Source organism: Bufo bufo, chromosome 6 (genome assembly GCF_905171765.1).
Source record: "Bufo bufo chromosome 6, aBufBuf1.1, whole genome shotgun sequence".
Lineage (NCBI taxonomy): Eukaryota > Metazoa > Chordata > Amphibia > Anura > Bufonidae > Bufo > Bufo bufo.
In genome coordinates, this window is record NC_053394.1 from 215,333,792 (window position 1) to 215,405,880 (window position 72,089).

Consider the following 72,089-nt stretch of genomic DNA (forward strand, 5'->3'; position numbering starts at 1 on the left):
GTGGGAGGAGTTAGAGTGGTAAATTTGGCTATAATAGGAATATATATGTGAGATAACAGTAAGTGGTCTTCCATGAAAGAACACTTAATAAAAGGCCTTACCTATATATTTGAACGGTATAATATGTATTATATTAGAAACCTAAAACCTATTACTGGTTTATTCACGGGCACAATATATGATTGTAAAGAAATCAGCAATATTTATTAGCTATGATATAGACTTTTATCATGGATTTAAATGTGTAAGAAAAAAAAATCTGAAGAAAAAAAAGTCTTTCCCCAAGATGCAAACCTGGGATCGCTACATACAAAAATATGCACTATCACAAAGCTATAGCCTTTTCACATAGAGAAGACAAGATTTTTCTGTGCTCAGAAAGCAAGCTAACATATATTACTGGTGTCTTTATAATCATATATTGTGCTTGTGAATAAAGTAGTAATATGTATATTACCTTTCTAAGCAATCTCAGTGTGGTGAAGCTATAGTACATAGCATATATAATATGTACATGCTAGGAGACAGCTTTGCCCTCAGCATGCTGATGTCTAGCCCTGTCAATCAAGGGAAAGATGGGAAGTCGTGCAGAGAATAGGGGGTGTTACAACGCAGTACGCAAAGCATTCAGCCCAAGCTCTTGGTAATCAAACATGCTCACTTTGCATATGAATATAGACGCAAAGATCTCTGCAGCTGTTTAGCATACAGACATACAGGTATAGTAAATCAACATTATGAGTCCTACTAGCCATAATGCTGACAGAGCCCTCTTTAAAAGGGAATGTGTCATTAGAAAATGACCTGGCGTTTAACCCTTAAGGACCCGCGCCGTACATGTACGGCGCTGGTGGATGTGACTTAAGGACTAGTGCCATACATGTATGGCGGGTTGTGATCGGGCAGGTGCTGCGCCCCGCCCGATCAGCTGGAGGGTCCGTCAGTCACTGACAGCGGACCCCTGCTGCATACACCGGCATCAGTGAAAACACCAATGCCGGTGTATTAACCCCTTGCATGCCGCGGTCAAAGCTGACGCACAGCATGCATGGGGTTTTCAGAGGGTACGCGTGCCCTCCGCTTCCCCAATCAGATCCCCCACGCTGCATTGTAATGCATTGCAGAGGCGATCAGACCCCCAGAAGTTAAAGTCCCAGCATGGGACAAAAATAAAAAGTCAAAAAAAGGGGGTTTTCCATAATGAAAAAAATAAGTTTCAAGTAAAAAAAAATATGCCCTTTCCCAAAATAAAACACATAAAATTGTAAAAAAAAAATGAAAAAATACATATTTGGTATCGCCGCGTCCATAACGACCGGCTCTATAAAAATATCTCATGACCTAACCTCTCAGATGATTACCATAAAAAAATAAAATAACTGTGCTAAAAAAAAGCCTTTTTTTGTCACCTTACATCACTAAAAGTACACCACCAAGCGATCAAAAAGGCGTATGCCCCCTAAAATAGTACCAACCTAACCCGTCACCTCATCCACAAAAAACAATGAGCCCCTACCTAAGACAATCGATCATAAAATAAAAGAAACTATGGCTCTCAGACTATGGAGACACTAAAACATGATTTTTTTTTGTTTAAAAAATGCTTTTATTGTGTTAAATGTAAAAAAAAAAAAGTTGACATATTAGGCATCGCCACATCCATAACAACCTGCTTTATATAAATACCACATGACCTAACCCCTCAGGTGAACACCGTAAAAAATAAAATAAAAATGATGTCAAAAAACCTTACATCATAAAAAGTGTATTAGCAAGAGATCAAAAATTTATATGCTCCCCAAAATATTGCCAATCAAACCATCATCTCATCCCACAAAAACTATACCCTACCTAAGACAATCGCCCAAAAAATAAAAACTGTGGCTCTCAGACTATGTAGACACTAAAACATGATTATGTTTTTGTTTCAAAAATGATATTATTGTGTAAAACTTAAATAAATAAAAAAAAGTATACATATTAGGTATTGCCATGTCCGTAACGACCTGCTGTATAAAAATACCACATGACCTAACCCCTCAGGCGAACATGGTAAAAAAAATATAAAACTGTGTCAAAAAAGCAATTTTTGTCACATTACATCACAAAAAGTGTAATACCAAGCGATCAAAAAGTCATACACACCCCAAAATAGTACCAATCAAACCGTCATCTCATCCCGGAAAAAATTAGACCCTACCTAAAACAATCGCCTGGAAAAAAAATATATATATATATATATATATATATATATATATATATATGACTCACATTATGGAGACAATAAAATATGATTTTTTTTTTGTTTCTAAAATGCTTTATATTGTGTAAAACTTAAATAAATAAAAAAGGAGTATACTATTAGGTATTGCAGTGTCTGTAACAACCTGCTGTATAAAAATATCACATGAACTAGTCCTCAGGTGGACACCCTAAAAAAAAAATATAAAACTGTGCTAAAAAAACATTTTTTGTCACATTACCTCACAAAAAGTGTAATACCAAGCGATCAAAAAGTCATATCCACCCTAAATAGTAAAAATCAAACCATCATCTAATCCTGAAAAAAAACAAGCCCCTGCATGTCTTAGTCGCCCAAAAAATAAAAAAAAAGTATGGCTTTCAGAAAATGGAGGACACAAAAAAATTTTTTTTTCAAAAACGCTTTACTATGTAAAACTGAAACAAACAACCAAAAAAAGTCATATTTGGTATTGTCGCGTACGTAACAACCTGCTCTGTATAAAAAGCACATGATCTAACCTGTTAGATGAACGTTGTAAATAACAAAAAATAAAAACTGTGCCAAAACAGCAATTTTTTGTTACCTTGCTTCACAAAAAGTGTAATGTAGAGTAACCTAAAGTCATATGCACCCTAAAATAGTACCAACAAAACTGCCACCTTATCCCGTAAACTACAAAATCAGGGTAATAAATATATAGTTTTGTTTGGCTTCTAACCCTTGCTTTGTTACGGGGAAAAAATGGATTAAAATGGAAAATCTGCCAAAAAAGTGAAATTCTGAAATTTTATCCACATTTTCCTTTAATTCTTGTGGAATACCTAAAGGGTTAAGAAAGTTAGTAAAATTAGCTTTGAAAAGCTTGAGGAGTGTAGTTTCTAAAATGGGGTCATTTTTGGGTGGTTTCTATTATGTAAGCCTCAAAAAGTGACGTCAGACCTGAACTGGTCCTTAAAAAGTGGGTTTTGGAAATTTTCTGAAAAATTTAAAATTTTGCTTCTAAACTTCTAACGTCCCCAAAAATAAAATGGCATTCACAAAATGATCCCAACATAAAGTAGACATATGGGAAATGTAAAGTAACTATTGTATGAGGTATCACTATCTGTTTTAACCCCCTAGGGACTTAGGACGTACCGGTACGCCACGTTTGCCGAGTCCTTAAGGACTCAGGACGTACTGGTAGTTTAAAAATAGATTGTGGCGCAGCGGGGGTTAATAGGAACAGGATGCCCGCTGAAATCATTCAGCGGGCATCTTGTCACAACGCCGGGGGGGGGGAAAGTCATGTGACCCCCCCGTATCGGTGATTGCCGCAAACCGCAGGTCAATTCAGACCTGCGGTTTGCGGCTTTTACCTGCGGTTGCGGCGGCGGCGGGCGGTGCCATCGGTCCCCATGCGGCTGTGGGGGGGACCCGATGGCATGGAAGGCAGCACGATGTCTAAGGAAGGCATCGCGCTGCCTTCCGGTAACGAGCCTGTGAGATCCACCCCCCTGGAGCTCACAGGCCGGAAGCTGTATGAGTAATACTCACTGTATTACTCATACAGCCAATGCATTCCAATACAGAAGTATTGTAATGCATTCTAAAGAATTAGACCCCAAAAGTTCATTCGTCCAAGTGGGACAAAAAATAAAGTGAAAAAAAAAAGTTTAAAAAATAAAGTTTTCCCCCCAAAAAATTAAAAGTTTCAAGTAAAAATAAACAAAAATGTCATTTTCCCCAAATAAAGTGAAAAAAAATTGGGAAAAAATAGGGGGAAAAAAAATGTATACATATTAGGTTATCGCCGCGTCCGTATCGACCGGCTCTATAATATATCTCATGACCAAACCCCTCAGATGAACACCGTAAAAAATAAAGAATAAAAAACTGTGCTAAAATAAACATTTACATACATCACAAAAAGTACAACAGCAAGCGATCAAAAAGGCGTTTGCCCACCAAAATAGTACCAATCTAACCGTCACCTCATCCCGCAAAAAATGAGCCCCTACCTGAGACAATTGCCCAAAAAATAAAAAAACTATGGCTCAGAATATGGAGACACTAAAACATCATTTTTTTTGTTTTAAAAAGCTGTTATTGTGTAAAACTTACATAAATAAAAAAAAAGTATACATATTTGGTATCGCCGCCTCGTATAGACCGGCTCTATAAAAAATCACATGACCTAACCCCCTCAGATGAACACCGTTAAAAAATAAAAACTGTGCTAAATAAACCATTTTTTGTCATCCTTACATCACAAAAAGTGTAATAGCCCAATAAAACAGTCATCTCATCCCGCCAAAAAAATCATACCCTACCCAAGGTAATCTCCCAAAAAACCTGAAAAAATTATGGCTCTCAGACTATGGAAACACTAAAAACATGATTTTATTTTTTGCTTCAAAAAAAGAAATCATTGTGTAAGGCCTCATGCACACGACCGTTGTTGGGTTCCGTGTCCGTTGTTCCGTTTCCCGTGATTTTCTGCGGACTCATTGACTTTCAATGGGTCGTTGAAAACTCGGAAATGCACCGTTTGTCTCCGCGTCCGTGATCCGTGTTTCCAGTCCGTGAAAAAAATATCACCTGTCCTATTTTTTTCACGGAAAACGGTTCGCGGACCCATTCAAGTCAATGGGTCCGTGAAAAAACACGGAGGCACACAAGATTGTCATCGCGCGTCCGTGATCCGTGTCCGTTTTTTTTCCTTATTATTTCAAGGCAAACGGAAACGGATCACCGGAACCCCGTTTTGCGGACCAAGAAAAAATACTGTCGTATGCATGATGCTAAAGCATACATAAATTTAAAAAAAAGTTACATATTAGGTATCGACGCATCGTGACAACCTGGTCTATAAAAATATCACATGATCTAACCCTGTCCGATTGATGTTGATAAAATAACAAAAAATAAAAACGGTGCCAAACAGCTATTTCTTGTTATCTTGCCTCAGAAAAGTGTAATATAGAGCAACCAAAAATCATATGTACCCTAAACTAGTACCAACAATACTGCCACCCTATCCGTAGTTTCTAAAATGGGGCCACTTTTTTGGAGTTTCTACTCTAGGGTGCATCAGGGGGGCTTCAAATGGGACATGGTGTCAAAAAAAAAAACAGTCCAGCAAAATCTGCTTTCCCAAAAAAACCGTATGGCATTCCTTTCCTTATGCACCCTGCCGTGTGCCGTACAGTAGTTACGACCACATATGGGGTGTTTCTGTAAACTACAGAATCAGGGCCATAAAATATTGAGTTTGGTTGGCTGTTAACCCTTGTTAAAAGTGAAATATTGAAATTGTATCTCTATTTTCCATTAATTCTTGTGGAACACCTAAAGGGTTAACAAAGTTTGTAAAATCAGTTTTGAATACCTTGAGGGGGGTAGAGGTATGTTTATAGAATGGGGGTCATTTTTGGGGGTTTCTATCATGTAAGCCTCGCAAAGTGACTTCAGACCTGAACTGGTCCCTAAAATATGGTTTTTTGAAAATTTCTGAAAAAATTTTAAGATTTGCTTCTAAACTTCTAGCCTTGTAACATCCCCAAAAAATAAAATATCATTCCCAAAATGATCCAACATGAATTAGACATATGGGGAATGTAAATTAATAACTATTTTTGGAGGTATTCTATGTAGTTATAGAAGTAGAGAAATTGAAACTTGGAAATTTGCAATTTTTTTTATTTTTTGGTAAATTTGGTATTTTTTTAAAAATAAAAATGAATTTTTTTTACCTTCATTTTACCAGTGTCATGAAGTACAATATGTGACGAAAAAACAATCTCAGAATGCCTGGATAAGTCAAAGCGTTTTAAAGTTATCAGCACTTAAAGTGACAACTGGTCAGATTTGCAAAAAATGACAAGTCAGTAAGGTGAAATAGGGCCGAGTCCTTAAGGGGTTAAAAAGCAGTGAAATACAAATTTGGAAAGTTGCGAATTTTCAATTTTTTTTGGTAAAATTTGTATTTTTTTAAAATAAAAATGAAAAATATTGACTGAAATTTACCACTGTCATGAAGTACAATGTGGTCACGATAACAAAAGTCTTAGAATGGCGTAAAAGCGTTCCAAAGTTATTACTACATAAAGTGGCAAAAAACGGCCTGGTCTTAAGGTTGAAAAAATAGCAGGGTCCTGAAGGGGTTAAATTACTTTTTTATGTTTAAAAATGTAACTGCCATTCTATTTTTATTTGTGTAATATTTAGGGGCAGTGACACTGACCATTTTGTAATATAACTTAATTACTGAAATCATACATTTCTATTAGAAAATAGCTCTAAAATTGCGTGTTTTTGAGCCCTTAGCAACGCTCCTCTGTCTTCTGTTTACATAACACAGTCAATGTTGAGCAGGTCTCCACTGTTATGTAAACAGAAGACAGAGGAGCGTTACTTAGGGCTCTTTCACACCTGCGTTATTGTCTTCCGGCATAGAGTTCCGTCGTCGGGGCTCTATGCCGGAAGAATCCTGATCAGGATTATCCTAATGCATTCTGAATGGAGAGAAATCCGTTCAGGATGCATCAGGATGTCTTCAGTTCCGGAACGGAACGTTTTTTGGCCGGAGAAAATACCGCAGCATGCTGCGCTTTTTGCTCCGGCCAAAAATCCGGAACACTTGCCGCAAGGCCGGATCCGGAATTAATGCCCATTGGAAGGCATTGATCCGGATCCGGCCTTAAGCTAAACGTCGTTTCGGCGCATTGCCGGAGCCGACATTTAGCTTTTTCAGAGTGGTTACCATGGCTGCCGGGACGCTAAAGTCCTGACAGCCATGGTAAGTGTAGCGGGGAGCGGGGGAGCAGCATACTTACCGTCCGTGCGGCTCCCCGGGCGCTCCAAAGTGACGTCAGGGCGCCCCAAGCGCATGGATCATGTGATCGCATGGATCACGTCATCCATGCGCATGGGGTGCTCTGACGTCATTCTGGAGCGCCCCAAGAGCCGCACGGACTGTAAGTATACCGCTCCCCGATCCCCACTACTACTATGGCAACCAGGACTTTAATAGCGTCCTGGGTGCCATAGTAACACTGAAAGCATTTGGTAGACGGTTCCGTCTTCAAATGCTTTCAGTACACTTGTGTTTTTCCGGATCCGGCGGGCACCTCCGGCAACGGAAGTGCATGCCGGATCCCAACAACGCAAGTGTGAAAGAGGCCTAAGGCTCAAAATTTTAGAGCTATTTTTCTAATAGAAATGTATGATTTCAGTAATTAAAGTATATTACAAAAATGCTTAGTATCACTGCCCCTATACATTACACAAATAAAAATAGAATGGCAGTTATAATTACTGGTAATCATATTATTCCTCATTTTTTTATGTTATTTTTAATTTTCTATGTCACTTTTTATATTTCAACTAAAACAATTATTTTTACAGTTTTTGCACTGGCCACTGTGTCTAATAATTGGTGCCACATCATGGTTTATACAGATTACATTACTACAGTTAACTCATTCTAATTCTGCCTGTAATGATATCACCTCTGTATAGATAAGACAAGATCCACTATTCACAATAGGTGATTGTCAAATCTTATCTATTCTTTCCTTGTACAATGACCTCTGCACAGATCACAGAACATGCCTAGAAATCTTTTTCATATACCGTATTTATCGGCGTATAACACGCACTGGCGTATAACACGCACCCTTCATTTTAAGGGAAATTTCAGGAAAAAAAAATAAATTTCAAATTGTACTGCTATGGGGTGGGGGGATCTGTGGATAGAACTGTTATGGGGGGGATCTGTGGATGACACTGCTATATGTCATCCACAGATCCCCCTCATAACAGTGTCCATTTCAAATTGTACTGCTATGGGGTGGGGGGATCTGTGGATGGAACTGTTATGGAGGGGATCTGTGGATGACACTGCTATATGTCATCCACAGATCCCCCTCATAACAGTGTCCATTTCAAATTGTACTGCTATGGGGTGGGGGGATCTGTGGATGGAACTGTTATGGGGGGGATCTGTGGATGACACTGCTATATGTCATCCACAGATCCCCCTCATAACAGTGTCCCCCAATACACCGGCCCTCTGCTCACCGAAGTATTTATAAACGTGAATCCTTATCCTGTTATTAAGCTGCCCTCTCCCATGTTCCCATGTCCCCCCTGTATCCCCACAGCACTTACGATTCACACGCTTCCATAGCAGGCAGAGCGGACGGCACCAGTAACGTCACTCACTGACGTCGCGCGTCTGCTCCGCCTGCTTCATTCATAAAGGGGGCGGAGCAGGCGCTCGACGTCAGTGAGTGACGTTACTGCTGCCGTCTGCTCTGCCTGCTATTGAAGCTTAAGTAAGTGCTGTGGGGATACAGGGGGGACATGGGAACATGGGAGAGGGCAGCCTAATAACAGGATAAGGATTCACGTTTATAAATACTTCGGTGAGCGGCGGGGCCCGGTGTAAGAGTACAGTGACTGCACCGGGCCCCGCCCCTAGTTACGGACTCCAGCCCCTCCTCTCTCCCGGCTCATACAGCGCAGTGAATATCGGCGTATAACACGCATACATGATTTGCCCCCTATTTTCAGGGGGAAAAAGTGCGTGTTATACGCCGATAAATACGGTAAGTCAATAGGGACCCCTCCTGTCCGTTGTGTCTATGGTCCATGGGGCTGCTGTAAATCAATTTTTTGCTATGTAAATGTTGTTAAGAATAGCTCAGGAAAGCTGGCAGCCCCCATAATCATGTTCAGAAAAGAAAATAAATAAATCTACAATCAGAAAATAAAAACAGATTAGACAAAAAGGATATGTATCACTATCTGGTTTAAACTTGCAGTTAAAATTTTCGGTGACACATTTTCTTTAAATAGAGTTCAATTAGGGTTTATCTGGAAAATGTGAAGTGTGTAAGAGATGATGGAGATCACTGTTCCTGTGAACGATTGTTCCCGACAATCTGCCTGTTTAAAGGTACGGACGATCGCTGATTAACAAGCGAAATTATCATACATCGGGTGTCATTCGTTCAGGCAAGTTATCATTTCTGGGCAGAAGATCGTACTGTTTAAACAGTGATCTGCTGCTTAGAAACAATGATGCTGTATGAGGACGAGTGATCGCAATAAATGCAGCGCTTCGTCTGAACTGAACGAGCAGCCAGTTGTCGGGAAGGAGCGCTTCCATCCTGATAATTTCCAGCTCTTCAGAACGTGTAAACCCACCATTACTGGAAGTGCTCCATGGTATGGAGACTTAGTAGCAATGCTCCATGGAAAACAAATATGCAAAGAGGTATCTCCCAAGAAAGGGAACCATCTCGCCAGCATCACTTATTGGAAGTGGCTCTCTATGAGTCAAAATCCGACTTTCCAACTAGCCTTGGGATTTGAAAAGGTAATATAGACAGACCAGATATTCATCTGTTTCGAGTTCTTTTTCTTGGGAGATGCCTCTATGCATATTAATTCCCATTGAGCATTGCCAATAAGTCTTCATACCATGGAGTACTTCCAGTAAGTCTCCATACAGGACAGGTCTCTTTAAGAAGATTTAGCACCCTGCCTAAGCCATTTTCAAGGCATCTCACTGAGCTAGCTAGAATCCTACTACATACTGATGAGGGGCAAGCACCCCGAAACAAGTGTCTACGGATGGATATCTGGTCAGGCTATATTACCTTGTTAAATCCTAAAGCTTGTTGGAAAGTCGGATTTTGACTCATAGGGAGCCACTTCCAATAGGTGACAATGGTGAGATTGTTCTCTTTATTAAGAGATACCTCTTTGCATTTACTTAAGTCTAAGACTCTTAGGGCTCTTTCACATGAGCGGATGCCATGTGGGTAATCTTCTGCGTGAAAGAGAGCCAAGGTCCGTTCCAGACAGCAGAGACACGGAGCATTAAGATGATTAATGATGCTCCAAGCCTCTCTGTGATCTTTTTACCACAAAATCACAGTGAGATAAAGTTGTCACTGTGATCTTGTAGTAAAAATGTCACAGAGAGGCAAAGAGCATTATCAATCATTTTAATGCTCCGTGTATCTGCTGTCCGGAACGGGGCTTGGCACTCTTTCATGCAGTGGATCCCACGCACGGGATCCGCTCGTGTGAAAGAGCCCTTACACGGAGATCTATGCATCCATACAAATTTCGATACAGATAAGATATACAAAAACTTTGTATATAACAAAGTTAGAGCTAGCTCTCTGTTTGTGTGTGCATATATACACTACTCACAAAATGTTAGGGATATTTGGCTTGTGGGTAAAATTTCAGGATGAACCTAAAATGCACTCTACAGGTGAACTTCTCTAAACTTTTGAATGCACATGTCCAACTATTCTTTGATTCAGTACATTTATCACAACTTGCTGTTCTCTAACAAGGAGCTTAACCACCTCCGGACCGCCTAACGCAGGATCGCGTTCCGGAGGTGGCAGCCCTGCGCAGAGTCACGCATATATGCGTCATCTCGCGATGGCCGAGATTTCCTGTGAACGTGCGCACACAGGCGCGCGCGCTCACAGGAACGGAAGGTAAGAGAGTTGATCTCCAGCCTGCCAGCGGCGATCGTTCGCTGGCAGGCTGGAGATGTGTTTTTTTTAAACCCTAACAGGTATATTAGACGCTGTTTTGATAACAGCGTCTAATATACCTGCTACCTGGTCCTCTGGTGGTCCCCTTTGTTTGGATCGACCACCAGAGGACACAGGTAGCTCAGTAAAGTAGCACCAAGCACCACTACACTACACTACACCCCCCCCCCCGTCACTTATTAACCCCTTATTAGCCCCTGATCACCCCATATAGACTCCCTGATCACCCCCCTGTCATTGATCAACCCCCTGTAAAGCTCCATTCAGATGTCCGCATGATTTTTACGGATGCACTGATAGATGGATCGGATCCGCAAAACGCATCCGGACGTCTGAATGAAGCCTTACAGGGGCATGATCAATGACTGTGGTGATCACCCCATATAGACTCCCTGATCACCCCCCTGTCATTGATTACCCCCCTGTCATTGATTACCCCCCTGTAAAGCTCCATTCAGATGTCCGCATGATTTTTACGGATGCACTGATAGATGGATCGGATCCGCAAAACGCATCCGGACGTCTGAATGAAGCCTTACAGGGGCATGATCAATGACTGTGGTGATCACCCCATATAGACTCCCTGATCACCCCCCTGTCATTGATTACCCCCCTGTAAAGCTCCATTCAGATGTCCGCATGATTTTTACGGATGCACTGATAGATGGATCGGATCCGCAAAACGCATCCGGACGTCTGAATGAAGCCTTACAGGGGCATGATCAATGACTGTGGTGATCACCCCATATAGACTCCCTGATCACCCCCCTGTAAAGCTCCATTCAGATGTCCGCATGATTTTTACGGATGCACTGATAGATAAATCCGATCCGCAAAACGCATCCGGACGTCTGAATGAAGCCTTACAGGGGCGTGATCAATGACTGTGGTGATCACCCCATATAGACTCCCTGATCACCCCCCTGTAAAGCTCCATTCAGATGTCCGCATGATTTTTACGGATGCACTGATAGATGGATCCGATCCGCAAAACGCATCCGGACGTCTGAATGAAGCCTTACAGGGGCGTGATCAATGACTGTGGTTATCACCCCATATAGACTCCCTGATCACCCACCTGTCATTGATTACACCCCTGTCATTGATCAACCCCCTGTAAAGCTCCATTCAGATGTCCGCATGATTTTTACGGATGCACTGATAGATGGATCCGATCCGCAAAGCGCATCCGGACGTCTGAATGAAGCCTTACAGGGGCGTGATCAATGACTGTGGTGATCACCCCATATAGACTCCCTGATCACCCCCCTGTAAAGCTCCATTCAGATGTCCGCATGATTTTTACGGATGCACTGATAGATGGATCCGATCCGCAAAACGCATCCGGACGTCTGAATGAAGCCTTACAGGGGCGTGATCAATGACTGTGGTTATCACCCCATATAGACTCCCTGATCACCCACCTGTCATTGATTACACCCCTGTCATTGATCAACCCCCTGTAAAGCTCCATTCAGATGTCCGCATGATTTTTACGGATGCACTGATAGATGGATCCGATCCGCAAAACGCATCCGGACGTCTGAATGAAGCCTTACAGGGGCATGATCAATGACTGTGGTGATCACCCCATATAGACTCCCTGATCACCACCCCTGTCATTGATCACCACCCCTGTCATTGATCACCCCCCTGTCATTGATCACTCCCCCTGTCATTGATCACCCTCTGTAAGGCTCCATTCAGACATTTTTTTGGCCCAAGTTAGCGGAATTTATATTTTTTTTTTCTTACAAAGTCTCATATTCCACTAACTTGTGTCAAAAAATAAAATCTCACATGAACTCACCATACCCCTCACGGAAACCAAATGCGTAAAATTTTTTAGACATTTATATTCCAGACTTCTTCTCACGCTTTAGGGCCCCTAGAATGCCAGGGCAGTATAAATACCCCACATGTGACCCCATTTCGGAAAGAAGACACCCCCAGGTATTCCGTGAGGGCCATATTGAGTCCATGAAAGATTGAAATTTTTGTCCCAAGTTAGCGGAACGGGAGACTTTGTGAGAAAAAAATAAAAAATATCAATTTCCGCTAACTTGTGCCAAAAAAAAAAAATTTCTATGAACTCGCCATGCCCCTCATTGAATACCTTGGGGTGTCTTCTTTCCAAAATGGGGTCACATGTGGGGTATTTATACTGCCCTGGCATTCTAGGGGCCCCAAAGCGTGAGAAGAAGTCTGGTATCCAAATGTCTAAAAATGCACTCCTAAAAGGAATTTGGGCACCTTTGCGCATCTAGGCTGCAAAAAAGTGTCACACATCTGGTATCGCTGTACTCAGGAGAAGTTGGGGAATGTGTTTTGGGGTGTCATTTTACATATACCCATGCTGGGTGAGAGAAATATCTTGGTCAAATGCCAACTTTGTATAAAAAAATGGGAAAAGTTGTCTTTTGCCAAGATATTTCTCTCACCCAGCAAGGGTATATGTAAAATGACACCCCAAAACACATTCCCCAACTTCTCCTGAATACGGCGATACCACATGTGTGACACTTTTTTGCAGCCTAGGTGGGCAAAGGGGCCCATATTCCAAAGAGCACCTTTAGGATTTCACAGGTCATTTACCTACTTACCACACATTAGGGCCCCTGGAAAATGCCAGGGCAGTATAACTACCCCACAAGTGACCCCATTTTGGAAAGAAGACACCCCAAGCTATTCCGTGAGGGGCATGGCGAGTTCCTAGAATTTTTTATTTTTTGTCACAAGTTAGTGGAAAATGATGATTTTTTTTTTTGTTTTTTTTTTATACAAAGTCTCATATTCCACTAACTTGTGACAAAAAATAAAAACTTCCATGAACTCACTATGCCCATCAGCGAATACCTTGGGGTCTCTTCTTTCCAAAATGGGGTCACTTGTGGGGTAGTTATACTGCCCTGGCATTCTAGGGGCCCAAATGTGTGGTAAGGAGTTTGAAATCAAATTCTGTAAAAAATGACCTGTGAAATCCGAAAGGTGCTCTTTGGAATATGGGCCCCTTTGCCCACCTAGGCTGCAAAAAAGTGTCACACATCTGGTATCTCCGTACTCAGGAGAAGGTGGGGAATGTGTTTTGGGGTGTCATTTTACATATACCCATGCTGGGTGAGAGAAATATCTTGGCAAAAGACAACTTTTCCCATTTTTGTATACAAAGTTGGCATTTGACCAAGATATTTATCTCACCCAGCATGGGTATATGTAAAATGACACCCAAAAACACATTCCCCACCTTCTCCTGAGTACGGCAATACCAGATGTGTGACACTTTTTTGCAGCCTAGGTGGGCAAAGGGGCCCATATTCCAAAGAGCACCTTTCGGATTTCACAGGTCATTTTTTACAGAATTTGATTTCAAACTCCTTACCACACATTTGGGCCCCTAGAATGCCAGGGCAGTATAACTACCCCACAAGTGACCCCATTTTGGAAAGAAGAGACCCCAAGGTATTCACTGATGGGCATAGTGAGTTCATGGAAGTTTTTATTTTTTGTCACAAGTTAGTGGAATATGAGACTTTGTATGAAAAAAATAAATAAAATAAAAATCATCATTTTCCACTAACTTGTGACAAAAAATAAAAAATTCTAGGAACTTGCCATGCCCCTCACGGAATACCTTGGGGTGTCTTCTTTCCAAAATGGGGTCACTTGTGGGGTAGTTATACTGCCCTGGCATTCTAGGGGCCCAAATGTGTGGTAGGGAGTTTGAAATCAAATTCTGTAAAAAATGACCTGTGAAATCCGAAAGGTGCTCTTTGGAATATGGGCCCCTTTGCCCACCTAGGCTGCAAAAAAGTGTCACACATCTGGTATTGCCATACTCAGGAGAAGGTGGGGAATGTGTTTTGGGGTGTCATTTTACATATACCCATGCTGGGTGAGAGAAATATCTTGGCAAAAGACAACTTTTCCCATTTTTTTATACAAAGTTCGCATTTGACCAAGATATTTATCTCACCCAGCATGGGTATATGTAAAAAGACACCCCAAAACACATTCCCCACCTTCCCCTGAGTACGGAGATACCAGATGTGTGACACTTTTTTGCAGCCTAGGTGGGCAAAGGGGCCCATATTCCAAAGAGCACCTTTCGGATTTCACAGGTCATTTTTTACAGAATTTGATTTCAAACTCCTTACCACACATTTGGGCCCCTAAAATGCCAGGGCAGTATAACTACCCCACAAGTGACCCCATTTTGGAAAGAAGAGACCCCAAGGTATTTCGTGATGGGCATAGTGAGTTCATAGAAGTTTTTATTTTTTGTCACAAGTTAGTGGAATATGAGACTTTGTAAGAAAAAAAAAAAAAAATCATCATTTTCCGCTAACTTGTGACAAAAAATAAAAAGTTCTATGAACTCACTATGCCCATCAGCGAATACCTTAGGGTGTGTACTTTCCGAAATGGGGTCATTTGTGGGGTGTTTGTACTGTCTGGGCATTGTAGAACCTCAGGAAACATGACAGGTGCTCAGAAAGTCAGAGCTGCTTCAAAAAGCGGAAATTCACATTTTTGTACCATAGTTTGTAAACGCTATAACTTTTACCCAAACCATTTTTTTTTTACCCAAACATTTTTTTTTTATCAAAGACATGTAGAACAATAAATTTAGAGCAAAATTTCTATATGGATCTCGTTTTTTTTTGCAAAATTTTACAACTGAAAGTGAAAAATGTCATTTTTTTGCAAAAAAATCGTTAAATTTCGATTAATAACAAAAAAAGTAAAAATGTCAGCAGCAATGAAATACCACCAAATGAAAGCTCTATTAGTGAGAAGAAAAGGAGGTAAAATTCATTTGGGTGGTAAGTTGCATGACCGAGCAATAAACGGTGAAAGTAGTGTAGGTCAGAAGTGTAAAAAGTGGCCTGGTCTTTCAGGGTGTTTAAGCACTGGGGGCTGAAGTGGTTAAAGGGTTTCTGTCACCCCGCAAAACTAATTTTTTTTTTTTTGGATAGTTAGATTCCTCATAGTGCGATATAGGAGAATATAATGCTCTTACTTACTTTTATGCGGCCGATTCTTTATAAAACAAACTTTTATAATATGTAAATGAGGGCTCTACCAGCAAGTAGGGCGTCTACTTGCTGGTAGCTGCTGCAGAAATCCGCCCCCTCGCCATGTTGATTGACAGGGCCAGCCGTGATCTCATCCTCCAGCCGGCCCTGTCAGTAATTCCAAAATCGCGCGCCTCGCGTCATTCGGCGCAGGCGCTCTGAGATGAGGAGGCTCGTATCCTCAGCACTCCCTCAGTGTGCCTGCGCCGATGACGTCTTCTCTTTCGGTGATGTCATCGGCGCAGGCGCACTGAGGGAGTGCTGAGGATACGAGCCTCCTCATCTCAGAGCGCCTGCGCCGAATGACGCGAGGTGCGCGATTTTTGAATTACTGACAGGGCCGGCTGGAGGATGAGATCACGGCTGGCCCTGTCAATCAACACGGCGAGGGGGCGGATTTCTGCAGCAGCTACCAGCAAGTAGACGCCCTACTTGCTGGTAGAGCCCTCATTTACATATTATAAAAGTTCGTTTTATAAATAATCGGCCGCATGAAAGTAAGTAAGAGCATTATATTCTCCTATATCGCACTATGAGGAATCTAACTATCCAAAAAAAAAAATATGAGTTTTGCGGGGTGACAGAAACCCTTTAACGGCAATATTCATACCAGGCGTTTGATCCATGAATCGCCAAATAAATTTCCAGGTTCAGTTAGAATTGGTATTTAAACAGTCCTCCTCATCATGCTGTTCACATTTTGACATCATGAGGCAACACCTAAGAATTGATCACCAATACCTCGCCACTGCGAGGCTTCAAGCAGGATTTTCTCAGAAGTAAGCGGCCACTGGGCTTAGCTGTCACAGAGTATCATCAGCAGGTTGCAACAGAGATACATAGAGACTGGAAGAGTCACAGAAAGACATAGAAGTGGATGTCCTTTGGCCACATCCCATATTGATCACTGCTTTATTGTGAACAATGCCCTGCGGAACCAGATGATGAAGGACACACTGAAGGCAAATTTAAGGGAGGTGAGAGGCACCCAAATGTTACATCAGACCATTCAAAACCGTTTACATCAGTGAGGTCTGCGTGCTAGATGACTTGCAAGGGTACCAGATCACAGACCCCATCATATTGCATGGGCCAGGAAGCATCTACGCTGGATGAGGGATCAGTGGGCCTCAGTGCTGATCATTGATGAAAGTCGATGGCCACCAATGATGTTGGAGACGCCAAGGAGAGCTCTATGCATCAGCCACTGTTGTCACCAGACAAACCTTTAATGGTGGTGTTACAGTGTGGGCAGGTGTGTCTAGTCCAGAGGTGCACAACCTGCGGCCCCCAGAGCCAAGATTTGCAGCCCCCGTCCTCCTGGACAGAAACACAGCTGATTGTAAAATCAGCTGTGTTTCTGCCCGCAGCGCCGCACGATGGATCATTACAGCAAATGCCCCTGCACTGTAGCAGGACGAGGACGGGTCGTCAGCTGTCAGTGACAGCGGGGGAGCCGAGAAGAAGGCAGAAGCAGTTATCAGCGCTTCTGCCTTCTGCTCACACAGGTGAGCGATATGTAGGGTGGATCCGGCTTGGGGGCAGAGGAGCGCAGAGCTGCAGCGTTAGGAGACCTGATCAGCTCTGCCTGTGTACAATGCCCCCACCGTAGGCTGGTTTCCCCTGTAATTGGGGCTCCTTTGGATGCCCCCAGTTACAGTGGAGATAGTGCAAAAAAAAAGTCTGTGTCCCCAAAGGTCTTTCAGTGAACTCTTGGGGACAAATTATGTGGAAAAAATATATTAAATAAGAATAAAAAATACAAATAAAAGGAAAAAAATAAAAGGAAAAATTGCAAAGTAAAAGAGTGTTCACTGTCCCCTAACAGTCTTTTTATGATCCCTTGTCATTATGTGGCAAAAATATATAAAAAAAATAAAATAGAAAAAAATAAAATACAAATAAAAGGAAAAAAAATAAAAAGTGCAAAATAGTAGAGTGTTCATTGTCCCCCAACAGTCTTTTTATGACCTCTTGGGGGAGATATTATGTGGCAAAAATATATTTAAATAATAAGTAATAAACCAATTATAAAAAAAGAATACAATAAGATATTATTACAATATAATACAAATAAAAGTAATAAATAAAAAGGAAAGAGTGAAAAATTCACAAAAAGTGTCAGTGTCCCCCAAAGGTCTTTATATGACCTCTTGGGGGATATTAGTAGTATTATATAGTAGCAGAAATATATTAAAAATTAAGTTAAAAAAGATAAAAGAATAATAAAATACATAAAAGAAAAAACACCCACACCAACCAAAACCGTTGCCATTATCGCCCCATTCATGTGAAACTAACTATACATATAAATATAACAAAACGACTGACACAAAATACACAAGAACTAATTAAAATAATTTATTTTGGTGTCAGTTTGCATATTTATAGAATAAGGAGATATAGTTTGAAAAAAAAATACCTTTTAAAAATGTTTTGTGCAGTTTTCCCCAAATAAAACGAAAAAATGATAAGGCCCTACCTGTCAAGTGAAAAATTGTTGCAAAAATTGTTTTGGTAGTCCCAACACATAAAAAAGTTACAACCGTTCGAACCACCGGGCGCACAAGAACACAAAAAAAGTGTCTTTTCAGACCTGGTTATCAAAGTGTTAACCAATAAGCGCTTTCCCCACTAGTAAGAGAAAGTGTTTACTGGTTATTGCAGGGCGCCTGTAACTGTCGGGAGGCGGTAATAACCAGGGAGCACGGCCACTGCAATGAGGGAAATCACTGATTTATGAACAAGTTCCTGAGGCGTGGCCCCTGAACCAGAAGATGCACACTTACCTGCTCCATGCCGCCCTGCCCCCGCTGCCTCCCTGCTCCATGCCACCCTGCCCCCACTGCCTCCGTTTTCCGGTTCCTGCACTTTTACACCTGGCAGTGCATGGTCATGGTCACAAACACCGCTCCAGTCAATGACTGGCTGCAGTAGTGACACTCTGCTTGTGGCCACATCACCGCTGAAGCCAGTGATTGGCTGCAGAGGTACATGTGACCATGGCCATGCACTGACAGGTGTAATCAGCGCCAGTAGCAGGTAAGTATAACTCTTCGGTTTCAGGGGCCATGCTGCAAGAACTTGTTAAAATTTCATTTTTACTGGGAAATCCCTTTGAGCCAGGGTGGATTAGCCATAGATCTCACAGGGAAATTTCCCAGCCAGTGAGAGTTTTTGGGGATGTATTTTGTGCTTATGGGGGCAGTATTGTGTTATGAACTGTGGGGCGGTATAATGTGCCACAATATGGTACTGCTGGCACGGACTTCCATCAATTTGTACCCAACTACAAAACGGGGCCACTGTTAGTATTTTTCCAGGGCCAGCAGTGAGATATTCAGGTCAATTACTGGAAACACGTCTTCATAGGGACACTCACTCATGATAACTGGCGGTATAATCGTGCCGCACATCTCTCTGTGTGATCAGGGATGTGCTACTGATAGTCAATGTAACTAAATGAAGGAGGAATGACTGTGATAGCGATGATTCCTCCCCGGTCACTTTACATTGGCCTGTGTACATTGCGGCCCCTTGAAATAGAGCGATGTGACAATGCGGCCCTCAGACCAAAAAAGGTTGTGCACCCCTGGTCTAGTCAATACAGGACTACCCTACACTTTGTGAATGGTACAGTGACAAGCCAATACTACTTGAACAACATCTTTAATCCAGTCATTGTGCCTCTGCATGAACAATACAGGCCTAATTTCATCTTCATGGAAAACAATGCACCAGCTCGAGGTTGCATCATTAGGGAACACTTGCTGGAAACTGGGGTACTTCAAATGGAGTGGCCTGCACTTTCTCCACAGCTGAATTCCATAAAAAAATTTAGGGGATCAGCTGAGTCGCCGTGTAGGCTTGTAACTCTGTACCCTAGAACCTCAATAACCCAAGGGCCCCCCTTTAAGAAGAGTGGAATGCCATGCCTCAGCAGACAATAAGTGGACCTGTGATCAGCATGAGGCGTCATTGTCAAGCTGTAATTGATGCTCAAGGCCACATGACATATTATTGAGACTGACATTTTTTGTGGAGTTATAACGACCACTGTTATTGGATTTTGTTTCAATAAATTGTTTGAGGTAAGGAAATCAACATTGCATGCTTCTACTTAAATGCCCTACTCTCATGATATAATATTACTGTAGCAGGAACTTTGTACGTTTTCCATAAATTTCACCTGAAAGCCAAATATCCCTAACTTTTTGTGAGTAGCATTATATATATTGTGACACAGTGAGAGGTTTTGTCTGGGAAAACAGGTATTTTCCTCCCAGCATGTGCTGCTGGGCTGATTTATAGCCAGGTGAGGTCAAATACCGGACCTTAAATAGGCAGCTGGGCTCAGAAGCCGTGTCTCTGTGTTGGGATCTGGGAGCCTTGTGTCTGGATGAAGGCTTGCTACCTGTTTGGCATGAAAACAGGTTGGTGCTGCTATCAGCAAGGACTCTTTGAGGCAGAATTGCCGCATGGTGTGATTCACCACCAACACCGCAAGGTGACTTTTTGCTTTATTATGACTGCTTGTTTTGTCACTTGCCTAAAGTGTGAATAGAACACTGAACTGTTTGAACCAAATAACTTGTTGTTGACTCTGTACTGCGTCCGTTAATACTGTCTACCAGAGCAAAACCCCACAATTGGTGGAGGATGCGTGCATAAGCAGTGAGGCTGGCGTGAACGCTGATTATTATTTTTTTTTTAAAAAAATTCTATTTTTTTTTCTGCATTTTTTAGGCACGGTTGTATGTCGTACATTAAACCAGCTGTATTACAACCAGTGCCCCACGACAAAATGGAGGCTGTTGTGAAGGCCCTCGTGGAGGCTAATCTGCAGCAGCAAGAGACAAACCTGCAGCAACACGAGGCTAATAAGCAGCAGCAGGAGACTAACCAGTTGCTGCTACAACATGTGATGGCTTTGCAGACAGCAGGAGCAACCCCAAGCAGTATCAGGAGCCTGGCCATGTAAGGGCTGACTGTCCCCATCGGATTGAGCCCATGGACACTAACTATGGCTACTGTCAGTCGCTATATGCCAGGAGGCTGTGTGCAACAGGTATCCCAGAGTCTCTAGATCATTTGTACCAGGTGGAAGTGGGAGACACTCAGCAGAGGCTCTGCTGGACTCAGGGAGTCTGGTGACCCTAGTAAGGGCTACCCTGGTGTGGTCCCCTTAGTATACTGGCCGAAAAGTCAGGGTGATGTGCATCCACGGAGACTTAAAAGAGTACCCCACCGCACTGGTGTCTCTAACTACGGTGGCCGGCAGATGGACCCACAGGGTGTCCGTCGCCACAAATCTACATTATGAACTTATAATAGGGAGAGACTTCCCTGGCATCCCTGGCACTGTGGCCTGCTATGAGAGTGACTGATGCCCATAAGACAGGGGTAACACTAGCAGAGTGGCCCGGCTCAGGGGGGAGACCAGAACCCTTGGAACCTGAGACCAAAGGACCAGAGGTAGGGGTGACCGCCACTTCGGTGGAAGAGGGGGACGACAACCCCGCTAAGTATGATGGTGGGAGATGTGGAGGACTTGCTGCCGGGTCTTGAATTAGCAGACCTCAATATCTCTGGGGATAATTTTGGTACCGCCCAACGTCGGGACCCAACCCTATCCCGCGCCTGGGAAAATGTGTTAATAGTAGATGGTGAACCACAACAACCTGAGGCAAAGTCAGTGTTTCCCAGTTTTGTGGTTCATCGGGATATGTTGTATCAGGTGTCACGGGGTTCCGAAGGTGCACTCGGTCCCCAATTGCCCGCAGAACTGTTGCTTAGCTTTTGGAATGAGGTTCTGTGTTTGACATCATTCCCAGGGCGGCTTTACTAGCTGGGTGGCTCCCTGCTCCTAGTCTGCCTTGAGCGCCGAGCTGATCACTCGGTGCTCGACTGGTTGGTCTGTCGGTCATGTGACGCTGGCCATGTCACATGACCCTCACTCCCCACTATAAATACAGGCAGCCTGCTGGCTACAGGTTGCCTGTTTTATTTCTAGGTTCCTGGCTATTTGTTGGACTGCTGAATACTTACCTGATCCTGTTCCCTGACCATCCTTTTGCCTGCTCCTCCTGTACTGCGCATCCGTCCTGGTATTGTGACCTCGGCTCCCACCTGACTACTCTCTTAGGACTCCTCTTGTACTTCTCTGCTCTCCTGGTATTTATGACCCCGGCTTCTCCTGACAATTCTCTGCTTGCTCCATTTGTACTTTGCAGCTTTCCTGGTATTGACTCGGTCTGTTCACGTCCTGTTGTTTGTCTGTCTGTCATCCCTGCACTTATTCCAAGTTAGGGATTGCCGTCCAGTTGTCCCCTGTCATTAGGACTCGCGAGGCAAGTAGGCAGGGCCAGGGGTAAGGGTGGAGCGCAGTGGTCACTTCCCTCCCCCCTGTGTGTGTGTGTGTATGCGACCGTTACATCAGGTAAACAAACTACGGGGTGAACCTATTGAACAATTGGTGGTCCCCAAGGCGCATCGCAAGTTTGTGTTAGATTTAGCCCACCAACACGTTCTCTAGGGTCACCTGGGGCTGCAGAAAGCTCAGGATCGTATTCTACAGCGGTTTTACTGGCCCAGCACATTCAAAGAAGTGGAAGAGTTTTGTAAGTCTTGCCCGACCTGCCACATTTCTGTAGTCCCCTAGTACCTCTCCCGATTATCGAAGTATCGTTTGACCAAATAGCTATAGATCTCATAGGCCCAGTACCGAAGTCCGCCAGAAAGCATTAACACATCTTAGTCATTCTAGACTACGCCACCCAGTACCCGGAGGCGGTACCACTGGACATACCTCGGCCAAACTCATAGCTAAGGAATTAATGGAGATGTTTTCCAGAGTAGGACTACCTAAAAGAGGTTCTGACCGACCAAGGGACCCCTTTTATGTCCAAGGTGATGAGGTACAACTCTGTAAGTTGCTGCACATAAAACAGCTACAGACGTCCGTTTATCATCCGCAAATGGACGGTCTGGTAGAAAGGTTTAATCAAACATTAAAAAATATGTTGAAAAGGGTGGTAGCTAAAGATGGGAAGACCTTCTGCCTGTCACGGAACCATGAACCAGACGTACAACAAGAGATAAGTGAAAATAAGAAGGCTTTATTGAAAATAAAGCTGTAAAGCAAAAGTCCAAACGGAAGGCGAAACCGAAGCAGAGTCTTAGTGAAGCCAGAGGTCAGGAACCAGAAGGGTAGTCAGACGAAGCCAGGATCAGGAACCAGCAGGGTAGTCAGACGAAGCCAGGATCAGGAACCAGCAGGGTAGTCGGACGAAACCAGGATCAGGAACCAGCAGGGTAGTCGGACGAAACCAGGATCAGGAACCAGAAGCAGCAGCAGACTAGAAGCATGTGAACACAGGAGGACCAAGCAAGGAACTGAAGCCACAGACCTCCTATATATATGAGCTAGGCATCCAGCTCCTCCCAGTGGGAAGGAGGAGCCGTAGGGTGGGAGGCTACAAGAAACCCAGAAACCAAGATGGCCGCCAGCACATGTCAAACGAAGGAGAACAGCAAGAAGGTAAGACCATGACACTGCCCTATCTCATGTTCGCAGTGCGAGAAGTACCCCAGGCCTCTACTGGGTTCTCGCCCTTCGAACTGCTATATGGCAGACACCCTCGCGGTCCGTTGGACGTGGCCAAAGAGGCATGGGAACAACAACCCACTCCACATAAAAGTATCATTGAGTACATTACCCAGATACAAGATCAGATAGAGACAGTGTTGCCTCTTGTTAGGGAGCATGTGGAAGCAGCTCAGCGAGCCCAGAGTCAGGTATATAATCGACAAGCTCGGCTCCGGGTGTTTAACCCGGGTGATCGGGTTTTTATTCTGGTGCCGACCATGGACAGTAAGTTACTGGCTAGTTGGCAGGGTCCCTACGAGGTACTCGAGAAAATTTGAGATGTAAACTACAAGGTACACCTGCCAGGGCGGCGAAAGCCAGAGCAGGTTTACCATGTGAATTTACTCAAACCGTGGAAAGATAGGGAAATCTGTACAAAAGACAGCCCTTGGCTGGGTTTTCTAGGAGAAGAGGTGCCGGCCCCTCAGTCTGATGCAAGAGGCGGCTGCCACAGTAAAAATTGCTGACAGCCTCTCCTCTAAACAGACTTAGGAGGCCAGGGAGTTCGTTAGTCGGAACACAGATGTGTTCTCGGACCTCCCTGGATGTACTTCCATAATCCAGCATGACATTGTCACTGAGCCTCAGGCAAAAGTCCGATTAAAACCATACCGGGTACCCGAGGCTTGGAGACAGGCCATATCGGAGGAGGTGCAGCTAATGTTGCAGCTAGACGTCATTGAGGAGTCAAAAAGTGAGTGGGCCAGTCCTATAGTATTGATACCCAAGCCGGACGTGACGTTGCGGTTTTGTAACGACTTTCGAAAACTTAAAGAGGTTTCCAAATTTAATGCAATGCATGCCCTGGGTGGATGAGCTCATCGAGAGGTTAGGACAAGCCTGGTATTTTTCTATTTTTTACCTCACGAAATGGTACTGGCAGGTGCCCTTAACGGAGGCTGCCAAAGAGAAAACTGTCTTCATCACGCCTGAGGGTCTTACCCTTTGGTCTGCATGGCACCCCCGCCATTTTTTTTGCGACTAATGGACATCGTGCTTCGTCCACATCATCGGTACTCTTCGGCTTACCTGGACAATATTGTCATCCACTGTACCGACTGGGAAAGTCACCTACCCAATGTGCAGGCTGTAGTGGACTCCCTTCGGAAAGCTGGCCTAACCGCTAAACCAAATAAATGTGCAATAGGGTTAGAAGTACCTGGGGTATGTCATTGGACGTGGAGTCATCAAACCCCAATTAAACAAAATAGAGGCGATAAAGAATTGTCCCCGACCTGTCACCACTAGGCAAATAAAGTAATTCCTGGGAATGGTGGGCTATTACATGAGGTTTGTTCCCCACTTTGCTGCTCTAGCCGCGGCCTTGACAGGACTCTTGAAGGGACACAAGCTGGGATAAGATTAGATACACAGCTCAGCAGACAGAATCAGACAGGATAGGATTAGATACACAGCTCAGGAGACAGTATCACACAGGACAGGATTAGATACACAGCTCAGCAGACAGTATCACATAATATAGGATTAGATACACTGCTCAGCAAACAGTATCACACAGGATAGGATTAGATACACAGCTCAGCAGACAGTATCACACAGGATAGGATTAGATACACAGCTCAGCAGACAGTATCACACAAGATAGGATTAGATACACAGCTCGGCAGACAGTTGGGCGGGGTGCTGTAGAGGTCACTGTTAAGGGGGATACTGTCGATATCTTTTAATGACACACAGAAACATGAAATGAAATAGATGAAATATACCCATGCGAAGCCGGGTCCTTCTGCTAGTGTATATACACTGCTCAAAAAAATAAAGGGAACACAAAAATAACACATCCTAGATCTGAATTAATTAAATATTCTTCTGAAATACTTTGTTCTTTACATAGTTGAATGTGCTGACAACAAAATCACACAAAAAAAGAAATATGGAAATCAAATTTTTTAACCCATGGAGGTCTGGATTTGGAGTCACCCTCAAAATTAAAGTGGAAAAACACACTACAGGCTGATCCAACTTTGATGTAATGTCCTTAAAACAAGTCAAAATGAGGCTCAGTAGTGTGTGTGGCCTCCACGTGCCTGTATGACCTCCCTACAACGCCTGTGCATGCTCCTGATGAGGTGGCAGACGGTCTCCTGAGGGATCTCCTCCCAGACCTGGACTAAAGCATCTGCCAACTCCTGGACAGTCTGTGGTGCAACGTGACGTTGGTGGATAGAGCGAGACGTGATGTCCCAGATGTGCTCAATTGGATTCAGGTCTGGGGAACGGGCGGGCCAGTCCATAGCATCAATGCCTTCGTCTTGCAGGAACTGCTGACACACTCTAGCCACATGAGGTCTAGCATTGTCTTGCATTAGGAGGAACCCAGGGCCAACCGCACCAGCATATGGTCTCACAAGGGGTCTGAGGATCTCATCTCGGTACCTAATGGCAGTCAGGCTACCTCTGGCGAGCACATGGAGGGCTGTGCGGCCCTCCAAAGAAATGCCACCCCACACCATTACTGACCCAATGCCAAACCGGTCATGCTGGAGGATGTTGCAGGCAGCAGAACGTTCTCCACGGCGTCTCCAGACTCTGTCACGTCTGTCACATGTGCTCAGTGTGAACCTGCTTTCATCTGTGAAGAGCACAGGGCGCCAGTGGCGAATTTGCCAATCTTGGTGTTTTCGGGCAAATGCCAAACGTCCTGCACGGTGTTGGGCTGTAAGCACAACCCCCACCTGTGGACGTCGGACCCTCATATCACTCTCATGGAGTCTGTTTCTGACCGTTTGAGCAGACACATGCACATTTGTGGCCTGCTGGAGGTCATTTTGCAGGGCTCTGGCAGTGCTCCTCCTGTTCCTCCTTGCACAAAGGCGGAGGTAGCGGTCCTGCTGCTGGGTTGTTGCCCTCCTACGGCCTCCTCCACGTCTCCATATGTACTGGCCTGTCTCCTGGTAGCGCCTCCATGCTCTGGACACTACGCTGACGGACACAGCAAACCTTCTTGCCACAGCTCGCATTGATGTGCCATCCTGGATAAGCTGCACTACCTGAGCCACTTGTGTGGGTTGTAGACTCCGTCTCATGCTACCACTAGAGTGAAAGCACCGGCAGCATTCAAAAGTGACCAAAACATTAGCCAGGAAGCATAGGAACTGAGAAGTGGTCAGGTCACCACCTGCAGAACCACTCCTTTATTGGGGGTGTCTTGCTAATTGCCTATAATTTCCACCTGTTGTCTATCCCATTTGCACAACAGCATGTGAAATTGATTGTCACTCAGTGTTGCTTCCTAAGTGGACAGTTTGATTTCACAGAAGTGTGATTGACTTGGAGTTACATTGTGTTGTTTAAGTGTTCCCTTTATTTTTTTGAGCAGTGTATATATATATATATATATATATATAGTGGATATAAAAAGTCTACACACCCCTGAACTTTTTCCACCTTTAATGTGACCTATAAACTGTACAACTCAACTGAAATATTTTAGGTAGAGGGAAGAAAAAATATAAAAATAAAATAATATGGTTGCATAAGTGTGCACACCCTTAAACTAATACTTTGTTGAAGCACCTTTTGATTTTATTACAGCATTAAGTTTTTTGGGGTATGAGTCTATCAGCATGGCACATTTTGACTTGGCAAGATTTGCCCACTCTTCTTTGCAAAAACACTCCAAATCTGTCAGATTGCGAGGGCATCTCCTGTGCACAGCCCTCTTCAGATCACCCCACAGATTGTCAATCGGATTCAGGTCTGGGCACTGGCTGGGCCATTCCAAAACTTTAATCTTCTTCTGGTGAAGCCATTCCTTTGTCTATTTGAATGTATGCTTTGGGTCGTTGTCATACTGAAAGATGAAGTTCCTCTTCATGTTCACCTTTCGAGCAGAAGCCTGAAGGTTTTGTGCCAATATTGACTGGTATTTGGAACTGTTCATAATTCCGTCTAGCTTAACTAAGGCCCTAGTTCCAGCTGAAGAAAACAGACCCAAAGCATGATGCTGCCACCACCATGCTTCACTGTGGGTATGGTGTTCTTTTGGTGAAGTGCAGTGTTGTTTTTGCGCCAAACATATCTTTTGGAATTATGGCCAAAAAGTTCAACCTTGGTTTCATTAGACCATAACACTTTTTCCCACATCATTTTGGGTGGGAGACTTCAGATGTGTTTTTACAAAATTTAGCCTGGCTTGGATGTTTTTTTTTGTAAGAAAAGGCTTTCATCTTGCCACTCTATCCCATAGCCCAGACATATGAAGAATACGGGAGATTGTTGTCACATGTACCACACAGCCAGTACTTGCCAGATATTCCTGCCGCTCCTTTACTGTTTGCTGTAGAGCCTCTTGGTAGCCTCCCAGACCAGTTTTCTTCTCGTCTTTTCATAAATTTTGGAGGGACGTCCAGATCTTTTGTATGTCACTGTTGTGCCATATTTTCTCCACTTGATGATGTCTTCACTGTGTTCCATGGTATATCTAATGCCTTGGAAATTCTTTTGTACCCTTCTCCTGAATGATACCTTTTACAATGAGATCCATCTGATTCTTTGGAAGCTCTCTGTGGACCATGGCTTTTGCTGTGGGATGTGACTAAGAGAATTTCAGGGAAAGACCAACTAGAGCAGCTGAACATTATTTTGGGGTTAATCAGAGGCACTTTAAATGATGGCAGGTGTATGCTGACTTCCTATTTAACATGATTTTGAATGTGATTGCTTAATTCCTACACACAGCTACATTCCCAGTTATAAGAGGGTGTGCACACTTATGCAACCACATTATTTTATTTTTTTTTTTTCTTCCCTCCACCTAAAAGATTTCAGTTTTGTTTTTCAATTGAGTGGTGCAGTTTAGGTTACATTAAATGTGGAAAAAGTTCTGAAATGATTTATCTTTGTCTCATTTTTTTACAGCACAGAAACCTGACATTTTATACAGTCAGGTCCAAAAATATTGGGACATCAACACAATTGTAACATTTTTGGCTCTATACACCACCACAATGGATTTGAAATGAAACAAACAAAATGTGCTTTAAACTGCAGACTGCCAGCTTTAATTTGAGGGTATTTACATCCAAATCAGTGAACGGTGTAGGAATTACAACAGTTTGCATATGTGCCTCCCACTTGTTAAGGAACCAAAAGTAATGGGACAATTGGCTTCTCAGCTGTTCCATGGCCAGGTGTGTGTTATTCCCTTATTATCCCAGTTACAATGAGCAGATAAAAGGTCCAGAGTTCATTTCAAGTGTTATATTTGCACTTGGAATCTGTTGCTGTCCACTCTGAAGATGAGATCCAAAGAGCTGTCACCATCAATGAAGCAAGCCATCATTAGACTGAAAAAACACAAAACAAACCCATCAGCGAGATGCAAAACATTATGCGTGGCCAAAACAACTGTTTGGAACATTCTTACAAAGAAGGAACGCACCGGTGAGCTCAGCAAACACCAAAAGACCCGGAAGACCATGGAAAACAACTGTGGCTGGATGACTGAAGAATTCTTTCCCTGGTGAAGAAAAACACCCTTCACATCCAGTTGGCCAGATCAAGAACACTCTCAAGGAGGTAGGTGTATGTGCGTCAAAGTCAACAAACAAGAGAAGACTTCCTCCAGAGTGAATACAGAGGGTTCACCACAAGATGTAAACCATTGGTGAGCCTCAAAAAACAGGAAGGCCAGATTAGAGTTTGCCATGCAACATCTGAAAAAGCCTTCGCAGTTCTGGAACAACATCCCTATGGACAGATGAGACCAAGATCAACTTGTACCAGAGTGATGGGAAGAGAAGAGAATGGAGAAGGAAAGGAACTGCTCATGATCCTAAGCATACCACCTTATCAGTGAGCATGGTGGTGGTAATGTCATGGACGTGGGCATGTATGGCTGCCAATGGAACTGGTTCTCTTGTATTTATTGATGATGAGACTGCTGACAAAAGCAGCAGGATGAATTCTGAAGTGTTTTGGGCAATATTATCTGCTCATATTCAGCCAAATGCCTCAGAACTCATTGGATGGCGCTTCACAGTGCAGATGGACAATGACCCAAAGCATATTGCAAAGCAACCAAAGAGTTTTTTAAGGGAAAGAAGTGGAATGTTATGCAATGGCCAAGTCAATCACCTGACCTGAATCCGATTGAGCATGCTTTTCACTTGCTGAAGACAAAACTAAAGGGAAAATGCCCCAAGAACAAGCAGGAACTGAAGACAGTTGCAGTAGAGGCCTGGCAGAGCATCACCAGGATGAAACCCAGCGTCCTGTTGATGTCTATGCGTTCCAGACTTTAGGCTGTAATTGACTGCAAAGGATTTGCAACCAAGTATTAAAAAGTGAAAAGTTTGATTTATGATTATTATTCTGTCCATTACTTTTGGTTCCGTAACAAGGTGGGAGGCACATATGCAAAACTGTTTTAATTCCTACACCGTTCACCTGATTTGGATGTAAATGCCCTCACATTAAAGCTGACAGTCTGCAGTTTAAAGCACATCTTGTTCGTTTCTTTTCAAATCCATTTTGGTGGTTGTACAGAGCCAAAAATGTTAAAATTGTGTCGGTGTCCCAATATTTATGGACCTGACTGTATATATTCATATACAGCGGGTGAAATATGGTATTGAACATGTCACCAATTTTCTAAGTAAATAAATTTCTAACGGTGTTATTGACATGAATTTCTCACCAGCATGTTGCTACTACCGATCCAATCCATACAGACAAAGAAATCAAACCATAGATGTCCATAAATTAAGTTACACGTGAAAAAATAGAGGTGCAAAAAGCCATGGAAAGTCGTGACACCAGCTGAAATCTATCAGTTAATTAAAAAGCAATCCCGCCACTATAGTGAAAAAATATAAGCTGGTTCAACTGATGACCTTAAAATGGTGTCTCATATACCAAGGTGCCACACAAGAAAAAATCTCATGATGAGTAAACCAGTGAGCTCTCTTAAGACATTCACAGCCTTGTTTTTGCAAAACATACTGTTGGCATTGGTTTACAGAAAAATTTCTAAATTACTGAAGGTTCCAGTGAGCACTGTTGGGGCCATAATCCAAAGTTGGAAAGAACAAAATTTCATAAGAACATAATTTCAAAAATTGGCCACGACCAGATGCCAGAAGATTTGAGACACGAGTGAAAATAATTTTCTGAAGAGTTGTCCAAGAGCCAAGGACCACCTGTGGAGAGCTACAGAAAGACCTGGAATCAGCAGGTACAATTGTTTCAAGGAAAACAATAAGTAATGCACTCAACCTCCAAGGCCTGTATGCATGCTCACCAAGCAAGACTCCATTGCTGAAAAAAAGCATGTTCAAGCACGTTTAAAGATGACTCAACAACATTTAGACAAGCCATGAAATACTAGTAGAATATATTATGGTCAGATGAGACCAAGACGGAACACTTTGGTTGCCATAATACACAGCATGTTTGAAGGTTAAAAGGTACTGCATATCACCCAAAAAATACAATACCAACAGTGAAGTTTGGAGGTGGGAACATCATGGTGCGGGGCTGTTTTTCAGCATCCAGCACTGGCAAACTTCATATAATTGAAGGAAGGATGAATGGACAAATGTACCCAGACATTCTTGAAAAAAATCTTCCAGGATGATGAAGATGATCCCAAGCACACAGCCAAGGAGACTCTCAATTGGTTTCAGAGAAAGAAAATAAAGCTTCTAGAATGGCCCAGACAATCACTTGATCTGAATCCAATAGAAAATCTATGGAAGGAACTAAAGCTCAGACTTCATAGAAGGAGCCCAGAATTTGAAGAGTGTTTGTGTGGAAGAATGTGCCAAAACCACACCTGCAATGCATGCGACTAGCTTCTCCATACAGGAGGCGTCTTGAAGCTGTCATTACCGACAAAAGCTTTTGTACGAAGTATTCAATAAATCTCAGTTAGGCCTCATGCACACGACCGTTGTGTGCATCCGCGTCCGTTCCGTCATTTTTCACAGTTTAGCGGAGGTCCCATTCATTTCTATGGAGCTGTGAAAAAAAACTGATAGTCCTCCGTTTTTTCTCCGCGTCCGTGATCCGTGATTCCAGTCTGTCCAAAAAATATAACCTATCCTATTCTTGTCAGTGGAAAACGGAGGACGGACCCATTCAAGTCAATGGGTCCGTCAAGAAAAACGGATACACAACTGGAATGTCATCCATGTCCGCTTCCGTTTTTTTCTACAAGACCTTGGTGCAATAAAACTACACTTTTCATTAACCTTCCTTTTTTTTCCCCTGTCAGACAAAAAAAAAGGAAGACACAAGGAAACACAACTGAAGCAAAATCGGACACGGATCACTGAAGCCAAATCACTGACAGTGAAAAAACACTGTCGTGTGCATAAAGCCTAAGCCTGTTCAATAATTTTTTTCTGTGTCATTTCTCATTATTACACATAACTTAATTTATGGGCATTTATGTTTTTATTTCTTTGCCGATGTGGATTGGATGGGTTGTTACCAATATCTGGTGAGAATTTCATGTCAATAGCACCTTTACAAATACCGTATTTTTCGACCCATAATGACTCTGCGTCTTATAGGGGGGAATACTAATGAGCGCTTCCATTATGGAAGCGCTCAGGAGTACCGGAGGATCAGGAAGCAGTGAAGGATCTGTACTCACCGTTTTCTGGTCCTCCGCTGTCGGCTGTGCAGGGCTGTGCACAGCGTGAGTCGCTCTGTGACGTCACACTGTGCGCGCCAGTTCACAGAGCACAGCCGACAGCTGGATGAAGAGGATCGCGATGGTGAGGAGCGGTGACGTCCAGGAGCAGGAAGGGTAAGTGATTGTTTTTATTTTTTCATTTGAAGCAATATGGGGCTGATAAAGAAGCAATGGGGGGGGTGGGCTTTTAAAGAGGCAATGGGGCTGATAAAGAGGCAATGGGGGCTTATAAAAAGGCAATGGGGGTTGATAAAGAGGCAATGGGGCTGATAAAAAGGCAATGGGGGGTGATAAAGAGGCAATGGGGGCTTATAAAAAGGCAATGGGGCTAATATGAGACTAAGGCTAGTCAAAAGAGGCATGGGGGTCTGATCTGAGGTCTGAATGGGGTCTTATTTATATTGGGGCTCATATCTGAGGTCTGATTGGGGGTCATTCACTTTTGGGTGTGAGCTGAGGTCTGATTGTGGGTCTGATCTGAGGTCTTATTGGGGCCTTATTAACATTGGGGGTCTGATTGGGGCTGTGATCTGAGGTCTGATTAACATTGGGGGACTGATTGCTGATCTGACTTGAGGTGTAATAAAAAAAAAAAATTCTCATTGTCCCCCTGTAAAACCTAGGTCTTACGGGCCGATGCGTCTTATAGGGCGAAAAATACTGTATATTTACTTTGAAAATTGGTGACGTGTTCAATACTTATTTCACCTACTGTAAATATATATATATATATATATATATATATACACACACACTGCAGATTTCCTCCTAGAATCTCTTTAATGGTGTATTTCAATAAGTCTTTCTGCACACCACCTACTTTGCGGTCCGCAAAGATCTGCAAAATACGGATACCAGACGTGTGCATTCCACAATTTCCGCGGGCCCCATTGTAACAGTGCATATTCTTGTCTGCAAAACCGAGAATAGGACATTCTGCTTTTTTAGGGGATGAATATGCAGACATATGCATGCACACAGGACACAGTGTGCTGCCTGAATTTTTTGCAGCCCTATTAAAATAAATGGGTCCGCATCCAATCTGCAAATACTGCAGGCCAGGTTGCAGGAAAAAAAATACGGTTGTGTCCATGAGGCTTTAGATGAAGTTATCCTGTATCCACAGGACAGAAGACAGGGAAATGTGGATCAGTGGAATCTACAGATTTCGATATCCCCTGGCGCAAATACACGACCTCAGTAGATTGGAAACAATTCTTTTTATTTAGATATAGGATGACAATGCGCTTTAGAGCTGCAACACTGCTTTTTCAAGTCTGTGTAGCGATATCTGTGCCTCCTGGTGCAGATGGCGCACCAGGACACAGGATAACTATGAGATCGGTAGGGATCTGACTATGGCACTTGGCTATTTCTAGCAGTTCTATGAATGGAGAGGCAGTGTCCATGCTTCACCTGCTGCTCCAATAATTATGGGGGTACAGGGTTCCCATTTTGGTGAACAGGGGGTCCCAGCGGTCAGAGCCAACCAATCTAAAAGCTATACCTATCCTGTGGATAGGGGATAATGTCATCTAACCAGATTAACCCTTTAACCGATTCTATAGCCAGTGCCATTTGTTAAGGTTACCTTCAAACCTCCGGTGCAAAACTCCGGCATGACTGTTCCAGCAGACATGCAGCGATTTGTGTCCTTCTGGTTCTCCGCTTGTCTGTTGGAATACGTACGGATCTCTCCCGGACCCCATTAAACAATGGGATTCTGAGAAGTTCCTGGCTTTGCCCCCTTCTTGTTGAAATTGAAAAATGAATTTGGTACCATATAACAGCTTGATATCTTGTTATGTAACTGCAAATATCAGATGTTTACGATTGTTATCACTATTTTTAATTTCAGGTAGAACCTGAGATGGCAGAGGCACAAGGAAGTCTCATGTCTGTGGAGTTATGGGCCGTCATGAAGATTTTGTTTCTCCAGGGAAAGTCTGCAAAGGACATTCACACTGAGATGTCACAAACACTAGGGGAGAAGTATCCTTCCTACGACTGCTAGGGCTCATTCACACGGCTGTTGGTTGGCCTGCAAACAACGGGTCCTCAACATGTGGACACAAGCCTTGTGCTTATCATATCATGGATGCGGACCCATTCATTTGAATTGGTCCACAATCTGGAAGGTGTGGTGCGGAACGGAGGCACAGAACCCCACAGAAGCAGTACGGAGTGCTTCGGTGGGGTTGCTCTTTGTGCCTCCGCACCGCAAAAAAATGGAACATCACGGACCCGCTCAAATTAAATGGGTCTGGATCCGTCGCGGCTACAGCAGCCGTGTGAATGAGCCCTTATTCCATTTTTTGAGAGGGGAAAGGTGAAAAAAAAAACGGTGAATCATTCACCACACAGGAATTTTTTTAAATATTGTCACACGGCCGGTTATAAAGTGGACTTGCAACTATTTTTTCAACTAAAATGGTCGCAAGTCCCTTAATAAATGACCCCCATTACATGTTAATTAAAGGAAGGCCCCTAGCCTATATTGCCTCCTGAAAGATTAATACTTACCGGCTCCCTGCCGCTGTAGTCCTGCACGCTAGTTCCTCAGCTTGTTTTTCTCTGGCTGGGGCATGGACCTGGCTATGTATACAGGGAGTGCAGAATTATTAGGCAAGTTGTATTTTTGAGGATTAATTTTATTATTGAACAACAACCATGTTCTCAATGAACCCAAAAAACTCATTAATATCAAAGCTGAATATTTTTGGAAGTAGCTTTTAGTTTGTTTTTAGTTTTAGCTATTTTAGGGGGATATCTGTGTGTGCAGGTGACTATTACTGTGCATAATTATTAGGCAACTTAACAAAAAACAAATATATACCCATTTAAATTATTTATTTTTACCAGTGAAACCAATATAACATCTCAACATTCACAAATATACATTTCTGACATTCAAAAACAAAACAAAAACAAATCAGTGACCAATATAGCCACCTTTCTTTGCAAGGACACTCAAAAGCCTGCCATCCATGGATTCTGTCAGTGTTTTGATCTGTTCACCATCAACATTGCGTGCAGCAGCAACCACAGCCTCCCAGACACTGTTCAGAGAGGTGTACTGTTTTCCCTCCTTGTAAATCTCCCATTTGATGATGGACCACAGGTTCTCAATGGGGTTCAGATCAGGTGAACAAGGAGGCCATGTCATTAGATTTTCTTCTTTTATACCCTTTCTTGCCAGCCACGCTGTGGAGTACTTGGACGCGTGTGATGGAGCATTGTCCTGCATGAAAATCATGTTTTTCTTGAAGGATGCAGACTTCTTCCTGTACCACTGCTTGAAGAAGGTGTCTTCCAGAAACTGGCAGTAGGAGTGGGAGTTGAGCTTGACTCCATCCTCAACCCGAAAAGGCCCCACAAGCTCATCTTTGATGATACCAGCCCAAACCAGTACTCCACCTCCACCTTGCTGGCGTCTGAGTCGGACTGGAGCTCTCTGCCCTTTACCAATCCAGCCACGGGCCCATCCATCTGGCCCATCAAGACTCACTCTCATTTCATCAGTCCATAAAACCTTAGAAAAATCAGTCTTGAGATATTTCTTGGCCCAGTCTTGACGTTTCAGCTTGTGTGTCTTGTTCAGTGGTGGTCGTCTTTCAGCCTTTCTTACCTTGGCCATGTCTCTGAGTATTGCACACCTTGTGCTTTTGGGCACTCCAGTGATGTTGCAGCTCTGAAATATGGCCAAACTGGTGGCAAGTGGCATCTTGGCAGCTGCACGCTTGACTTTTCTCAGTTCATGGGCAGTTATTTTGCGCCTTGGTTTTTCCACACGCTTCTTGCGACCCTGTTGACTATTTTGAATGAAACGCTTGATTGTTCGATGATCACGCTTCAGAAGCTTTGCAATTTTAAGAGTGCTGCATCCCTCTGCAAGATATCTCACTATTTTTGACTTTTCTGAGCCTGTCAAGTCCTTCTTTTGACCCATTTTGCCAAAGGAAAGGAAGTTGCCTAATAATTATGCACACCTAATATAGGGTGTTGATGTCATTAGACCACACCCCTTCTCATTACCGAGATGCACATCACCTAAAATGCTTAATTGGTAGTAGGCTTTCGAGCCTATACAGCTTGGAGTAAGACAACATGCATAAAGAGGATGATGTGGTCAAAATACTCATTTGCCTAATAATTCTGCACGCAGTGTACTGCTGCAGCCAATGGCAGGCTTCAGCAGTGACATTTGTGATTGACAGCTATCTGTATGCAGTCATAGAGGGCAGGCTGTCAATCACTGATAGGACCACCTCATTGACCTCAGAATAAGGCTACATTCATACGACCGTGGTATTTTGCGGTCCGCAAATCACGGATACCAGCCTGTATGCGTTCTGCAATTTGCGAACTGCACATGGCCGCCACTATGATTGAAAATGCCTATTCCCTTACGTCCTAACCAGTGGCACAGATGGGGTATTCTGCCCCTGTGGACTGGTTAGGACAGGTGGAAGTTTTAATGAAATAAAAAGGACTGAACATATACACGCCCTCCCTGCCCCCAATAAAGAGGGGCGTGACCCTCAGGACATCGTGTTTTTTTCTGTCCTGCGGACAAGACAGGACGGGTGGTTTACTCCTCCATCCCTAGCGGCGGAGAGAGTGTTTTTATTTCCCTTTGGGGAGCGCTTTTCTGCTCCTTCTATGCCGCCTGAGGTCTATGCTCCCTTAGTCTCTTGAGCGTTCGGCCTTACTTCGTTCCAAGGACTGAAGCGGTTATAACGGCGTCCCGCATGTTCTGCTGGGCGCCGCCATCTTGCGGAAGTGACGTCACTTACGGTTTTCTCCAGCCGAATGCAGCTTCGGCCGGGGAGTAATTTCTATGTTTAAGGTTTCTTTTTTGCACCTTTATCAGGGGGTCCAGCGGGGTCCAGCGGATGTTTTTTTACATAAAGCTAATGTAGCAGACTTTAAAGGTTTACCCCCGCCCCTTTAGTGGGCGGAGCTTCTGTTTTGGCGCCCAAACACTCTATTTAAGCGTGGTGAGGCTCCAGGTTCAGTCTCCTGGAGCGCAGTTTTCTGTCAACCTTGAGATTGTCCGCATGTGTTGGTTTGCTAGTGCTGTTTACTTGCAATCCTCTGTTATTGCTAATAAGCCTTTTTCTTTGACCTTGCTAGGATCTTCTGGGTAAAGATCCTGAAGCTTGCTGTTAAAGGTCTTTTTTTCTTTGAATTTATGCCTAAATTCATATCTCTTTTATTTCCAGCCATGTCTTCTACCGGGGACGGTGATCGAGAGCCCAGCAGGAAGTCCACTGGCAAGAAACGTCACCTGCAGTGCCATGACTGCCAGATCGTGCTGGAGGACACCTACGACTTTTCCCGGTGCCCACCCTGTAGGGCCAAGACACTCCCCCAGCTGGAGCCGACGGTCCACGACGTTGTCGATTGGGTAAAGGGCTATATGGAGACCAATATGAACCGAGTGAATGCTTCCATAGAAGAGTTGAAAGATGCCCTGAGTTCTAAACGCCGTCGTCCCTCCTCTCCCCATCGGGCCATGGAGGTATCGGGGGTTCAGGATGCGAAAGACTATTCAGCCTCTTCCTCCTCTGAGGAGGAGGACGGTTTTGCGTATTTTTTTCCGCTGGAAAAAGCCCAGCGGCTACTGAGATCCATCCGGTCGGGGGACCAGGACGTTGATCCGGGGGAAGCCTCATCTTCTGCCTCTAAGGGGCCTAGGACCTTTAAAGCAGATAGCTCTCTTCTGTCTCTGATGAAGACGGAATGGAGAAAGCCGGAGAAAGGTCCAGTGTTCACCAGAAGATTTAAGGCAGTATTTCCGGTCAAAGAGGATCAGCTATCTTCCTGGGGGCCTGTCCCAAAAGTGGACATGGCGATTTCGAAGCTATCAAGAAGGACCCTAATCCCATCAGACGACGGGTCAAGTCTGCAAGATCCAATGGATCGGAAGGCGGATTGCGCCCTTAGGCGCGCTTATTCCTCAGCCTCGGCCTCCGCCTCAGTCGTGATTTCTTCTTCTGAAGTGGCGAATTTCCTAAAAACAAGATTCGCCCAGATTCAATCTGACCTAGACCAGGGGGTCTCTAGGGACGACATTCTGGCCTCATGTAAAACAGCCAGCCTTGCCATAGACTTCCTGTGTGACGCAGCTCCACAACAATTGAAGCTGGCATCTAAGTCCATGGCTCTCTCAACCGCGGGCAGGCGTCCGCTGTGGTTGAAACCATGGAAGGCCGATACGACCTCGAAGCACAATCTTTGTGCCATGGCATACGAACCCGGCAAACTCTTTGGTGCAGAGCTTGACCAAATAATGGAAGGGCTGTCGGACAAGAAGGGCAAGTCCCTTCCCCAGCAGTCCTTTCGTGGTCGGGGCAAGAGGTTTGGTTCCAGGTCGGAACCTCAACCTAGACCCCAGAGGGATTGGGGCTCCCGTAGAGGAGGAAAATCCTCTCGGGGTTCTAGACCCCCCAAGAAGCCCTCAGCGCTCTGATTGCGGGCCTCCTCGAGGCTCTTGGTATTTAGCCGGTCTGACTGGAAATCCCAGGCTCCCTTCTCCCCACATTCCCGTAGGCGGTCGCCTACAGCATTTTCTACCTTGTTGGCAGGATCATATCCAGGACAGTTGATTCCTGCGCATAATTTCTCAGGGCTACCTTGTGGACTTGAGCAGTCCGCCCCCGGACAAGTTCGTCCAAACAAGGCTTCTTCCCAGCAACAAGCAAGAGATTCAAGAGAATTACGTGCTAGAATACTTTCAGAAGGGGGCCTTAGAAGAGGTTCCTCTCCAAGAGAGGGGAACAGGTATCTACTCCCCAGTTTTCCTGGTACCCAAAAATATCGGAGGTTGGAGGATGATTATAGATTTGAGGTTCTTCAACCGTTTCATAAAACAAAAGAAGTTCCGTATGGAAACTATCCAGTCGGTGACCAATCTTCTTTTGCCAGGAGATTTCTTGGCAACCTTAGACCTCAAGGATGCTTATCTCCATATTCCCATCCATCCTGGGTCCAGAAGATTCTTAAGGATCACGGTAAACATTGGGGGGGGGGTCTTAAGACATTTTCAGTTTGTGGCCCTCCCGTTTGGGATTTCTTCAGCCCCACACACTTTTACCAAGGTGGTGGTTTCTGTGGTGGCCGCTCTAAGGCTTCAGGGCCTGAGTATAGTTCCATACCTGGACGACTGGCTCCTCAGAGCTCCTTCCCAAGCGATCCTGTCCCAACACATCCAACAGGCTGTTACATTCCTGCAGTTGGGATGGATAATCAATTGGGACAAATCCCAACTTCAACCAGCCACCTCGGTAAGGTTCCTGGGGTTCATGGTGGATTCAGTCAGGATGACGATTCATCTCACTCCCGAAAGAAGGCAATCCGTGCAACGAACAGCCCGTTCTCTCTCTGTACCAAAACAGGTAACGATTCGAACATGGATGAAGATGTTGGGACTAATGTCTTCAACCGCAGAAGCGGTACCTTGGGCATTATGGCATCTACCTCCGCTCCAGTCGGAAGTACTAGCCAAGTGGAATCACAGTCCAGTGGGACTCAATTCCGTGCTCTCCCTGCCTTACAAAGTCTGATCCTCTCTAAGGTGGTGGTCCCACCTCGAGGACGGCAAGTCCCTGATCCAGCCCTCTTGGATCATACTTACTTCAGACGCATCCCTAGTAGGCTGGGGTGCGCATCTTCAGGACAAGACAGTCCAGGGAATTTGGACACCTCAGGAGAGGTTATTGTCATCAAATCTCCTGGAGATCATTTTGCTCCCTCCATTCGAGGGAAGGCCGTGAAGATACAATCAGACAGCATGACCGCTGTACTATATATCAACAAGCAGGGAGGCACGAGGTCACAAAGTCTCCTGAGAGAGATAGAGGTGATACTGGATTGGGCAGAAATGAACCTCACACACTTGTCAGCCGTTCACATCCGCGGAGTTCACAATGTGATCGCGGACCGCCTGAGCCGAGGTCTCCCAACCGGAGAATGGTCACTTCATCCAGAGGTCTTCAAGGAGATAACGCTCAGGTGGGGCATGCCAGAGATCGATCTCATGGCAACGAGGTTCAACACCAAGGTGGAGAGATATTGCTCCCTTTACAGGGAGGATAACCCGGTGGCTATAGATGCGCTGTCAATCCCATGGAGGTTCAGGCTGGCCTACATCTTCCCTCCAATTTCCTCGATACCAAGGGTCTTGATGAAAATCAGGCAGGACCAAGCGTCAGTCATCGCCATTATCCCATACTGGCCGAAAAGAGCTTGGTTTACCCAAGTCTTACAGATGAGTCGGGGTCAATTTCTGAGGCTTCCCCCAGAGAGAGTACTGGTGTCGGGGGACACCCAGATCTCCTCGAATCTTCAAATGTTCAACCTGACGGCCTGGAGGTTGATCAGTCCCTTCCAAGGATAGAAGGGCTATCAGGGTCTGTCTTGAGAACCTTAGAGCACTCCAGATCAGAAGCTACCAATAAGGCCTACTCCAGAATCTGGAAGATTTTTTCATCCTGGTGTACTAGGCATCAGCAAACATCCGCTGAAGCTTCCATCCCGATAATTCTCCAATTTCTACAGGACGGTCTGGTCAAGGGGCTATCACCCGCTACCCTTAAAGTGCAGATCTCAGCAATCTCTGCTTGTCTCAACAGAGCTGTTTCTCAAGACCCCCTTATCAAGAGATTCCTGAAGGGAGCCTCAAGATTAAAGCCTACAGTAATAAGACCTATTCCTGTTTGGGATTTATCGGTCGTGCTCAGGGGGTTATCATCTCCCCCCTTTGAGCCCCTAGAGGAGGCGGGTTTCAAGTTCCTGACCTGGAAGATCACCTTCTTGTTGGCTGTTACCTCTGCAAAGCGAGTTGGGGAACTCCAGGCTTTTTCTGCCTTTGAGCCTTATACAAAGTTCCTGCAGGATCGGGTACTTCTCAAATTTTTGCCTACTTTCATTCCAAAGGTTCCTTCCTTTGACAATATAAACCAGGTGATCTCCCTGCCAACTTTGGCTCCACCCCCCTCCTCTGAGGAAAGAGGGCTCCATACCCTCAACCTTTCGAGATGTCTTAGGATTTACCTGGAACGCTCCAAGGTATTTAGGTAGGATGAAAACCTCCTTATCCTTTTTTTCCGGTACCCATAAGGGGAGGAAAGCCTCTAAGCCCTCCATCAGTCGTTGGTCTAAAGAGGCAATTCGGGAGTCTTATATGTCTCAGGCTGGAGCCCCCCTGAATTTGTAAGGGACCACTCCACTTGAGCAGTGGCCTCTTCCTTTTGCCAAGAGAGAAGCTCGATCCCATAGGGACCGTGATCTGTAAGTCAGCTTCTTGGAGTTCTCACTCCACTTTTATCTCACACTATAGAGTGGATGCTAGAATACATAGTTAGTCCTCATTTGGCCGGACAGTGTTATTCTTCCGCCAGGCATGAGGACCCTCCCATGGGGGTTTCTACTTGCTACATCCCCATCTGTGCCACTGGTTAGGACGTAAGGAATCGTTAATTTCTAACGATAATTTGTTTTCCCTAGTACTAACAGTGGCACACAAATTTCCCCCCCCTTTTTTAGTTTTATCGTAATTGTGGTTATTTTTTGTCTACTTGCAATCACACGATGTCCTGAGGGTCACACCCCTCTTTATTGGGGGCAGGGAGGGCGGTGTATTGTTCAGTTCTTTTTATTTCATTAAAACTTCCACCTGTCCTAACCAGTCCACAGGGACAGAATACCCCATCTGTGCCACTGTTAGGACTAAGGGAAAACAAATTATCGTTAGAAATAACGATTCTTGGACAGCACACCGTGAGCTCTCCACATCTTTTGCAGCTCCATTGAAATGAATGGGTCCGCACCCGTTCAGCAATACAGTCGTGTGAATGAGCCCTAAACAGGATTTTACAAGAACCAGTTAGGCCCCTTCCACACGGGCGAGTTTTCCATGCGGGTGCAATGCGTGACGTGCACGCATTGCACCCGCACTGAATCCTGACCCATTCATTTCCAACCCAGGCCCCATAGAAGTGAATGGGGCTGCATGAAAATCGCATTGCATCCGCAACAAAAGTGCGATTTTCACTGATGGTGCTAGGAGATGATGAGATGAGCTCGGGGAAAACATTAAAGTCCATTCACTGTATTATTTTCCATTATAACATAGTTATAATGGGCAATAATAGCATTCTTTAATACAGAATGCTAAGTAAAATAACCATTAACGGTTAAAAAAACAAAAAAAAAAAAAACTTACCTCATCCCAATTGATCGCGCAGCTGTTATCGTCTTCATTCAGGACCTGCAATGGGACCTGCAATGACGTCATTGCGCTCATCACGTGGTGAGCGCGGTTGACGTCAGTGCAGGTCTTGCTGAATGAAGATAGTAGACGATAACGGGCTGCGCGATCAAGTGGATGAGGTAAGTAATTTTTTAACCGTTAATGGACATTTTACTTAGCATGCTGTATTAAAGAATGCTATTATTTTCGATTATAATGGAAAATAATAAAATCTACAGAACACCGTGACCACATTCCGTTTTTTATCACGTGTGTGCAAAACACATTAAAACGCTTTGCACTCACTGAAAAAAAACTGAACGCAGTCGCAGACAAAACTGACTGAAATTGCGTGCGCCTTGCGCGGGTTTCCGGCAACGCATCCAAACAAAATCTTTGACGCCCGTGTGCAAGGGGTCTTACAGGTTTTATTGAATCTTAGCTCACACTGCAGTTTCAGTTTCCCTCTTCAGGATGCCCTATTTATGTCTATTAAAAAAACAAACCAAAAATATGAAAGAAGTAAATACATGCTGAATAGAAGCCTAGGCATGCATCGTTCCTTCAGTCTGCATCCAAGCAGCACAACATGTACAGGTATCTGGAGGCGCATATGCAGCCCCCGGCAGACATTGTCCCTGACGTCACCGTGCCCCGCCCCCTGCTGCTGCTGCTCTGTACTCGCCTTTGTTATTTCGAGCTCGCAGGCTGACACAAAGCAGGCTGCAAAATGTGGGGCTGGAGCGGCAGGACGAAACCGGGGTCCGGCTGAAGCCTCATCTGCTTGACATGTGCAGTCACATAGTAAGGAGCTGTGTGCGATAGCGCAGTCTGCCCTTTTCCCCTGCAAATCCTGTTACTCTGCACAGCTCAATTCATAACGTATTCAGTGCTGTCTCTGGATTGTGCTGGGACTGGTGCACATCTAGATTCCTGGCTGGTACTGTGCTTACTGCAGGTCTGCATGTGTTTTCTAGCAGGATAACCAATGGCTGAGCTTTCTATGGAGTAGCTGAAGCCTGCCTGTAGATCACCCTCATTATTTATTGCATGTTTGTTTGTAATTGCATCTCCTAATGGCTCATCTGACAGGCCCCCTTCGGAGGCAGCAGACATTGAGCTCCACTCCTCTGGCAAATTCTCATCAAATATTGATTTCTGCGAGATGCCGATCTACCTCTGTTCTCCTCCCATTAGGAGGAAATGGGGAGCAGCTTGCAAATCCCTGGACCGCTAAGACAGGAGAGATGTAAGGTGTCGTGATGTCGGATTAGAATCTAGAAATGAGGGTTGTAGTACATGTCTACGGATGCGGTCCTAGGAGACATAAGGGGGGAGATTTATCTAACCGCTGTAAAGAAAAACTGTCTTAGTTGCCCATAGCAAGCAGATTCTATCTTTCGTTTTCCAAAGAAGTTGTGAGAAATGAAAGGTAGATTCTGATTGGTTGCTATAAATCTACCCCAAGGTCTCTTTCACCACATGCAATGGACTGTTTTCACACTTGCTTTATTGTTTTACGTTATTGAGAGCCGGCAGGGGATCTCAATACTGGAAAAAAGCGTTTCCGTTCAGTTCTCATGCATTCTGAATGGAAAGAGATCCGTTCAGGATGCATCAAGATGTCTTCCGTTCCATCAGCTCTCCGTTTTGTGACCGGACTCAAAACTACAGCAAGCTGCGATTTTGTGTTCAGTCATAAAAACGGATTCGTCCGACCGTGGGGCAGCCACATGCGGATCGCAGACACCATTCACTTGAATGGGTCCGTGATCCGGTCCGTTCCGCAAAAAGATAGAGCAAGTCGTATCTTTTTTGTTGGTGATGAGGCACGGAACGGAACCCCACGGAAGCACTCCGTAGTTCCGTTCTGTGCTTCCTTTCTGCACCACATCTCCGGATTTGCGGACCCATCAAGTGAATGGGTCCTCATCCATGATGCGGAATGTACACGGCCGGTGCCCCCTGTATTGCGGACCACCGTATGCGGGCTGTAATATGGCAACGGCCGTTGAATGAGCCCTAAGTCAATGGTGACAGATCCATTTAAAAAACCGATCCGTCACCCATTGACTTTCAATATGTATTTAGTGATGGATCTGTTTTTATTTATATATTTTTTTTATTTCACACAACCGCATGGAACAGATGCATTCTGATGCGCGAAATCAAACGCAAGTGTGAAAACAGGCCTTAGCTGTGTTTTTAGGGTACCTGAACACAAGTGCAGATTTCAAAACAGAAAATTCGCCTGGTTTTTGTGTAGATTTCTGTGTGTTTCTGCTTCAGATCCGACACAAAAAAAACACAAGTTACTTACAGCTTTTGGTGACAGATTTGATGCGGTTCTGCCGCAGGGTTAAATCTGCACCAAAAATCACACAAACAATTGGCATGCTGCGGATTTCTAAATCCGTTAGCCCGGCACAGCCCCCGTCCCCTTGGTCTTAGTTTCCCCCAATGCGCTGCCGTAAGATCCGTCTAATTTAGACGAGGCATGTGTATCATCATAAATTAGGCCCATCTGTAGCAATCCGTGCTCCTGGAGTAAAAACTACGCCAGCCCCTGATTGGCATAGTTTTTAGCTAACATTTGCTCCTGTTTTCAAGCACAGATGTAAGTAAATTTGCTGGGCCTGGAGTGCCAGCCCCGGAGCGCCCCACTATCATGCCCAACTGGTGTACATGGCATCAAAACCAGCTGTGCGACAAATATTGTTGCACAGCTGGACATAAGGCGAGGTCTACACGACGACATGTGTCGCGCGACAGATAGGGCACAACTACACTGCAACATTTGTCGCGCACAATTTTTATAATGTTAGTCTATGGTGTCGCACTGCAACATGCGACATGCTGCGACGCGACAGTCCCAGAAAAATCATCTCCAATGGATTTTTTTGTGACTGTCGCAGTAGGTCTTATGTTGCAGTGTGACACCATAGACTATCATTCTAAAAATTGGCGAGCAACATTGGTGCGACAAAATGTCCTCGTGTAGACATAGCCTAAAAGTGGACTTGCGACACTTTTAACTTCAAAAGTGTTGCAAGTCCCTTAGTAAATGTGCCACAATGTGTACATGAGACCACGTTGCAGTATTGTATTACATTGCATGTAAAATCCCTAAGGCCCACCTGCACACGTTTGCGGAATACATTCGGTTTTAAACAAGCGGATTCCCATGCGGAAAAACTGCAGTGTTACAGTACCAGCAAAGTGTATGATTACACAAATTTCAGGTACACTTAACAGATTTTTTCTGTGCAGAAATTTACCTGCTGTGCCGTTTTAGCTGCGGATTTAACCCTTTTCCAAGGAAGGATGAGATTTGCATCAAAACTGCAACACAAATCCATACCAAAGATCCAGTTAGGCCTCTTTCACACCAAACGGTGTCCCCCTGTGGCCGTGCTGCGAACTGCAAATTGGGGTCTGCAATGCAAGGGGCACGACGTGGGCCAGCCACATGCGGATCGTGACCCCCATCCGTTCCGCAGAAATCCACACCAAAACTGCACAAAAAACACACATAAATCCGCCACTATTTACAGAGTTGCGGATTATGTGCAGTTTCTTCTGCGCAGATTTTGTGCAGAAATGCAACATAAGGCCACAATCACTTGAAAGTTGTGTTTTTTGCGGATCCGCAAACACGGATACCGGCCCATGTGCGTTCACGCAATTTGCGGACCGCACATGCCGCGGCTATCATAGAAAAATGCCTATTCTTGTCCGCAACTGCGGACAAGAATAGGACATGTTCTATTTGCGGGGCTGCGGCACGGAGCAAACGGATGCGGACAGCACACGGTGCGTTGTCCGCATCTTTTGCGGCCCCATAGAATTGAATGGATGCGGACTCATTCATACGGTGTGTGAATGTAGCCTAATACAGTACCAGCAAAGTGAATGAGATTAGACAAATCTCATGCACACAATTAGCTTTTTTTCTTAGGTGCGGAAATCATGTGGATTTTAAAATCCACAGCATGTTGCTTGTTCGTATGACTACGCTGGCGGTCTACACTTCTTGGTAGCAGCGCCTGTGCTGTTGCTGCTCTGAAGTAAAAGCAGAGCTTCTGCCCTTGCCCTGCTAATGGCCGAAACCTAAATATCCAGCCCTGTCAATCTAGCTACAGGTTGTCACTTCTTCAACCTGCAGGGACGACCCTCTACAGGTGAACAAGTCCTGCTGATGAGACAAAGTGATGTTAGAATCGAGTTGATCGTCTCTCTCAGATCCATTGCACACAGCCTGCTGTCCAGTTCTATAGCGGAATATGTCCGTATACAGGTAATCGGGATATTAAAAATTTTGTGGGTCACCCCCTTGTGCTTATGGACATAGATGCATGGAGCAAAGTAGCTAGTTGAATGCTTTACTAGTTAACGCACATAGCGTCATCATCATGTGATTAACGTAAGCCTAGAGCAGTGGTGGGCAAACTTTTTAGTCAACTCAGCCAAATATCAACAAAACCGCGATTGAAATTTCTTTTAAGAGCCAAATTTTTTCCCTACCCGGGAACTTTCACTAACCTCGTCACTTCCTGTTGTGACGCAGCACGTTCCGACGTTTGTAAGGAGGAGATTCCTAATAGTGGGAGGAAATATGGGTGATATGAGATGTACACCACGCCCTCTCCAGCTTTGCTAGGTGAAATGGGGACCTGGGGCGAAAAACAATAAGGGCCCCCCCCTTGCACATTTCTCCAGTCCAAACAGAACCAGGGCGGCGCGGCCCCATGGCACATTTCTCCAGCAGTGCCAGTGCCAGCACATGCACAGACATCTCTCTCATGAATCTGAGATGTCTGTGCATGTGCTGGCACTGTTGGAGAAATGTGCCATGGGGCCGACGTGGTTCTGTTTGGACTGTAGAAATGTGCAGGGGGGGGTTTGAATGACTCAGAGTCATGAGAAAGATGTCTGTGCATGTTCTGGCACTGCTGGAGAAATATGCCATGGGGCCACGGCCCGCCCTGGTTCTGTTGGACTGGAGAAATGTGCATGGGGGGGGGGGGGGGGGAGTCATGAGAGAGATGTTGTGCATGTGATGGCACTGCTGGAGAAATGTGCCATGGGGCCGCCCTGGTTCTGTCACATCTCTCTCATGACTCTGAGTCATTCGCCCCCCATGCACATTTCTCCAGTCCAAACAGAACCAGGGCGGCCCCATGGCACACTTCTCCAGCAGTGCCAGCACATGCACAGACATCTCTCTCATGACCCCCCCCCCCCCCCCCCCCCTGCCCCAATCCAATGCACATTTCTCCAGTCCAGTCCAAAAAAACAGAACCAGGGCGGGCTAGTTACAGTACACTGCCTGGGACGGGTGGGGATGGTGGGAATGGGATCCAGTAACTAAGTTGTTATAACTAAGCAACCTACCTACCAGTAACTGTTGGAACTTGGCTGCCTCCTGTCACAGTCCTTAAGTCTTCTGTGTGTGGGCCGCGGGCCTTCCCTGGAATGGTCTGTGGGCTGTGGCTGGCTGCCGCTGGTTTCTTCTTCTCTGCTGTGGGAGGGCGGAGCTGTGGCAACGTCGGACAGACGCGGCACGCTCACTCACAGCCACTGCTCGTCGAGTCTCTTACAGAGGCAGACAGAGCGGGGCTCAGAGCGGCCGCCGGCGGGGGGCCCCCTCCTTTCCATATTAGTCCGGACCGCGCACCGCCCAGGACTCCATGTGCAGCTGCGCTTAGCGTAGCTACAAATATTAGCAGCGCCGCCACACAGGTCACCTGTAAGAGCCGCATTCAAGGGGCTAAAGAGCCGCTTGTGGCTCGCGAGCCGCGGTTTGCCGACCACTGGCCTAGAGGAATTAATTAAAACTGTTCCCCTAAGCTTTCTGGATACAATACTGGTTTTGAGAGGAGTGCCGAAAAAAAATGAAAACAAAAATTGCACTGTGTATACACCTCTGCTCTCTGTGAGTGTTAGGATTGCAGCAGTGCAAAGAGGCCTTCGGCACCTGCGCGAGATTTCGCATGGCTAGGCGCTGACGTCAGCCAAAGTGAAGTCTGTGAAAGCGAGGTGGGTGGTAAAACAGGGGGATGACACATGAGTCGCGTCATCCAGCGCAACACCCCAATGACTCCATGAGCTAACTGTTGGTGTCACGTACATTTTCAAAGTTGATATTAGACTTAAACGCACTACCTTAGAGCATAAACATTTTATAAAAGATTGGAGAATGAACCGTAGGAACATGTAAATAGCTCTATAGATCAATTCTTATGACTGCTTCCCTTTAGGGTGCATTCACACGACTGTAGGTTTTTTACGGTCTGCAAAAATACGAATGATGTCCGTGTTGCATCCGTTTTTTTTGGGGGGGGTTTTTTTGCAGACCCATTTTAACAAAGTCTATTTTTGTCTGCAAAATGGATAAGATAGGACATGTTCTACCTTTTTTGTGGGGCTGTGGAACAGACATATAAATCCGGACAGTACGAGCAAAAAATGCATATCAGATGCGGACCAATAATTTGGTCTTGTGAACGGAGCCTTATGGCTCATGCAAACGACCATTGCCTGGTTTGCGGTCCACAAATTGCAGATCTGCAAAACACGGTACCGGCCATGAGCATCCCGCACCGGCCCATAATAGAACAGTCCTATCCTTGTCTGTAATGCGGACAAGAGTAGGAAATGTTCTATATTTTTGCGGATGCCATGGAACGGACATACGGAAGCGGGAGCACACGGGTGAATGGCTCCACATCCGACCGGCAAAAAATGTGGATCGGATGAGGACAAATAAAAAGTTTGTGTGCATGAGCCCTTTGTCAAATATCAATATTTTTTTGATACCCGGTTTGGTTTGATACTGACATTGTAGCAGCTCCAATTAGAACATGGTGTACGCTCAATGCGTATGCCATGTTCTCTTCATCGGCTGCAGGTTGTTAACAGTGGAGCGAGGGAAAGCACAGTCAGCTGCTGGATGCACGGAAAAATCCTGTCATTGTCTAGGACGACTAATTTTGTGTGGCCTCCCCCGCGAGAGCCGCCGTCTGGTCGTACATACCAGTGAGGCAGCTAGATTGAGAGTGAGTGCCTGCGTCCCAGGAGGAACCTCTGTCTACCATCCAAAAATGACCCCATTTTAGAAACAACACACCAAGGTATTCAAAACTGAAGTTTACAAACTTTGTTAACCCTTTAGGTGTTTCACAAGAATTTAAAAATAATAATTTCACTTGTTTTTGCAGATTATCAATTTGAATCCATTTTTTTTTCTGTAACACAGCAAAGGTTAACAGCCAAACAAACCTCAATATTTATTACCCTGATTTTGCAGTTTACAGAAAGACCCCACATATGGTCGTAAAATGCTGTATGTCCAGACCACAGTGCTCAGAAGGGAAGGAGAGCCTAATGGTTTTTTGGAGGGCAGATGTTGCTTGAATGGTTTTTGGGTGCCATGTCACATATGAAGAGACCCTCAGGTACCCCTATAGTGGAAGCCCCCAAAAAGTGATCCCATTTTGGAAACTACATCCCCCAAGGAATATTTTAAGGGGTGTAACCTTAACATTGACACAATAAATGTTTCATAGAATTTAGAAACACTTGGCCGTGAAAATGAAAAATTACATATTTTACAAGAAAATCTTGGTTTACGCCCACATTTTTCATTTTCATAAGGGGTAACAGGAGAAAATGCACCTCACACTTTGTCACCCATTTTCTCCTGAATACGGCAACACCCCATATGAGGTTGTAAACTACTGTATGGGAACACCACAGGGCTCAGAAGGGAAGGAGCGCCATATGGTATTGGAGGGCCGATTTGTCTTGAATGGTTTTTGGGTGCCATGTCGCATATGGAGAGTCCCTTAGATACCCCTGTAGTGGAAACCCCCCAAAAATTACCCCATTTCACAAACTACACTACATTTTCACAAGGAGTAACAGAAAAGAACGCGCACCACAATTTTTACCCATTTTCTCCTGAATGTGATCATAAACTGCTGTTTGGGCACACTGCAGGGTTCAGAAGAGAAAGAGCACAATGTGAATTTGAGGTCTACATTAGTGATTTATACAGCACTGGCCGACAACTGCAAAGGGTCAGAAATAAAAAATTAAATCCACCAAGTGACCACATTTCAGAAACCACACCCCTTGCAGTATTGTGCAGATTGGTCAAAGTGAAAACTGCAAATATGTTGTGCCCAGTGTGAAAAGCAAGTCCTAGTATTATTATGCTGTGTCTCCTGATTTTAGAAACAGCCTACACGTGGCCCTCATCTTATACCAGGACATACCAAAGGGCTCAGGAGTAAAAGAGCGCCATGCGCATTTGAGGCCCAATGTGGTGATTTAGGCCTCTTGCACATGAACGTAAGGGCTCCGTTTCTGTGCTGCGTCACCAGCCGTGTGCATTCCACATCACGGATGCAGACCCATTCACTTGAATGGGTCCGCAAAACCGGAGGTGCGGAACGGAAGCACTACGGAGTGCTTCTGTGGTGTTCCGTGCTTCAGTTCCACAAAAAGATAGAACTTGTTCTATCTTTTTGCGGAACGGACGGATCACGGACCCCATTCAAGTGAATGGGTATGCGATCTGCATGCGGCTGCCCCACGGTCGGTGCCCCTGCATTTCGGACCGCAATTTGCTGTCCACAGCACGGGCATGGAGCACTTGCCTTCGTGGGCAGAGGCCTTACTCATCTTGTGCTGACAATTGTAGAGACTCTGGTAGAATAAAAAAATGGAACCATTGAGAAGTGACCCCATTTTGGAAACAAACGTATTTATTAAAGGATCTAGTGAACAATTTAACCCCACTTATATTTTCCATAAATTAATGTGCAGTGGACCTAGGAAGTGCAAATTGCAAGTTTTCCACAGAATATAGCATTTCAGTGCCCAATATGTGATGCCATCTGAGGCACACCACGTCCTTTAAATTGTTAGACGAGTTCTACTGGGTATTTACTATAAATGTGGATGTAAAATGCTGTTTGGGTACACTGCTTGTTTCAGGAAAGAACATCTTTTGGCTTTTGCAGCGCAGATTTTCATGGGTTTATTTACTGGCACAAAGTTGCTTTTGAACAGCCTATGGGGTACCAGTAACAGCTATTTTCTGATGACCATACGTTTTTTATTTTTCTGTCAATGGAGATATTTGAGGGCTTATTTTTTTTGCAAGATGAGTTGCCATTATCATTGGTTCTGTTTTTGGGGTACATACGGCTTTTTTTAAAATTACTTTTTATTTTGTTGGGAACCAGGATGAAAAAAGGCAGCAATTCTGTCATTGCTTTTAGTTTTATTTTAGCGCAGCGTACACCGTGCAGGAAAAATGACGTTCACTTTATTCTGCTGGTCAGTACAATTACAGAGATACCAATTTTACATATTTTTTTACGTTTTCACCACTTTTACAGAGTATTTTTGAAAAAATATCATTTTTTTTGTATTTGTACAGAGCTGGTCGTAACGGACACAGCAATATCTACTATGTCTATTTTTTTTTTTATTGAAAATGGTTTGATGAGGGGAAGGGTCACTTTTTTCTTACTTGAGACTTTTATTGTTTTATACAACACTTTTTCTATACAAAACAATTTATTTTTATTTTTGTCCCACTATGAGACTTCACGGATCCATCACGCCCATTATAGTATATGGGTCCGTCAAAACCATGGATGCAACACGGATGTCATCCGTGTTTCATGGATCATTAGGAAGAGATGCTTTGAAAATTATTTTTCAGCTGCATAGTGTCCATGAAACACAGATGACATATGGACAGCAAGAAACGGACACATGGACCACACACAGATCCTTCACGGAAGTATCACTGACCACCCTTTTCACTGATTTGAGCACAACACAGACGTATGAATGAGGCTTCACACTGACAGTCGCCTGGGGGCTGGGCCTCACAGGCCTCCATAGCTGGCAGGGCCTGCCCCATTCCTGATCAGACCTCAGATCAGACCCTCATTCCTCATCAATCCTTAGACCAGACCCTAATCAGACCTCAGACCAGACCGCCATTTCCCCAGATGAGACATAAAATAAATATACACTGCGTGCAGAATTATTAGGCAAATGAGTATTTTGACCACATCATCCTCTTTATGCATGTTGTCTTACTCCAAGCTGTATAGGCTCGAAAGCCTACTACCAATTAAGCATATTAGGTGATGTGCATCTCTGTAATGAGAAGGGGTGTGGTCTAATGACATCAACACCCTATATTAGGTGTGCATAATTATTAGGCAACTTCCTTTCCTTTGGCAAAATGGGTCAAAAGAAGGACTTAACAGGCTCAGAAAAGTCAAAAATAGTGAGATATCTTGCAGAGGGATGCAGCACTCTTAAAATTGCAAAGCTTCTGAAGCGTGATCATCGAACAATCAAGCGTTTCATTCAAAATAGTCAACAGGATCGCAAGAAGCGTGTGGAAAAACCAAGGCGCAAAATAACTGCCCATGAACTGAGAAAAGTCAAGCGTGCAGCTGCCAAGATGCCACTTGCCACCAGTTTGGCCATATTTCAGAGCTGCAACATCACTGGAGTGCCCAAAAGCACAAGGTGTGCAATACTCAGAGACATGGCCAAGGTAAGAAAGGCTGAAGACGACCACCACTGAACAAGACACACAAGCTGAAACGTCAAGACTGGGCCAAGAAATATCTCAAGACTGATTTTTCTAAGGTTTTATGGACTGATGAAATGAGAGTGAGTCTTGATGGGCCAGATGGATGGGCCCGTGGCTGGATTGGTAAAGGGCAGAGAGCTCCAGTCCGACTCAGATGCCAGCAAGGTGGAGGTGGAGTACTGGTTTGGGCTGGTATCATCAAAGATGAGCTTGTGGGGCCTTTTCGGGTTGAGGATGGAGTCAAGCTCAACTCCCAGTCCTACTGCCAGTTTCTGGAAGACACCTTCTTCAAGCAGTGGTACAGGAAGAAGTCTGCATCCTTCAAGAAAAACATGATTTTCATGCAGGACAATGCTCCATCACACGCGTCCAAGTACTCCACAGCGTGGCTGGCAAGAAAGGGTATAAAAGAAGAAAATCTAATGACATGGCCTCCTTGTTCACCTGATCTGAACCCCATTGAGAACCTGTGGTCCATCATCAAATGTGAGATTTACAAGGAGGGAAAACAGTACACCTCTCTGAACAGTGTCTGGGAGGCTGTGGTTGCTGCTGCACGCAATGTTGATGGTGAACAGATCAAAACACTGACAGAATCCATGGATGGCAGGCTTTTGAGTGTCCTTGCAAAGAAAGGTGGCTATATTGGTCACTGATTTGTTTTTGTTTTGTTTTTGAATGTCAGAAATGTATATTTGTGAATGTTGAGATATTATATTGGTTTCACTGGTAAAAATAAATAATTGAAATGGGTATATATTTGTTTTTTGTTAAGTTGCCTAATAATTATGCACAGTAATAGTCACCTGCACACACAGATATCCCCCTAAAATAGCTAAAACTAAAAACAAACTAAAAACTACTTCCAAAAATATTCAGCTTTGATATTAATGAGTTTTTTGGGTTCATTGAGAACATGGTTGTTGTTCAATAATAAAATTAATCCTCAAAAATACAATTTGCCTAATAATTCTGCACTCCCTTGTATGAACTTACCTCTCCTGCTCCGGATATCGCTGCCACTCCCATATACAGCGTGCTCTTCCTGCACTTGCCGTTTCCCGGGTCTTCTTCTGCTGGTGCTGTGCACTGTGTGGGATTAGTGTGATAATTGTATAGCTGAGGTGGTGGAAGCAGGAATACCAAATATGTGGAGGGCGTTTTATTTAATATTTAATATATTTTTTCCATATAAAAACGTTATTTTCAGGGACAAAGATGGATTTACTAGTTAATAGTCCAACAAGGGGACTCTGACATGCGATCGTTTAAGCTCTTACATAATACAGTACAGTGCATTATGCTCAGTACTGGCCTAATAGGTATACACAGAAGACAGATCTAGAGGACTTCATTACACCACTGGCTGCAAGGTAAAGACATTTTCACCTCATGATCACATTCGCAGGGGGTCAATGGGTGACTTGGATGCCGTAAGCGCTATTGTCAGCAGCATCTAAGTTAAACGACTAGGACTGCGGGTTTCTCTAATCCTGGTCACTAGATAGCTGAATCCGCACTCCAACTGTCGCAGGACACCCGTGCTGTGCTAAAACCTGCATCGTTGTAAAAAACCATATGTGCAAGTTTAAAGCAATTGGTGACCACTAGGTATTTCGCAAAGTCTCGCGAGACTTTGCGTAATAACTTCATAAATTCATTTCTACTGTAAAAAAAACATTTCCCAAAGGTACCACTAGTAACCAAACCTGAGTTCGGGAAATGTTTTTCTGTAGTCTTTACAGAGTACAGAGGTTCTTTTGGTTGTTTGTCTTTGCTGTTTCACCATGGTGGATGACTCGGAGGAAGAGGTCTACTGCATTGGCTTATTTCTCGGCGATGGGGACAGCGCACTCTTTTGTTGGACGAGGAACCTAGTAGAAGGCGGCGATTTTGCGTCCATCCGATTGTTTCTCAACGCTACTGGAAAGGACACTTTCATACCCTCTACCAAGATCTGCGCCTGCATCCTGAGAAGTTTTTTTCCTTCTGTCGGATGTCAGTGACTACATTTGATTGCTTGCTGTCGTCTCTACGTACTGTCCTTACCTTCATGGACACCAATATGAGGCGCAGCATTTCTCCTGAGGAAAGGCTCATCGTCACGTTGAGGTAAGCAATATTTTACGTTTATAGTTTCAACAGTAATGTGCACTGCTTCTGTCAGGAGGAACATGTTTTAGAAAATGGCTGCTGTTAGACATGTGCTACTGTTTGCTGAAGTAACCTTTCTTTGCCCATAATGTTTTTTGAACATTGTTATGTCCTTTTTTTAAAAATCTTGAATCCCTGAAACATAACATGGCAATATTAAAGGTCGTCGATTCTTTTTAGCAGGTTTCCAATTTGTGTTCAGCTAACGTCATCATCATGCATAATTTTCACATCATTCTTAAGTCGCCCATAACCTTCTACATTTTAAAGGGTCTAAACACAGTTGTTGTAACTTAGTTCTGGTAGTACTGCCAACACCCAACACTCCAATCACTGGTAGTGTTTGGTTCATACACACAAAATCTAATTTTTATTTTAGTCGACAAGGGACATAGATTTTTTTTTGTTTTTCGTTTTCCTACAGATTCCTTGCAACTGGGAACTCTTTTGCATCCCTGCATTTTGAGTTTCTTTTAGGAACCTCGCCGATCTCTCGGATTGTACATCACACTTGCCATGTCATCTGGCAGCAACTCCGAGAGACGGTGATGCCACAGCCCAAGGCGGACGATTGGGTTCGGATCGCTGAGGGCTTCAATATTTCTGCGCAGTTTCCGAACTGCATCTGGGCAATGGATGGCAAGCACATCCGTGTGAAGAAGCCTCCTCACTCAGGGTCCCGATTCTTCAATTATAAACAGTATTTTTCGTTAGTGCTGATGGCTGTTGCTGACAGTAACTACCGGTTTATAATGGTTGATATCGGGGCCTATGGAAGCACTGCGGATGCTCGCATCTTTAGTGCTTCTAGAATGGGTGAGCGGCTTCGTGCCAACCAGCTAGCCCTGCCAGAGTCCAGAAGACTGCCTGGATATGCAGGTCCGCCGTCCCCATTTGTCATCGTGGCGGATGAAGGGTTTGCATTGACTCCCCATGTTATGCGGCCCTTTCCAAAGCGTGGTTTGAATGTCAGGAGGCGTATTTACAACTACCAGTTGACTCATGCCCGTCGGTATGTTGAGTGCGCTTTTGGGATACTCTCTAGCAAGTGGAGGGTGTTTTTGTCATCCATACAGATGGATCCGGAGAATGCTACCCTGGTGGACCCTGCATAGACGACCTGGGACGGCAGGCATTGCAGTTCGGGAACTCTATGCAGACTACTTTTACAGCCCAGAGGGGTCCTTGCCATGGCAGAGAGACGCTATTCGTGGCAGTTTTTGAAATCTTCTGGGCTCTTTAGTTGTTTATTATTTTGTAGATAGATTATGTTCATTTATTGTGGTAGTTGAGTGTAGGGACTCGCAAGAGAATGAGGACCCTTGACGTGGGCTTGCGGGCTGAGGTTTTTTGGCCAGCACATAGTTAAAAGTAAATATCAATATTAATGATGTTTTCCATAAAATGTCACCGACATTAACATCATTAGTATTTAGTGTAATGGGCCAAAAAATCTTCTAATACCTCATGTTCACATTATAGCAAAATACAGTTTATGTTCCTTAAAATTAAAAATTATGTACATTGTGAACTGGTGTGCGTCTATAGGTGTTTATAAAATGTGTTGAAGAACTGTTTTTAGAATAAAATTCACACAAGCCAATTAAAATTTTCAGATCAAAATTTTCTTTTAGAAAAATGTCATTAAATAAAGGATACACAAACAACAATAATCAAAACAAAAAAACATTTCAAGAACATATGACATTACAGATCAAAAAGGTCTTGTGTAAACGAGCCATGCCCATAAGCGGATTGTGGCCGTACCTGGCCAGGATCAGTGGCCCGAGTTGCAATCTTTTGTGTGAAAGTGGATGCTATCGGGTCTTGGGACCATTGGTAAGTCGTTTGGGGGGGGAAAGATGGCCCTTGAGGTGGGTGTTGAGGCTGGTAATAGCTGGGTACAAGTTTCTGTGGGGGGATATTCAAGATCTGCTTGCGCAGATCATTAATATGGGAGTGTATGTCTCCCTGGTAAGGGGAGGCGTACATTTTAATAACAAGAGCCATTGAAGCCACACATTCAGGATGCTTTTCAATGGGCACTTGCTTCAATAAAGGTGCAAGGCCCCTCAGCATTGATTCCTCAATGCCATCACTCCTTCTCTGGGCAATCAAATCTATGACTCGGGCATCTACAGTCTCCCGAGTCGGTTGCCCAGAGATTGAGGAACATTGCTGCGACGCATGGGCTACGGCTGCTGAAGTGGTGAAGGGCTCCGCGGAGATCGGGTAGCCTCAGCCTGGGATGGCTGGTCCGGCTCCTCAGCGGGCGTTGGGGCAGGACTAGCTGCCGGTGAAAAAACTGCCGGCGTGTCACTTAATGCCGCCTCTGAGTCTTCAGGCTCATCAAGACTGTCCAATGACATGAAAACATATATTACATCATTTGCCTACTACATTTCAAAAGTAGTTAATGTTTTCTAAATAAAAACAACTGTGTGTGAACTACATATACGTTGAGCATGCATACATCACAGATTTTATCAAAAATTTGAATTTTGTCCTTCAATGTGAATTTTGAAAATAAGAATAAATTTAATTTTTCATATCAATTAGCTCACAACGCCAAATATGAAACTATTTCTAAAAAATTGATTGGCGTTTGGATCAGTCAAGCACAAAACGAGGTATACACATTCAAGGACCAAAAGCAGTGCTGATATTCTGTCCGTCTCTTCTGTATCTGGACTGCTTTGAACTTCCTACTATCCATATGTAATGTAAACCAAAAAGAACATAATTTCCGAATAACTAACATGGAGCACGCATCACAAGGCCATGGTGGTAGTAGTACTTACTATTCAGCTGTTCGGACACTGTTGGAGCATCATTATACTCTATTCAAAGCGGATTATGTATGTGTCATTTTTATATATAGTTGAACTTTGATGACTCCATGTTGAGGTTTATAAGCAAACATTAAAACTATGTAAATGTCAATTACAGTACTGAAGAGGTACCAAATCCTAAAACCACCATAATAAAATTAGCGTGTATGTTCCAGAAATTATGAACATAACCAAACTTGCACAAATGGGTACGCTATTCAGGGCCACAAAAAGGAAACAGGCTTTTCTAAAACTTTACACATTTAATACCTATCCACAGGATAAGTACACAAGATCATATTGGCCGGGGAACAACAGCCAACCACCATGACGATCAACTGTATGAGGAGACAATGCGTGCAGTGCGCACGGGCCATCTCCCTTCTCGATTTCTGCTCTAATTGCTGAGATCTATGTGACTTATTCAAGAAAATAGTGCCACGCAGGAAATAAAAAGATATAGGAGGCGGCATGTGTGCTCTGCACGTGTCGTCTCATCATACAGCTCATCATCGGTGGTGGCCGGTGTTACTAACCCACAAAAATGATTTGGTTCACCGACACAAAGGATAGGTCAACAATTGTACAACGCCACACAACCCCTTACATTCTAGACCACTATGGCTTAACCAAAATTAGGAACTTATAATTACCAGGAAAAAAGGATTTTTAGCACAACAAAATAACTTACGCCCTCAAATCCATCACCGGACGCAAAAACTGCAACTGAGCAGCGTATATATATGGCCTCTTTTTTGAGCTGCCTTCCCCACTCCGGCCTTGACTATTCAGCTCCCGGCGAAATTGGTCCCGACAGCTGTTCCACGTTGTTTTCGTCTGTTTCACTGTAAAGAAATGAAATATTGCATTTAATGTAAACAAATGTCAGTCAAAACATAAAAAATATATAATTAGAAATGGCAAAGGGAAAAGTTAAAGCAAAATCAAGTTGCCAACTCAGATAAATGTATGATTAGGCTGGATTATACAGAACATGGTACAGTACTGCAGGTGTGGGGGATACTAATGTACAATAAGTTCAGGAAGGCGGAGATTAGTCGTGCAAGCCATTTGGACTAAAAGAATTTATAATATGACATGGAGACAACTATAGGATGCTCAATTACAAAAGGGACACGTGCACATACAGGCTTGAGACATGAGTACTGTTTGCTGGAGCAAAGGGAGGCTCAGCCATTTATTGAAAAAAAAGATGAGGTATGGTATTTAGTGCACGACTGTTCCCAAAACCGTGTGCAGGTTTTATGCCAAATGAAGCTGGACCACAAAATATACATTCTTCGGACCGCATGGAATTTATAGCTACATCATTTTATAGGGACAGACTGGGCAAGGACAGTACAACGACATTGCTGGCACTTACCTAAAGCTGCACGGCCACGGCCATCTGCTGTGGACCATTCTTGTCGCCTCATGTTACGGGCCACTTGCTCCCAAGCCGACTCCTTGCGAACTCGGTCCTGATAATTATTTGACCGGGTGTCCCATAGTTCGGGCCTCTCCTGCACCAAACAAATAAGTCTCTCCACATTCCAGCGGGGCATCTTATTTGGCACAAATTTGACACTCACTGCCACACCACACTATGGATTTTCACCACAGGTGCCTAGCAATTTGCATAACCTGTGACCTTAAAGGGAACCTGTCACCTGCAAAACGCATATTAAACCGACCACAGTACCTTACAGTATCCCCCAGTGTGTTGCTAATCATATTTTTCTTTGCTCTTTGCGTTTCTTCATACTTATTAAAACAAAGTTTTTAACGTCGGTTGTCTTTGAGTCAGGCTTGAAGTCAAGGGGGCAGCAGCCTCCTTGTTTCAAGTAAAGCTAAGTCCGCCCCTTACCCCTCCTCTACAATTAGATAGACATGCTGCCGGGATCGCGCTCTTCTAGCGCATGCGCGGTACGCAGCCTGTTACAGCGTGATCCTCACTCACCCGCCTACATTTTGCTGACTGCGGATGCTCTGGGCAGTTTGATTGCGCGCGCACCCAGCCGTCATTTTTTTGATGGACTGGAACCACGGATCACGAACGCCGATGGCAAACGGTGCATTAGCCGAGTTTTCAAAAAATCAATGGGTCCGCAGAAAATCACGAAAAACGGCGCAACGGACACGGAACACAACAACGGTCGTGTGCATGAGGCTAAAATTAACAGAAAAAGAAATTAAATCTTACTTACCACCTCCATTTGCTCGCGACGGGCCAGCTGCCGCCATCTTGCTTGAAGATCTGGTGCGAAATCTCGTGCAGCCCGAGATGACGTCATCATGCTGGTCGGCATGGTGATGTCATACATCACCACGCACGAGATTTCGGCTGAGCTCTTCAATCAAGATGGTGGCGACCAGCTTGTCGCAAGCAAATGGCGGAGGTAATTCACTACCACGAAGCATGAGGAAATTCGGCTTTGCGGCAAATTGAATTTATCCTGAAATTCAGATCGAATTCCACTTCGTTGGTCAGATAGCCAATTACACACACACATCTTTTGTTATGCACACCAACTATTGTTCTGATTGGACAGATATTGGTCAGATAATCTGTTGGTGTAATACAGACCTTAATGATTGTTTGTCAGGTGATTGTATCTTTTATGTGGCATTACATTATCTGATCAGTAGGGGTCCGACACCCAGGACCCCTGTTGATCAGTTTTTTGAGAAGGCACCTGCACTCTTGTGAGTACCACTGCCTTCTCACAGCTCACCAAGCACAGCAATGTACATTGTATAGAGGCTGTTCTTGTTATTGCAGCTCGGCCACTTGAATGGGACTAAGCAGCTCCTATGCCACGTGAACAATCAATGTCACTGGCTTTGGGAAAGCAGCGAGAAGGCTGCAGAGCTCACTGGAGAGTCACTGCCTTCTCAAACAGCTGATCAGCGGGGGCCCCAATGAGATACTGATCACCTATTCTCAGACGTTGAGACCATCCAGGAATCTTTTTCATTATATTAATAACATATGGCCCGAACTAAAATTTACGGTACACATTGATTCCTTTAAAATACCTTTTTTGGACACTTGGGTCATAAAGGGTCAAGATGGTAAATGCACAACAGACTTGTATATTAAAAACACAGATCGTAATAGTCTGCTCAGCTATGAGAGTAATCACCCACCGGCCACTAAGAAGTCTATACCTTATTCACAGTTCCAAAGGGTTAATAGAATTGTCACTAATCCTTCCACCCGTAGAATTCGTCTCGATGAGATGACCAATAAGTTTAGGCAGAGAGGACACCCGGAATGGTTACTTACACAACAGCGAAATAAATGTGAAACATTACCAACAGGCAAAGTAAATCCACCACAGAAAAGACTCCCCTTAGTTGTACAGTACCATCCTTGGATTAATCGCGTAAGGGCAGTCATTAATAAACATTGGAATGTAGTGACCAGGTCTTATCCCCAGATTGCAGAATTTCAAAGTCCCCCTATGATATGCTATAAGAGGGCAGGCAATTTAAAAGATAAAATCATTAGAGCGGATATAGGCACCAATAAAAAGGGCCCCCGACAAATGGTCTTGTCCACTGTCAGGAAGGGCACCTTTTCTTGTTTAAAGAGGACCTTTCACCATAATAAAACCTCTAAACTAACTATACAGACGTGTAGAGCGGCGCCCAGGGATCCCCCTGCACTTACTGTTATCCCCGGGCGCCGCTCCGTTCTCCCGGTATAGGCTCCGGTATCTTCATAGTTAGGCTCCACCCAGGGGAACCTGCCGGCGTCTCCTTCTCCCAGCCTGTAGCGCTGGCCAATCGCAGCGCTCAGCTCATAGCCTGAGAGAAAAAAAAAACTCTCAGGCTATGAGCTGAGCTCTGCGATTGGCCAGCGCTACAGCATAGGAGAAAGAGACCCCGGCAGGTTCCCCTGGGTGGAGCCTAACTATGAAGATACCGGGGGCGACCGGAGCGGCGCCCGGGGATAACAGTAAGTGCAGGGGGATCCCTGGGCGCCGCTCTACACGTCTGTATAGTTAGTTTAGATGTTTTATTATGGTGAAAGGTCCTCTTTAAGCTGCATCCGCTGTTCTAGCATAATAAAGGGCCCCTATATTTCACACCCACATAGTGGGGAACAAATTCCAATAAAGGGCCACTTCACCTGCAATAGTAGTTTCATTGTATACCTCTTGAAATGTCCATGCAGACTTTATGTAGGTGAAACTACTATGCGAATGAAAGATCGCTTCGCGAAACACAAGTCGACGATTCGCAATGAAAATTTATTATTGCCAATCCCTTTACATTTCCATCAACAGAGACACAATGTGTCACAACTTCGATTTCAAATTATCGAAGAGGTACTGCCACCTCGAAGGGGAGGCAATAGAGTGGAGTTATTACTTAGACGTGAAGCCTATTGGATTCACCGCCTACAAACGATGACACCCAAAGGGTTAAATCGGGAGTACGCGGTGAGCAGTTTCTTATGAAGTTTAATATGATCATTAATTATAGTCATCATTCGTGATTGCATTATGTAATTTTTTTCTGTTATGTGTCTCCGCAGTGTAATTGATTCATTGCGATCTTCGATGAAACAAAAGGATCGCATTCGCTTATGATTTTTTCGAGACTCGATGTTAGTAAATAATTTTGGTTACCTAGCCAACATGACGTCAGAATCATATGACTTGAAGGCTTCTATCACGTGACTAGGGGCGGGCTATTTAAACATATGCTTATGTTCATTTCAATGCCACTTGCTGTTTGTTTGAGTTTGACAAAGGCATCTGTATGTGCCGAAACGCGCGTCACTTCTATCCATGAGTGGCGAATAAAATACTCATGATTATATCGCAAGGAGTGCCGCCACTTTTCTTCATTGAAGTATCTGGGGCGATGCCCGCGGACCGTGCACCCACAATCCACGCAGTGCCGCCCGACCTTTATAACAACTATTCTCAGGATAAGTCATCAGTAAAAATAAATCGCGGAAAACCTCTTTAATGATCATTCTGTCTACCAATGACGATTGCCGCATGTAGACGGCACTTAATGAACAACGACTGACATGTTGTATCACTGATCAGTGCTTGCTACAAGGCAGAAATATGACTAAAGGAAAGCCACCTGCTGTTTTTTCTTTGTTGTGCTCACTGATATGGTCGCACATGCTCAGTTTCATCCCTCCTGCGTTGTGATAGGGAGAGCATGGACACACCCACTTAGCTGCAGCAGAATAGACACTCCCCTGGAGCTGTAAGCTTGATATAAATCCGGCAGAGCAATGAATGTGGAGACCTCTGGATCCATGTGATGTACAGGGCTGGTTCTAGCTTTGTTAGAGACTGTGATGTAATATATGATGTCTGATTTTTATTTTTTACATTAGTCATGGGATAACCCCTTTAAGTGAGAACAATAATCGGACAAACTGAAATCCAACTTTCCTTTCCATAAGATCTGCAGGCAGGGGAAAGTCAGGACTCCCCCATACAAATTATATTGTCTAATCCCAGCAAAATCAGTGGGTTCAACTGACATTTATTTATTGTGTATTGCCAGTTTAAAGGGGTTATCCCACGACTAATGTAAAAGGTGAAAATCGGAGATCATTTAGTACATGAAAACCTTTTTCTAACAAGGCTAGAACCAGCCAAGTACCTTCCATGGATCCAGAGATCTCCCCATTCATTGCTCTGCTAGATTTATATTAAACTAAAAGCTCAAGAGGTGGGTCTTTTCTGCTGCAGCTAAGGGGTGTGTCTCAGCTCTCCCCATCACAGCTTAGGAGGCGTGTCTCAGCTCTCTATCACAGCTCAGGAGGCAGTTGAAGGCCATCTCGGTGAGCAGGTCAAAGAAATAAGAAAAAAATTATATATGATATGATATATTTTATTGAATAACTCAGCAGCTATGCTAAACTTTTAATTACATGCAATTAAAAAAGTATTCAGATCCAGGTGCTGGTTTGAAAACTGTAGAATATTTTTCGTGTGACAACCCCTTTAAAGGGAAAGTGTGACTTTTTTTTCTGCCAATTAAAACCAGACAGTGACACGCATTTTTTTTTTTACTGTAGATTTATTTTTTTCTACGTAAGATGTAGGCAGCCACTCTGACTGAGTTGTTATGAACAGAAATTAAAGATATTACAGCAGCCACATAAGAGAAATGGACACAAAAGATTGGAGGGGACTCAATGACTTTTGGGAGAGTTTTCTAGGCATCTTCTGTCTCTTGGACCATAAGACTCCTTGTGCAGTCTTAGCGCCTAGGACCGTGTCACTGGTTCATTGGGTATGCTTCCTTTGAACACTTGATAGGCACTTATCATTGCATACTGCGAACAGTTCACAAGAACTATCGTTTTGGAGACTTTATGAACCCATCTATTCATCACAATTTGGCCCTTGTCAAAGCTGCCTACATCTGTCCATTTTTCCTGTTTTTAATACATTAACTCACGGGTGGCCTGGGAACTTAAAGTGGCCCTGGAAAAAAGCCTAAAAGTGGCCCCAAGTTGTAGGTGAGTGCAAATTGACAGAAGGCGGGGCAACACAAGTAGGCAGGGCCAACACAAGCCACAAGTAGGTTGGGACAACAGAAGCAGGCGTGCAGAAGTACCATTGTGCAGCACAAACTTCTGCCCAAGCAAAATCAAATACCACAGAGCAGCATAAAATACTGCCCTATCTCCATACTGAGGATGGTAATACAGCTGAATTCAGGAGGGAACCTGCGGCTGCTGCTCAGGTGCTTAAGTACCCGAGGCTCCTACATTAATTAATGCTAAGAGCATCAGATTGTTATATACTTGGCCAGTGGCTGTGAGGAGTCCTCAGTCAGTCTCCTGGGCAAATTTTCCTGTAGGGTATAAGGCCAGTCCACCCCTGCCTCAACTTCAGTAACTCAGAGTATGGCCACATAGTCAGGTTTTGGAAGCCAAAATCAAGAGTGGTCAATACTGACAGGCATAGATGATTAGTTTCTGTACTGCCTGTGTAGTATGTTGCCGGTATTCCTAAATATTTCATATTAGGGAGCTGCTGTTTGAAGTGTCCCTATAATTCTGTTGTCTTGCTTCCACATCTCTCATGAGATGTGGAAAGACGCAGAAAGAACGATGGGTGATAGAGTTGCTGAGGCAACCATACAACGCCTGAGAAGACTTGTGCAATGGGTCCTGGGAAGTGCACTGGGCAGGCTCTGCCTTGGCAACTGTGCAGTCCATCAAGCTTCCTGCATCTCTCTGCAACCAATGTCAATTCTGGTGGGAGAATGAAAAAATAGGGATAGATTCAGCCATGTTTAAATATATATGGTCGCTTTTAGGGGAAGGTCAAACGATCCATTTGCGATGTGGCTGGATGCATACTGCAGACTGTACCCATAGATTATTTGTGCGCACAAGTGGGCGAGTGTGGCCTCCAGCATGCAGCTGGTCACACCGAAGCCATTCAATTTACCCTTCCCCCTAATTCTAACTAATGATCAGCAAGCAAACCAACATCAGTGTATCTATGGTAACAAAATGATTTCTAATAACAAAAGCATATTGGGCCTCATTTATTGAAGCTATCAGTAAGATTGTCTTTGTTGTCCATGGCAACCAATCACAGAACAGATTTCATTTTACCAGAGCAGTTTAAGAAATGAAAGCTGGACTTTGGTTACCGGTTGTTATGGGCAACAATGATAGATTGTTGAAGTCAACCCCTTAATGGAGTAAGATTGCTCCTTTTTTGTGACTTTTAAAATGCTGCTTAAAAGGAAGGATAAGTCCAGCTCAGTTCAGGTGCAAATACATGGCTTCTTTATTTCAGCGGTTATAAAATTTCCATACAGCAAGGTGCAAAAAGTGACGCGTTTCAGACCTCTATAACATCTGGGTCCTTCTTCATGACAAACACAAAATGTAATGGGAGTGCCCTCTGATAAATCCCTATCCAATCGCAGACTGATGTATATCACCTGGGAGAGGGAGGTATCAGGGGGAGGTCCCGCAATGTCCTCAGTTAAAAAATACAGAATGTGGCTTGGTAATTAAAATAGTGGGAAGGAATAGTGCGTTCATAAATATTTTCACATATGCCTGTATATGTATTTCAATACAAGTGTAGTGTCCCACTACGTAAAGGTGGGCACTACTAAGGGTTATGTTGCTCCCACCTCCTGTGGGAGAATGGTGTTTTGTATTGCATTGTAATGCTATGTTAATTCCTGTGTACCAGGCCTGTTAGGGGTGTAGTTTCTCCTCCCAAGCTGTAGAGGGAGCTAGGGCACCCCCTAGTATATATAGTTAGGCCCAGACAGGAAAGGGAGAGTGCAGTATATTCCAGGAGGTTAGTTAGTACAGTCTAGCCTGACTGAGGTTCCTGAGCAAAAGAAGCTCAGAAGTTGCACCAGGAGAAGAGTCTGCCTCCTGAGAAACTAAGTTCCCATAAAAGTACAGTGCAGAGCCAAGTTGATTCCAGCCAAACAGAGAGAGCTGAAGGGCAGAAGGATATATTCACAGCAAGGAGACATATACCAGAGGAAGTTTTCCCTACCCAAGGATAAAGCCAGCAATAGGGCATACGGGCCTTGGAGAAAGTCAGACAGGATTCTGAGAAAGTGCAGCCTGATCTGTAAGTGTTTAACCCTCTGAGTATCTTGCAAGAACATTGCCTGCCGTGTTATATATAAAGCCTGCCTGTCACAACCTTTCACATGTGGAACTGACTAAAGACTGTAAATAGTTGAACTGTTCAGTAAAAGGAAGTTTTGGTTCACTGCAACATGTGTTCCTCAATTATTACTGCAAGAAATCGGTGTGCCACAGTTACCGGCACTGGCGTCACAAACTTAAAGGGATCTTTCCACCGGCACATTAAACCTGCAACACCCAGGGCACCTCACCTACCATCTGGCCTGGTCCCTTATACACAGAGAGTGCCCCAGAGGATCCATGTGCCAACCTCTCCATCACTGTTGTACGCCTGCCCAGGGTATATAAAAACTGTGAGTACCAAGAGCAACCCTCGTTCTGCCTATTAACCGTGACCTTACATTCGTTCACCCTGCAGGGCTGCGTACTGCATATTTTGGCGTCACGAACAGGATATGGAATATTCCTACGCCATAGTGGAATTTGAATTGTGTGCCATTATTGCCTATAAAGTGATAAATGCCCTATCTGTTTATTTGAAAATTGTTGAGCCAAAGAACTGTGAAAAATCACTGTGTGAAAACTGTTTATTGTGGACTGTTTGCCGCTTCCTAAGTCACCGCTTGCTGTCAGTGAATTGACAGCCTTATGCTTAAAGATGGCTGACTGGATTATCGGTGCGCCTCGTTGTGTCTGTTTGGCGCAAAAAAGAAGTGAAGGTACTGCCCATCCTGCGAAAGGAAAAAGATACCGCCTACTGCGAATCTGGAAGCTCCGAGAAGCCGCGCCCATCTCTTGACGCTGCGCGTGGGACCTCCGCACGACGTAACCACGTACCTCACGAGACTTGGACTGCGCATCACTGGAGTGAGTAAAAACTTTGGTATTCACCGGCCCCTTTGTATACAAGTACCGGGAAGATTCCGATCCTTGCTGGGGGAGGCCCCTCGTTAGTAACAAAGGACTTAATCCGGGGGAAAGTACATCCGATTCAGATTTGGCCTGCTCCATCGCTCCTTAAAAGGCCATACCCACTCCGTGGTCACCCATAGCAACGCTTAAGCGAGCGAAGCCCAGTGTGGGTCTGTTTCCAGAACTTGCCTCCAGAGACCACGCCATGTCTGCACCTGAAGAAGCGGGGCAGGTGGCCCCCGATGAACCTTCTGTAGTGCATGCAGCTGACAACAGGGCGCCCACCGCTGCGGCAGCATTTAGCCTGATACGGCTGACTATGCCATATTATTTCGGAGCCCCCTGGTTCCCGCGATATTCCGGGGAAGCCCACCAATTGAAAGACTTTAGAGACCAGATCCTGGCCTTATTCTGGCTCTATTCCATCTCCGCTGAGCAACAAATGGAGATCCTCTTAGCACAGTTAGAAGGGGCCGCCCGCAGGGAGGTCATGTCATGGCCCAGTTCCGAGAAGAGTAGCCTGGAACAGATCTTTGATCGCCTCTGCACCACGTTTGAGACCAGGACGGTATCAGAAGTTAAGATGCGATTTTTCAGCAGGAAGCAACAGCCTGGTGAGTCCCACGGTGATTTTGCTTTGTCCCTGCAAGAGACCCTGAGGGCTGTGGTCCAGGTGGACCCCCGGGAGGCTGAGGACCAGGACCGAACTCTGAGAGAGCAGTTCATTGTGGGTGTAAACACTGAGCACTTAAAGGGCCAGCTGAGGATGCTGTCGGCCCAACACCCCAATTGTGCGTTTTTGGACTTTAAAGAGCTGACCATTAGTATCCTGGGTCAAAACCCGGTCTCAGGGCCGGCGGCTTCCCTTGAACCTCAGGCCTGCCAGTCAAAAACTAATAATGTGAGACCGTCCGGAGCCAATCAAGCCACCCAGGCTCCAGTAACCGATGTGGTGGCGGCGTTAATGGAACAAGTTAACCATCTCACTAGGAGCTTAGAAAAGGTGTGCAGGAAAATAGAGGAATGGGAAAGACCATTGTTATTGGAAGACGAAAGTCCCCTACCTCAAAGACTCATCCCGCCTGCATATAAAGAGGTATACCCCAAAGAACCTGATGGACGACCGAGTTACCGGTCTAAGAATCGTAAGCAGCCTGTCTGCCATTATTGTAAAAAATATGGACATACTGAATCAACGTGTTGGCAGTTAAATGGGCCACCCCCGAGGCCGAGGACCGCCCCTCGGGAGGTAGAACAGTAGGTCCAAAGGATCCAAGTTGGATGCCCAGATACGTAGGATCTCGTCCAAAAATTAACATATGCATTAACAGGATACCTCTTGAAGCCCTGCTGGATACGGGGTCTCAGGTCACCACCATTCAACGACCCACCTTTGACAAATTCTGGGATTCAAGTCTCCTCACCCAGCCACCGGAATCCTGGCTAGATATCATTGCGAGCAACGGCAAGCCGGTGAAAGTCCATGGGTACTAGGAACCTACCCTTCAGATGGGAGAAGCCACCTTACCACAGCAAGGTGTGATTGTGGTGCAAGCCGGAGAAAAAGGGGTACGTGATCTTAGGGATAAATGTCGTTAAAAATTGTTACTCCAAGGTGCTTGAGGCATTGAACCAATCCATACCTTCAGCTTCACCTGCTTCTAAAAGAGTCATTCAGAAGACTATCAGTGTGCTGTGTGCTCAGCAAAAATTTGCAAATGGAAAAGGAGAAATCTGTACTGCCCGGATCCGGGATAACTGGCTGGTAATCCTGCCACCGAATTCCCAGATTATCCTGTGGTGCCGTGCCGTGCTAGGTATCCAGAGCCAAGACTATCAAGCCCTAGTGGAGCCCATCCAAATTGAGAATCATCCCTTCGTACGAGCAGCCAAGAGCCTGGTGACTGTGTCTCAAGGTAAAGTGCCTGTCCGTTTGATTAATTTCTGTGATCACCCTGTTACTCTCTCTAAGCACTGCCCTATTGCTCAGCTTTTCCAGGTATCCTTCCAGGATGTTATCCGTCTACCTGCCATGGAGACGTTCCAAACAGCACAGAGCAGCAGCTCCCCTGCCAGCGCCTCTTCAGTATCCTGGTGGGAAGAACTTCATGTGGGGAACGAATCTACCACAAAGGACCAAATAGAGGGAGTCCTGAATCTGGTGAAAGAGCACCACAAGGCCTTTAGCAAGCACTCCACAGACTACGGAGAGGTCAGTGTAATCAAACACACCATACCCACTGGCTCTCATCCTCCTATCAAGGAGGGATACAGACCCATACCACCTACTACCTATCAGTCCGTAAAAGAGATGATACAGGAAATGAAGGACTCTAATATAATCCGGGACAGTCATAGTCCCTGGGCTGCGCCCCTAGTTCTTGTTCGTAAAAAAGATGGCAGCATTAGGTTCTGCGTGGACTATAGAAAAATCAATCCAATCACCCACAAAGACGCTTATCCGTTGCCACGCAGTGAAGAGTCTTTAACTGCCTTGGGGTCATCAGCCTACTTCTCAACCCTGGACTTAACCAGTGGATACTGGCAGGTACCTATGGCCCCAGAAGACCGGGAAAAGACCACTTTCACTACGCCTATGGGCTTGTTTGAATTTAGCTACATGCCTTTCGGACTGTGTAATGCTCCAGGGACATTCCAGCGGTTGATGGAGCGTTGTTTAGGCCATAAGAACTTTGATACTGTATTGCTATACTTGGATGACGTCATTATCTACTCCAAGACATACGAGGATCATTTAAAACATCTGGCTGAAATGTTTCAAGTCCTCGTTAAATATCTCCTTAAAATCAAGCTGTCCAAGTGCCATCTGCTGAAACCAGCGGTAAAGTATCTGGGACACGTTGTTAGTGCAGAAGGAGTCCAGCCTGATCCTGATAAACTTGCTGCTGTCCGTAATTGGCCTACTCCTACCACCGTGAAGGATATTACAGACGCTTCATCCCGCATTTTGCACAGATTGTGGATCCGATCCAGGAACTCCTAAGGTGGCATCCCAAAAAGAGTCCAAAGACTCCTATCCCTGTTGAATGGAATGAAGAACGGGAGATTGCCTTCCAGCTCCTAAAGAAGAAGCTGACTGAACCCCCTGTCCTGGGTTACCCGGATTATCAGAAGCCGTTTCACCTCTATACGGATGCCAGTAAAAGAGGCCTGGGAGCCGTGTTGGCTCAGGTGCAACAAAGAAAGGGTGATTGCCTACGCCAGCAGATCCCTGAGGGGAGCTGAGAAAAACTATCAGAATTATAGTTCCTTCAAGCTGGAGTTCCTTGCTTTAGTGTGGGCTGTGACTGAAAAGTTCAAGGACTACCTTGCTGCCACTCTGTTTGTCGCCTTCACGGACAACCATCCCCTGGCGCACCTGAATACAGCCAAGTTAGGGGCTCTGGAGCAAAGATGGGCCTCTCGTCTTGCCAACTATGACTTCACTGTGAAATACTGGGCAGGCCGCTCAAATGATAATGCTGATACCCTGTCTCGGCTTCCCACTACAGAAGCATCAGATGAATCAAAGGATGCCTGGGAAGAAGTGGAGATGCCGGCGTTTTACAACAAATTTGCTCAGCAAGATAATGTTCACACTGAAAATCAGCTGCTGATCCCTCTCCACCGAATAATCCTGAGTCCAGGGGCGAACAAGAAAGGTGGATTAAGCTCCAGTCAGAAAGTAGAGTCCTCGGTGAACTGCTTGACTTCCTTACTAGTAGAAGAACTCCTGAAAGAGTCTGCAGGAAGAGCGCAGACCCAGAACTACTGAAATTGTGGAGACATCGCCACCAACTCTTCCTTCAAAAAGGCCTGTTGCTAAGAAGGAGCCTGGATCCAGTGTCCTGCGATAGGGTGTACCAGATCCTCAGACCACGTCGAGATGCCAGTCTGGTGTTAGAGATGTATCATAATTAGGGATGAGCGAACCCGAACTGTATAGTTCGGGTTCGTACCAAATTTTGGGGTGTCCGTGACACGGACCCGAACCCGAACATTTTCGTAAAAGTCTGGGTTCGGTGTTCGGCGCTTTCTTGGCGCTTTTTGAAAGGCTGCAAAGCAGCCAATCAACAAGCGTCATACTACTTGGCCCAAGAGGCCATCACAGCCATGCCTACTATTGGCATGGCTGTGATTGGCCAGTGCACCATGTGACCCAGCCTCTATTTAAGCTGGAGTCACGTAGCGCCGCACGTCACTCTGCTATGATCAGTATAGGGAGAGGTTGCAGCTGCGACGTTAGGGCGAGATTAGGCAGATTAACTCCTCCAAAAGACTTCATTCTGTGATCGATCTGCAGCTGTGGATCATTGAAGTGCTATTATTGACTTGCTCACTTTTTTGAGGCTGCCCAGAGCGTTTTTAGATCACTTTTTTTCTGGGATGATCGGCGGCCATTTTGTGACTTGTGGTGCGCCAGCACGAGCTATCACCAAGTGTATTTAACCATCGATAGTGTGGTTATTTTG